Source organism: Equus przewalskii, chromosome 15, assembly GCF_037783145.1.
Source record: "Equus przewalskii isolate Varuska chromosome 15, EquPr2, whole genome shotgun sequence".
Classification (NCBI taxonomy): Eukaryota; Metazoa; Chordata; class Mammalia; order Perissodactyla; family Equidae; genus Equus; species Equus przewalskii.
Window position 1 is genome coordinate 86,779,043 of NC_091845.1, and position 72,089 is coordinate 86,851,131.

The following is a 72,089-nucleotide window of genomic DNA, read 5'->3' on the forward strand; positions in this document are numbered from 1 at the left end:
GAGTAAATAAAAAAATTAAACTAAAGGAGGAAATATTTTCAAAAGATAAATAGAATAATAAAATTAAGTAGCAATCACAGAATTGTTTCTCTGGAAAAAAGATAAAAATAACAACAGAAAACTAGATAAATTATTAGCTAACCTAAGGTGGGAAAAAATGAGAAAAATATGCTGCCTGTAAATAACCATTTAAAAAGAGGAAATTTAAAAACTGAGAAAGTTATTTGGTCAAATCCATAGGAAAAAAGTTCAAAAATTCAGGTGAAGTAAATCGTTTTAAGAAAAAATCATTTATGAAAACTGATTCCAGAAGATAGAGAAAATCTAAACAAATTTCTGTAGAGAAAAAAAGAAAGTTAAGAAAAAAAACTAACTCCTCTCCCCAAAAATGACAGATAATTTTGCCAAAATTTTGAAGAATGAATAAATCTGTGCTGTTGCAAAGAAAAAGAGGGAAATAATTCTCAATTATTTTTGAAAAAGGAAGATTGAAGTCAAAATTAGAAAAAAATGAAAAAGGAGAGAAAGAAGGACAAATTTATTCCACTAATAAATAATAATGCAAAAGACCTGAGTAAAATATTACAACCTGGAATTTATCAGTTCATTAAAGAAAAATATATATATAATCAAAATAAGTTTATTATAGAAATACAAGAATGTTTTAATATTAAGAAATTTATTAGTGTGATTCTCCATATTGTTACATCTAAGGACAAAAATGATATAAATCGCTCCATAATCATTGAAAAGACATTTTTATAGAATTTCACATCCAATCCTGATGAAAATGAATAATGGAATATGAATAGAATAATATGAATAGACATGAATAAACATGAACAGGTAAAATAAACCTGTCTTTGCTGGCAAACCATCTCCGCTCTTAGAGGGGAGGCACTGAGCGTGCTCCCACTCGAGCTGGTGTGTCCTCCGTCCCCCTCGTTATGGCACGGTGTCCTGGAAGCAGCACCCAGAGCAGCTAGACAGAGGAAAGAAGGTAGAGGGCTAAACCGCAGAGAGGAGCGGGGGCTAGCACTGCTGACTGCTGACGCTGTTGAATCCTTAGAAATCCCACAAACAATAAGAGAGTTCAGTAAGGAAGCAGAATACCGAAACAAAATATAAAACAGTAACTTTTTATTTGTAAACATCTACCACTTAGAAGAGATAATGGAAAAAAGACTCCACTCAAATAGCGAAAAATAAGAAAATGCTTAGAAATGATAAGAATGTGTAAGTCTCGTAAGACAGAAACTAGAATGCTTACACAGGACGTACACGAAAATGACTCAAGCAAATGGAAGAGCTCAGTCTGTTCTCAAATGAGAAGAGTCAACACCATAAATGTCCGTTCTCTGTAAGTTAATGTATAAAATTAGAGAAAAGCACCAAGATTTTTTAACTACCCAAGGTGATTTTCTAAAGTCCATACAGAAAAATAAACAATGTTTATTTTATTTGTTTATGATTTAACTAAACTTATACTTTAGAAATATTTGACTATCTGTAAAGTCACATGCACACAGCATTGTTTGTAAAATCTATAAAGTCCATAAATGGAGGATTGGTTGAATAAATTAAGTGTATCCCTACAATGGATTTCTAGATAGCTGTAAAAGGAAAAATTCTGAGTGCTAAGAATTTCTCTGAAAAAAGAAAATTAATGAAGGAGAAATAGTTTTACAATGTTAAACAATTAAGGCATCTTATAATGCCTCAATAAATAGCATAGCAATCATGCTTAAATAAACAGAGAGACAACTAAACAAATAGAATGTCCAAAAACAGACCCTCAGAAAGAGAATTCGGTATATGATAAGGGGAGTCTCTCAAATGACTGGGGAAAAGGCAGACCTTTCAATGAACGGTGTAAACAATGGGGTAACACACCGTGTGGGAAAAGTTAGACCCATGCCTCATACCATCCATCAGGAAATAAATCTACATAAATGAAAATGTTAAATATAAAGATCGCATCACAAAATTAGTAGAAGAAAATATTAGATTTCTTTCCTAACTCTCAGTAGAGATGGCCTTTACAAATATGACTCAAAATTCAGAATCCAGATAGAAAATGTTGATAAGTTTGATTTCATTTTAAAAAATAAACCTCTGCATGGTAAAGCACATGGTAATCAAAATCAAAATACCCAACAACAAAATGAAGGAAAAAGAAAATTGGCCCCTGTCCATCACATCACGGTCAGAAAGTTGATCTTTCTAATATATATAAAAACACAAACCATTGAGAAAAGGTTGAGAGGCAGCCCTTATGGCCTAGGGGTTAATGTTCAGGGCCCTCACCGCTTTGGCAGCCCAGGTTCCGTTCCTGGGTGTGGAAACACACCTCCCGTCTGTCAGCAGCCATGCTGCGGCGGCAGCTCACAAAGAAGGACTAGAAGGACTTACAAGTAGAGCATACAACCAGGCACTGGGGCTGTGGAGTGGAAGGAAAAAAGGTTGAAACCAAACAGAAAAACGAATGGACAAGGGATACAAACAGATAGTTCACAGGCAAGAAAATACAGCTAGCTCTTCAACTCGGTGATAACAAAATAAATGCAAATTCAAACTCACCGAGATAACCATTTTCACCTGTTAGTTTGGCAGAAGTCCCATAGTTTGCTAAGATCCTGTGTCGGCATGGATACGGAACGCAGGCTCTTTCGTACGTTAATGATGAGGTTGTAAATTAGTAGCAGGTCCACGGACGCTGATTTGGCTTTAAGTTTTAAAACTACAAATGCGTATGCCTTTGACTCATCTTACCACTTCTGGGAAATTATACTTTTAAAGTATAATTTCTAAGTAGTTCTAAAGAAATACTTGAATATTTGTAAAGCCACATATATAGAAATGTATTTATTGCAGAATGGTTTGTAAAATCAAGAGTATGAATAAGTGTCAGTCAAAAGAAGATTGGTGAAATAAATTATATATCCACACAAGGAATTCTAGGCAGCTGTGAAAAGAAGGAAGACACTCTTAATTACGGGAGGGAAAGAGGTCCAGGATGTGTTATTACAACAATAAACTAACTGACAAAAAAATCAAGGTGCAAATCATCAGGTAGAGCATGTTTCTTTTGAGTAAAAACAGGAATAAAAGACTATTTAGGCCTGTGTGCTGTAGAAAAGCTCTCTAGGAGGATGTATGAGAAACGTATCGAGGCAGTGAAAGAGAGTTGGGGGAGCCTTCTTGTTCTGTACATTTTAATTCCCAATGATGTTTGAATGATAAAAACAGGGAACTTGTTGAAAATTTAAACAAGTAATATCTTTTAAATCATAAAGAAAATATAGACAACCAATATCTGGAGATGTTGATAGAAATGATGAACTTAAGAAGTAAGCTTTCTTTCGGATTTTTCTTGGTTGAAACGCGCCATGTCAGGTGCATTCGTCCTTACATATTTCCCAATATTGACAATCCCAATACAATGCTACTTTTTTGTGAGGTTAGAGTAAACTTAAATATAAAATCAATGTGTGTGTTTTCAATGAAGAGATTTAAACTGAAGCTAACCTTAAGTGTAAATGTCACTTAGAAACTGCTTTATTCTACCCTGATATTGTCAATATTTTTTCTATTAAAACATCCATTTAAAATGTTCTAAGACAAAATCAGCTTTCAAATTAATACATACTGCCCAATAAGAAGAGAGATCTTTTTTTTCTTTTTTTTTTTGAAAGATTAGCCCTGAGCTAACATCTGCTGCCAATCCTCCTCCTTTTGCTGAGGAAGACCGGCCCTGAGCTCACATCGGTGCCCATCTTCCTCTACTTTATATGTGGGACGCCTACCACAGCATGGCTTGACAAGTGGTGCCATGTCTGCACCCGGGATCCGAACCAGCAAATCCCAGGTGGCCGAAGCAGAATGTGTGCACTAACCACTGCGCCACCGGGCTGGCCTCAGATAAGATCTTTTTCAAGCCAATAAGGTGCAAATTTTGCATGATTGTAAATGTACTTTTCAAAGTAGTTTTTATACTTTATTCTTTATACTTTTTATTCTGCTATCATTAATATTAAGTCTGGCCTTCTAGGAAGAGGAGTTGTTGTTGCTTTTGATTTCATTTTTTAAAGCAGTTTTAGGTTCACAGCAAAATTGAGAGGCAAGTACAAAGATTTCCCATATACTCCCTGCCCCTGCATAAGCAGTTTCCTGCATATCAACATCCCCTGCAAAGTGGTACATTTGTTACAATCGGTGAACCTACATCAATACATCATCATCGCTCAAAGTCCATAGTTTACATTAGGGTTCATTCTTGGTGCTGTACATTCTATAGGTTTGGACAAATGTACAATGCCATGTAGTCACCTTTATAATACATGCAGAGTATTTTCACTGCCCTAAAAACCCTCTGTTTTCCTCCTATTCATCCTTACCTCTCCGCTAACCACTTGCAATCACTGATCTTTTTATTGTCTTCATAGTTTCCCCTTTTCTAGAATGTCATATAGTTGGAATCATGCAGTATTTAGCCTTTTCTGATTGGCTTTTTTCACTTAGTAATACGCAGTTAAGTTTCTGTCATGTCTTTTCATGGCTTGATAACTCATTCCTTTTTAGTGCTGAATAATATTCCGTTGTCTGGATGTACCACAGTTTATTTATCCATCTACCTACTGAAGGGCATCTTGGTTTCTTCCAAGGTTTGGCAACTGTCAATAAAGTACTGCAAATATCTGTGTGCTGATTTTTGTGTAGAAATAAGTTTCCAGCTCCTTTGGGTAAATACCAAGAAGTGAGATTCTGGATTGCTGGATCATACGGTTAGAGTATGTTTAGTTTTGTAAGAAACTGCCAAACTGTCTTCCAAAGTACCTGTGTCATTTAGCATTCCCACCATCAGTGAATGCGTTCCTGCTGCTCTACACCGTGTCAGTATTTGGTGTTGTCAGTGTTCTGGATTTTGGTCGTTCTAACAGGTATGTAGTGGTACCTCATTGTTGTTTTAATTTACACTTCCCTGATGATATGATGTGGAGCATCTTTTCATATGCTTGTTTGCTACCTGTATATCTTCTTTAGTGAGGTATCTGTTAAGGTGCTTAGCCCATTTTTTATCAAGTTGTTTTCTTATTGTTGAGTTTTAAGAGGTCTTTGTATATTTCAGATAAGAGTCTCTTATCAGATGTGCCTTTTGCAATGCAAATATATTTTCCAAGTCTGCAGCTTGTCTTTTCATTCTTTGACATTTCCTTTCACAGAGCAGAAATTTTTAATTTTAATGAAGTCCAGCTTATCAATTCTTCCTTTCATGGATTGTGCTTTGGTGTTGTAGCTCAGAAGTAATCACCATACTCAAGGTCACCGAGATTTTCTTCTGTGTTAGATTCTAGGAGTTTTAGAGTTTTGCATTTTACATTTAGGTCTGTCATCCGTTCTGAGTTAATTTTTGTGAAGAGTGTAAGGTCTGTGTCTAGATTAATTTTTCTTGCAGGTGGATGTCCAGTTCCGGCACCATTTGTTGAAAAGACTATTTTTGCTTCATTGTCTTGCGTTTGCTCCTTAGTCAAAGATCAGATGACCATATTTATGTGGGTTTATTTCTGGACTCTCTATTCTGTCCCATTGATTGATTGATCTATTCTTTCATCAATACCACACTATCCTGATTACGGAAGAGGTTTGTGTTTACATTCATACAATAATAAAAAATATTGAATTGGTTCAAAATTTAGAATAGCATTATAAAAATTATATCTAAGGAGATAATGAACTGCTTACCAGGATTATGTGTTTCACATATTTAGCAAATATTTACTGAGCATCTACTTTATATCACTCTGTATTTCATGTATTCTGCATTGTTTTAGATGTTAGAGATACAGTAACACAACAGACATGTTTCCTGCCCTCACAAAGCTTCCAGTTAAATGAATTGTGGTTCATTTACATGTGTTATATTTATACCCTCTTTTTTCTAATATATCGATGTAATTTTAGGGAATTGAATTATCTCCAAAATAAGCATAATGATCCAGAAAAATCAGTGGAATTATGTAGCTAGAAAGACATTTTGTAGCCTCACCAGTCAAAATAAGGGAAAGTAGCATTGACTCTATTCCAACGACTCCATGAGATGTCTGTCTGTTAAAAATCAGGCTATAGAAACATGGCTCATAAAGCCCAAGAGTTGCCTGAAGTTAGCCACAAAATGTCCCAGTAGGAAATGGTTCCCAAGACCATGTTCTCAACGTCTTCAACTCTAAACCCAAGGAAAGGCTAACCAGGGCCCACATGGTACAGCCTGGTTTATAAAGGACTGAAAGTCATAGATACACATCATACCTACCATGTATACAGAACAAAGTTACCCGGTCTCTAAATGTAACAGAAGTAGTGAACAGAATGAAGAGGAAGGGAAAAGAGAAAAAGATGTGAATGGAGAATGAAAACAAATTTTTTGAGGCAATGATTGAGTTTCCTTCAATACTGGATATTCTATATTGGCTATTACAATATTCTCTACTGGATATTATACAAGTGCTGTTTCCAATGGATTCCCACCTTCTCAGTTATAAAGTTATAATGGTCACATTCCAGTATACACAGTCTTGATAATTTCTTGGGAAATTAGATATTATTTGTAGTCATAGCATCACAGGTTTCAAAGAGAACTCTTTCAAGTCAAATAGTATAAATTCCCACCATACCCAATTGACACTAAAAACATTCTGTCATACATTCTGTCTTTGTTCCAGGCACGGAGATAGAGGCTGGGAATACAGACCTGGAGAGAATATGGTGGCTACCTTTGTGAGATCCATGGCCTAATGAGGAGGAAGACATACAAAGATCCAGACAACAAAAGCAGTAAGGTGTCATAACCCAGCTACATATGACAGCCTGGGGGATAGGAAGAAGATGTGTCTTCTCTCTGAGAAACCAGGAAAGGGTTGGCATTTGAGTTCAGTCCTGAAGGGTGAAGAGGAGTCCAACCAACAGATAAGGAGGTGGGGGAGTGACTGTAGAAAGGACATCCCATGGTAGCTTGGTTTGGCAGAAGGGAGAAAAACTGAAGAAAGTTATTGGAAAACCTGTATTTGAGTTGGAGGTGAAAGGCCCTGTCAACTGGCAGGGTTTTCTGTAGGATGGCTGGCCAGCGAGCCAGCTGTTTTATTGTGAGAGCTCTGATTGTCATTGTTAGTAGGCTCTTCCCTTGAGTATGTCATTCTCCCCAGAGAGGAACACTCCAGTCTCATGCACGGTAGAGGTTAGGGTGGAACATGGTTAGATGCCAGATTAAATGTTCCAAGCAGGAGAAAGGAATCCTCATTACTTTACTTATTCCCCCGTTTACGCACGGCAGCCATGCCTGCCCCACCTCCCTTCCCAGCCTTCTCAGGTTTACAGCAGACAGACATACTTCTTGTGGACTTTTCTGCTTTACTATCACAGGCTTAGGTTTTACTTTCTATGGACCTCTAGGTCAGTAACCATGCGTGTGTTGCATTTTTAGCTGCAAAATTGTGAGCTTCTCTCATCTGCTACCATATATACTCAAATGCATCTTAAAATCCTTCTTTGTGATTTTTCTTTTCTTTGCTGAGGAATACTTGCCCTGAGCTAACATCCATGCCAATCTTCCTCTATTTTTTAGTATGTAAGCCACCAGCACACCATGGCGGCTAATAGAGCAGTGTAGGTCTATGCCCAGGAACCAAACCCTGGCTGCCGATGCAGAGCATGCTGAACTTAACCACTAGGCAACCGGGGCTGGCCCTATCGGGATTTTTGAGTCTTAAGAAAGAAATGGAAGTAAACGTCCATCTTCAGTCTGCCATCGTTACTTGGAAGGCTTGGCTCCTTGTCTAACTGCTAATAAATTATGCTTTTGGTAGCTACTTTGGAGATTGCCCACAATCAACAGCTGCCTCATCAATCTGTAGTGTAAACACGTATTCATTTATTTGTTTGTGTATTTATTCATTTACTTATTTTTGGAACCTCATTTATTTTGAACTACACTGGCCAGTCCCTAGCCCTAAGGAGTAGTTCCCATTGTTACAGATCAATGTTATTGCTTGGGCCTGAATCAGTCACAGCATCTCTCAGTTCCCAACATTTAATTTGTCCTGGCCAGAGGACATGGACTCACGGGCGTGACTGGGTGTCCTCCTGCCATGTCTTCACCCATCTTCCCTGTTGCTCCATTTGAGTCACTCTTTCAGACCAGAGATCCCTCTCCTGACAGAGAGATGAAAAGCAAGATAGGAATAAAAGAGTTCCACTTTCCCTTTGTCGTTTCCCAAAACTGAATTATTAGCCCCAAGAAAAGGTTTATAAGTTCCTCATTCTCTTGATTTTTCTGATTATAACTAAAACAGTGCGTGTTGCTGTCCTAGGACTTTTGGCAAGCTGCGGCTCAGTAGGGAGACGGTAGTTGGCCTGACACAGTCCTGATGGCCACAGGTTTTAGAGACAGAGCACCTCCATTTAAATCCAGAGTCCATCCTTACTAATTGGGGACATTGAGAAAATTAGTTAACTTTGTTTCCTCATCTGCAAAGAGAAGTGGATGGTGTCTCCTGCACAGGGATTGTGTGAAATTCTAACGTGTGGACGTGTAAAACGCTTGGCTCAGAACCTTGTCACTCCCGTGAGAAAATGGCTGAGAAGGGATCCAGTAAGAGAGCTGGCAGCTCAGACGTCGGTGCACAGCAAAGCAAAGGGAGGAGAAATGACGAAGTGCCTTTGAAACAGGAGCTTCTCTTCACAGGCTTCCTTGAATATTAGTGAGATGAGACTCATGACGGAAATGTGGTAATTGTAGGGTACTTTGCTGAATCCAAGCCCCTCTTTCTCCTGGTGAAAAGCGTCTTCCTCAGTCGGCCTCCGTGTGTGGCAAACGCTGATCCCACCCCCATCTTGGGGGGTGGGGGGGTGCTGATTAGTTTAAGCCAGTCAGCACGGACCGTCTACTGGTGAAAACGGGTTGCCTGGAGATGATGTGTGACCCAGTTAGACATTGAGACACAAGGAAATGTGGATTGGGGCCTTTGAGGAAACATCTCTTCTTCTACCAGAAACCCATAGAGGAATTCTGTCTTACTGCCAGGTATGACATGGCGCTGGGAGCAGGTGAAAGCCATTTGTTACACTTTAGGACAACGAGGCCGTCCCATCACAGATTACCTTGCAGGCTATTGGAGCAAGCCTTATCTGAAGCTCGCACTATTTCTTGATTTTATTCTGGATGAACCAATAAACCGCATTTATTGCTTAACCTAGCTTGAGTTAGGTTTTCTGTTAGTTGGTACCAAAAGCACCCTAACTGATACAATGAGGGAATAGTATTGCCTCTTCCACAAAAGCAGAGGCAAATACATATTGTCTACCAAGAGGAAATGTGTCTATGTGTGTAGAAATCCCCAAATTTGGGGCTGCATGCGTGAAGAAGCGCGGAGAAGCAGCTCACGCTGGTGAGGACGAAGGGGCAGACAGAAGCGCTGCTCTGCGAGTAAGCTACGGGCTGCCCGGTCAGAGGAAGGAAGCGATGCTGCCTTTCTGAAACACGTCACTGTTTTCACTCAGCCAACTGCTAAATACTTCTGTGGATGGAGAGTCCTGGCTGAGCTGAAAATGACATGCAGACCTCTGGTCAGAAGGCAGACGACTTCCTGGAGTGCGTGGTCACGGCTTCATTTGAGTTGAATGGAGAAGGACTTTAAGGAGGCCATCTAAAGCAGGAGAAGAGGGCCTTTGTAATGTCGGTCAAGGACAAGAGAGGAGGCAGATTTCTTTTATTTTTTGTTTTTACTTTTCAGCAACAAAGCACAGGGGCAGTGTGCTGAAGTTACATTTTGAGAAGTGACTGCCTGGGATTGTTGAACTTTTTGGATAGTGTTGTGCTTTATCTGAATTGCGTCATCACAGAGGTCAGAGGTGACAAATGTTCTACACCCAGGACCACACACAGCTGAGTGCACTGTGCGCAGGGGGCGCAGGGAGGGGAAAGGTGCACAGGGCAGCCTCGGGGTGAGGAGGGGGGGCCATCCAGGGTTGCAGCTGAGTCAACATTCAACAGAGAGTCAGGCCTGGGTTAACTGCGGGCCAGTTTGGACCTGAGTTGTCCCATCGAGATGCCAAGGAAAACAACCAGCCGAGGGTGGTCTGGTAGCCTCGCACTTTGACGCAGAATTAAAAAAAAAAAGTTGGATTGCTTTTCAAGTGATTCATGGGTGAGATTATGGAATTGGGGTTTCTCTACCTCATAAATCTCTCTTTAGTGTTGGGGTTAAGAGGACTGAGTTACTGTAGTGAAGGATTTAGAACAAAAGACTGGCACAGAGTAAGCCCCATAGCATTAGCTGTTCATACTCTTGCTGTAGGACAAAATGTGCTGAGTGCCAGAGGAAAAGTCCCTGGGCCACAGGCCTGGCCTGTAACGAGGCTCAACCCTGTCTGACCCCTCCAGCTTCCTCCCTTGAGAACTGCCACTCACTAGCGCCAGGCCACTTCCTCTGAGCCATTAATTCTGCAGGCAGAGATGTGAGTACAGATAGATGGAGGGTCATGCCAGGAGGCAGCAGAAGGTCATTTCCTTTCAAATCTGTGAAAGGCATTTGGCAGTATGCCCTTGTGAGGCCTGGGAGCTTAGGCCTCTCGGTCATGAGTGCTAGAGCGCCCTGCAAGCGTGATGCATCGTGCCAGATCTTGGACTTCTGGAGGGGGCTGTAGGGTAGAGAGGCTGTGTGTACTATGCAGGGAGTCAGCTCAGAGCCCGAACGTCCAGCTGGAGTAGCAGTATCAGACAGCATCACCTCCGTCCCTTCTGAGCATCGTGTCCTCTGCAGGCTCCCACTACAGGTCCCGTGGTGAGTGGTTTCCATCAGGAAGACCTGGAAGGGAAAGGAGGTGGGGGCTTCTCTCCTGGGCTGAATCGTGTGGAGGGTGGAAGGACAGACAGAACCAGGTGCTGCAAGAGGGAGAAGGTGCCTGTTCTTCCCTCCAAAAGAAGGGACCAAAGGAAAGTAGCACTAAATGGGGTTTAAGGGACTGTGACCTTTACAGAGCATTCTAGAAGGATGGCGCTTTCAGAGAAATTAATGACGTGAGCGATCATAATAAAGCTTTTTTTGTCATTGGCAACATGTTTGCTTTTCAGACAGCTTATTATGGCGGTAGAAAAGAAATCTAGAAAAAAAGGAAGCATGTAAATTATTACACACTGAGCAGGCAATGAGATTGGAAGTCAGGATGCCCTCGGCTGCTAAGGAGAAGCCAGGAGGTTTAGGGTCAGATTTAAGGAGGGGGCGTCCCTACCTTCACCCCTCCCACATCACCTACCAGTGACTGGGGTGTTCAGGGGCAGACCTTGCCCACAGAGGTGGCCTGGCAGGAGTTGATAGAAACCAGCAACCTCTATTATAATCTGATTCAGATTCTGTCCTGAAGCAGAAGGGGACCAGACAGCCTCATCCAAACAACCTCTCCGCAGTGATGGCTCCCTTTGGCGTGGCTTCAAAGGCTGTTCCACGTGGCCCAGAAAGTCCAGGCTCCCAGCTTGAACGCTTTCCCGTCAAGGGAGGAAGCTTGGGACCTGGTTTCTCTGAAGTCTGTTTTGGTTAGGGAACGAAATATCCTATTATTCCCAGGGGAACTCCCTACCAAAGAGGCTAGTAGCACTTTCTAGGAACTCTATACCCAGAGCTGAAAGACAATGGAGCTAAGAGAATCGAGAGATTTTGAGATGTTACAATCAACAACCCCCTCCCCACTCTCATCTCTTGACATGCGGGCGGGAGCTTCTGGTGCTTTTCTCTGTTTGGGTTACAAGGGGGCAAAAATAGCCCCGCCCCGCTTCATGTAAAACTAAGTTGAAGAAAACACTCAGAGCAGGTTTTCCTTCTGGCTACACTATGCGTTTGGCATAACACCTTGCGACAGAAAAACAGTGACGGACCATGCACATGGATCAGGATCAGTGGAGCAGCCATCAGCTCGTGCTGTAGGAGGCGGGTGGTGTGGGCGGTCGTGAGAGAACTGTAATGAGGCCAGTGTTCAGTGGTAGACGTGGGAAGATTCCAGCCAGCTTCTAAACTGCGCCTGGAGCTGTGTTGTTCGTGTGAAGACGGTGTACCTTTCTCTGGGACACTGACACCAACACGCAGAGGCAAGCATAACAAGCAGCTCTTCGAATAGGGCAAGCTGAGTCCTGCCCTGCCCAGGCAGAATCAGGAGAAGCAACTCTGGGTACAGGGGGAAGGGGCCAACAAGATCAAGGGGAAGAGGCGGGGCAGGGTGAAGAAGGAGAAAGTGATCTTGAGGGGGAGGGTCCAGGAGAGATGCTCCCTCTTGACCTGGAAGTGAGGGCTAGTCCGTGACGGATGTGCCAAGAGTCCCGGGCTCGAGCCCTGTGCCCAGGGGAGTTGAAGAGAATGAAGAAGGCTGCCCCGATTCTCAGCCACCAGGAGAACTCTGGAGGAGTTATTCTTTGTCCCCGGATCCTGAAGTAGCACACTAATGGAACGTTCTCCAGGGTTTTGTGTGTGTGTTGCTCACTAATGATTAGACATTTTTGTTATCACTCCGTGTTAGTGTAAGAGTTACACGTGACAGAAGCGGTTACACGTCTGCTTCTGTTCCTTTCTAGTCAGTCCCTGACCCCTGAGGAGCTGGGCTAGAGAGAGTGATCACGAGGGACAAGAAATGCTTTCAGGGGAGGTTCTGGAGTCCACAGTTCTTAAACTCTGACAGGCTCAACCTCACAAAATCCCAGATTCCCAAATCCTCATTCCTATAAACGCCCACTATTCCCAGATACAGGAGGAGCGATGATAAAGGACACGGAGGGTAATCACTCAGAGTCTTCAGATAGAGGAAAGAGGACAATGACATTTGGTGCCCAAGAAAACTCCTTCCATCTCCAGCTTGGCACAATGACCCTGGGTGTTAATCATGCAACTGAGGTCAGGATAGAAATCTACAAAGCCCAGCATGACCTCTAGAGCCTGGTCTGCCAACAGTGATGTGCTGATAACACAGACTCTCAGTAAGGCCACGTCGGGGCCATTACAGGCACCCTCTCATGCTTGGGACGAGCTTGGTGGCCTCGTCGGGCAGTTGAAGTAATTCCAACTGTGGCAGTAAGCAAAGCCCACAGCTTAGGAGAAGCTTACACATGTCAGAAACCTGTCGACACTCAGACAGTCCTGCCCTTGTACCAGGCACTGCTCTCACACCTCACGTGTGCAGCATTAGCACACTTACTCCTCACAGCGCCCCTACAGGGTAGGCATCACTACGATCCCCATTTTGTGGGTGAGGAGGCTGAGACACAGGAGGTTAGCCTTGCCCAAAGGCACACAGCTAGTTAGTGACAGGTAAGGACTTAACCCCACACAGACTAGAACTAGAGTCAGGCTCGCATCCACCCACCACATGGAGCTGCCTCGCCAGTCCACCAGCGTGATGCAGGGACGCACGAATGCCAACACCACTGGAATGTCATAGTGTGGCTTATGAAACACCAAAGAAATGACTCGGGAAAAGCTCACATCGATATAAGATGATCACTGCTACAGAAACCCAAGGTAAGAGGTCATCAGAGAAGACTTTAGGAACCCAAGCACGTGTCCGGGAACTGGGAGGGTCTGACAAACACTGCTCGGGTTCACTGAGGCAGTGCCCGGGGGAGATGTTGGTGGGCACCCCATCTTCAGTCTCCCCATGGGTTCCACACTCTGCAGTGAAGTCAAATCACATTTGGTCACAGCACTTCCCTGCTCGTAAGTCATCAGTGGCTCCATAGCACTTATTGGAACAAAATTTGAATTCCTTGGCATGACCCACAAGGTTCTTCTCCATCTGGCCTTAACTACTTCCAGCCGTACCTCCCAACACACTTTCCCTGTGTCACAAATCTCCAGCCACAATGAACTTCTCGCCTGGCCTCAGATACACCGAGCTTTTTCATGCCTTCCAGTTTCCCCAGAACGAGGTCTGAAGACCGTCAGTGCTGGAATCAGTGGACAGCCCTTCTAGAAACGTTGACTCCAGGGTTCTACTGAAATCTAATGCCCAGACAACTGACCTGGGAATCTGCATTTTAACAAATTCTCCATGCAATTTATTTTCACATGCATTAATAAGAGAGCCACATCTCATTCCTTATGATGATCCCTCTGTCCTTCCATCTGCCCCTCCACAGATCAAATATCATCTCCTTAAGAAAAATCTTTTTAATCCTCTCCTTCCCCAGATAAAATTGACCCTTTGCCCCTCTGTGCATCCACTCTACCCTGATCGTACGTCTACCCTGCATCTATGGTACTTATTGTTTTCACTTTTGTGATCTAGATTGTGACTTCTTTGGGGATCTTAATTCATTTGCCAACAAGTTTTATTGAATGCTGGAGGTCCACTGATGGAGGAAGCAGATGGAGACCCATGGAGCTTGGAGCCTGACGGGCATAGGCACGTACAATCCCAAGGAACTGTGCCACGTGCTCCCAAAGGCAGAGGCGGGTGTGTGGAAGCTGCAGGGGCTCTGAGGCTGGGGACGCCCCAGGGAAGCTGCCCAAGAAACTGATGTCTAAGTGGATACTTAGAAAAAGAAGGAATCACCCAAGGGGAGGAGGAGAGAGTATGCCGGCTAAAGGAAAACTGCACCAAGGCCCAGGGGGCGTGTGTGTGTGTGTGTGTGCTTGTGTATATGATGGAAAGAGAAACTCAGAGTATTCTCCATAATAACAGGTGTTTAAAGCTAGCTGGGTTTTTTTTTTCTCAGTCTTCCTCCTTCATAATTAATTTAAAGCCATGTTAAACAGATTTACCAGTTTGGGAGAAAATAGAGTTTTCCTAGACCCTGTCAGATGGACTCTTGAAACTTAAACCCAATAGTCTGTGCCTTAATCTGCATATGTGTGTTGTCATGAATGAGGGAATGAACAGATAAGTCTGTCTGTATGTGATTAATTAAAGCATCGTGAGGTAGCTGATGTCGTAGGACATAGCACAGTATACAGAAGAGCATGATCTTTAGGATTAAATACTCCTAGTTTCAAATTCCAGCTTTGTCAGTTTCTGCTAAGTGACTTAGGGCAGGTTATATAATCCTTCTGAATCTCGTCATTTATATGATGGATGTAGTAATAGTTATCTCATGAGAATGTTGTTACAACTACATCACAAATGGGAAGCACTTGACATGACGCCTGGTAGACGGCAGGCTTTTTCAAAAGGGTGGTTACTAAGGATCTGACTTTCAAATCCCAGCTCCACCCCTTACCAAATCTGCGTGGCCTTGGTCAAGAAACTGATGCGTCTGCCTTGGCTTCCCCCAGAGACTACCCCCCTCCTCCAGTGAACAAATGCCCACGAGACCCACAGCCCGGCCCCTGGCACACGGGAGGCTCTGCGGAAATAGTTATTATTATTACTTTCCATTACTAACTTTCCATTACTTTAGTACTTTAGTACTTTCCATTACTAACATATTTTTGTCTGGTACTTCTGCCACATAAATACATTGTCTGTGTTTGAAAGGTTAGCATTCTAAAGGAAATTGGATAATTTTTCAGGTATAAAACATCTTTATTCATTGAATACAGTTAGACCATTATTTTAAAATCTGCATCCAGTTCCAGGCGACTGCCACAAGGTGGCTCCAGACCATTTCTGACACACGTGGCAAATCGCCTTGCTGAAAGGAATACCCTGAGAACAACTGTGTATTTGTTTTACAAAGAAATATAGCACTACGAAACGGTCTTCCTCAATTTCTGTTTTCCTTCCCCTGTTCTTGCTAAAGGTAGGCACATTTTTAACTGAAGAATATATATATAGTATACATAAGAATATATATTCAGACATAGCCCTAAGATAATTTCAACATGGTTGATATTCACTCAATCATATTTTGCAAAACTGGTATTAATGTCTGAAATTACATTTTTGTTCCTTGTTCATTTGTTTGTATACTAGCTAGCATTTTTATAAATATTACCCAAAATCTAGTTATTATGGAATATCAGAATAAAGGACTCATTTTTTTTTTAAATTTCCATTTAGAAGATTATTTTCGGGACACTTCAGTTTTTGAACTTTACTTTTCAAAATAAATGAAATTTACGGGGCTTTCAATGATGCTTTTTATGGCAGTAGCTCTTATAGTTCAGACTCCCGGCGCCTCCCTCCGACGCGGTGTTTAGGAATAAACGTGGGGGACGCAGGTGTGCCGGCCAGAACCGCCTCCGCGCTGCCTATGTTAACCCTGGCGTTTCCTGTTTGAAATACTACAACCATTGATCATGGGGAAGGTTGTTTTCCCCCATCTCCCCTAAAAGCGTGAATGAGACTCTGACACTGTTGTTAACCCTCCCGCAGGCTCACTGCTGGGGGTTAATTTTAGCATCTTGTTTCTCCTAGAAATTGGAGTTCTGCTGCTTCTCCGTACAGGGGACACTGCTGGCTCGTAATTAGCTGACCTCCAGCGTACACCTCTAGATCTTTGAAAATGTTTCTTTCTGGCCCCCGATTTTCAATTTTAATTGGCTTATTAAGATACGTATGTTATGCATGCAAATTTCCTGATATATAACACATTTACGTTAGCAGAGCCCCCTTCCACGTCGGGTAGTGGGAACACACACGTGTGTGAGTATCATTTATTTGGCATTTTTCTTTTACACCCATGGCTTATGCTGTCTTATTTACATCTGGATTTGAACTTGGAGTCCCTGCAGGACCTCCCTAGAAGGCCCATAAACCCCTCAGTCCACCATAGCGCTACTCTCTTCTCTGTCACCCGTTAGTTCCCTTCATTCATATATTCTGAGTGGACTCAGTGCATCTGTGGTGTAACTCCTGCCTCAGGGGTTTGGTATCAGGAAGAGCAAGTGCGTCTACAGGGAAAAGGGAGGTGGGAAAGAATGTGTCTTCTGGGTGGATAATTGATTCATAGGTTACAGGCATTAAACCAGGCTGTAAAATCTCATGGCCAGACGCATAAATGAAGTTAAGGATTCTTCCACCTGGACTTCTGCAGCTCCCTCATTCGTTTTTCACAGAACTTACAACAGAAAAAGCCATGCCTATGTGGTGTGGACAGCCTGTGGGATAAGGAGCGTGCAATGGTTAACTATTAGGACCCAGGTGTAGGGTCTCTGTGGGAGGACCCAGGAGGGAACAGGGAGTGCCATTGTTTCCATGCGATGGAGGAATTGCTCAGGTTACAGCAAATCTGGAAGTTGTTCTGCTGAAATCCAGAACAGGATGAGACCTTCTCAGTGAGGGACCAACCAGAGATCTGGAACACGGCAGGAAGGCAGAGGCATCATTCCGGAGAATAAGCAGCATGGGCGAGCCCTTCGTTAGCAATGCTGGGAGCGGAAAGAACTTCACTCAGCTTTGTGTCATTCTGAGCACAGGGGGCTGTAGCCACAGACAGACGTTCCTCGCAGCTAAGTCTAAGCGCAGGTGGAGAGAGAATGGTCTTTAACGGGTGATTAAGTCAATGACGTAAAAAAGCAACCTCGGTGGGATCAGTCGAGGATATCAATCCAGAACAAAGAACAAACCAGAGGGTAGAATATACGGTTTGATCAGATTAGACTTTTCTCCTTTGTTCGTGGGTGAGTGTGTGTGTAGATAAAATATGTTTTTAAAACACACCTACGTTAATTCACCTAGGACGGCCCTCACAATCGGAACTCTCAACCTGCTTCTGATCCTAAGTCCATTATCAAATATCTCCCAGATGCACAGATGGAAGAAAATGACACTCGCTACCTCAATGACATTTTCTTGTCACCTGATTTACACCTGGTCATAGGTGGCTTGTAACATGGAGACGATGGAAATTGTGGAAGAAAGTTGGCAGGGACAGGCTGAGACAGTGAAGGCACAACATTGAAGATGGCACTCACTCTCCAGGTCATGCAAGGGCAAAGTCAGCACTTGAGAGCAAGTGCCACCCTAAATTTTTCATACTGGGTTCCTCACTCGCCTCTTTTTAGTCCTAGGTCAAGCTTCCTGGGTTCTCTCCCCATATTTGCCTTTATCGTAAAGTTCGAGTGGGCATATTTGGTGCCGTTGCCACAATTTTCAGGGGGAAGCTTGGCAGGAAGAACTGAATTCTTCACCTGCATCATTGCCAACATGTCTGCTTCCGCCACCAGCTGTTCTGTGAGACAGAAAGGCCACCTCAGCTGTCATTCCACCCGCCCCAGCAGCTGCTTGGACCTGCTCCAGGCGTACACAAGAGGAGTGTGTGTGTGTGCATTGGTGTGTGTGTGTAGCGTGTACTAGAGAAATGCCTTCAAGACTTGTCATGACCTAAGCTGTTCTTTAGACTTTTTTCCATAAAATCTCCTTATAATGTATCCTTATTGGATGATGTAATGCTTGCTCTTTCCAGAAGCAGCTAAGAACACTATCAATTGTCTGATGCTGATGCAGGCCAATGTCCTAGTCTTGGAAAAAAAAATTTTAAACCTAAAAAGATTATTTTCCTAAATTATGTACTTTTAGAGATGAAAGAAAACTTAGCAAATTTCTATTTCACCATTTAAATGTTATATACTTTCAAAAGGTGCATTTGATTGCAGAATAAAATTTTACCAGAAGTATTGTGAGAAATTTTCCAGTGCCCTTCATGATTCAATTAAATGGAAACATGTGAAAGTCTACACTACACCAAGATAAAGGGAATTAGAGTTAAAGCGTATAATACACGTGTCATCTGAGAGTCACAGTGTAGGAAAAAAATGAGGATTCTAAAAACTAATGTGATTTGATCTTACGGAAGAAATTGAGAAGTTAATGAATCAATATCAGTTACATCAGGAAAATTGTCCAAGCGAAAAACATTCTGACACCGTAAGGAGTGGAAATTACTCTCAGCGTCTCTATTATCTGAAACAGGACGATGTGAAAGTAGGGAAGGAGAGAAAGGTTTTTATCTGGGATGATTATGAATCTGTTCTCAGTGTCTTCAACTGGCTTCCATCAGGTCGCAAAGGTAACAAAGTTAGAAGGATAATATGTATTTTCTACATTAAATGAGTTTCGAGAAAGAGTATCTCTTCCCAATACTTGGGTATTTTCTCATAACACAAGTAATTCAACACCTATTAACCTGATAATAGAAATTATATCATGAGATGGTACCTGGTGGTAAATGGCATCCGAAAGTGCTGAATAGAATTACCTTCGCAGGTACGCAAGCCATCTTTCTCTCCGAAGCCACTTAAAATTAGTATTTTTGAATTATATTCAACATATTCTTGCTTTGTTACATTCTATTAAAACCAAACGCAAACGCAGACCAGACTTGAGAACTCCGCCAGCAGACAGCACCAGCTCAGTCATTAAGCAAAACTTAATGGGGCTTATTTTGCAAGACAAGCCAGACTGACTTGACCTGGGTCACTTCTTGCTTATGCCTCTGAAAATCATAAGCAAAACTTAAATTGCTCCCCCAAATTGATATGAGGTAACCACTAACCAATTCCCTTTCATTTAAGAAAATTCTAATAATCTAACACATCGCTGTGAAGAACAGAAGTCCTGCTCCTCACTCTGTACGCTGCCTTATAACAAGGTACCTCGGAGCCTCAGGCCGGGTCTTGGTGTGCGTGGCCCTGGTTTGCAAATTCTCTTTTTGGTGCATGCACAATCAACGTTTACTAATTACTGCCTCAGGCTTCATTGGCTCTGCTTACGTTTTGTCCTGAACTTTTGACAATACTAATTGAGATTTAAAAAATCAACAAAGCCACATACCCATTAGAAAGTAGTACTTATCAGAAGTTTCAAATTTAAGATTTTAAAATATCGCTTCAATCATTTCAAACAAAAAAGAAAAAAATGTCTGAAATAAATACTAAGTGAAAACTAATGGTTCCAATTAAAAACAACGTGAATTTTTTTTTCCGGATTATATAAGCAATGCATGCTTATTTTAGAAAATTCATAAATTTAGGAAGAAAGAATGGAAGGCAGCCAGGCAAAAGTGCTCACGTCCGCATATCCCACCAACATCCCAACCCCGGGCGGGTTTGAAGGGGTCCAGCGTGTGCAGACAATGACGCCTTCCCGCCTATCGGTAAATCAGAGGGGTTTGTTTTTTTTCATTTACTCTTGATTATCTACAATTTTCTTCTCCTTCTTACTTCTGCTAGATTTGTAATGTCTTTCTATATCATACGTCTTTTATGTGAGGTCAGCAGATCTTTTAAACAGAAGGGTGAATGGTATAACGGGGAATGACCAGGTTTAGACCAGGTTCAGGATCTGGGAGTTCTACACCTGGGCTAATCCATAAATGAGGTTTGACGTCCGCCTGGTCTCACAGGCCCTTTGGTGTAATACTCAGATTCTTTGGAAACCCTCTAGATCCCTTACCGATGTCTTGAAATTATTTTTAATTTTCTACACAGCATTCCCCACTCCCTGATTCTTTCTTCCTTGTTTGCTTCTTGACTCTGTCAACAAACCAGAACGTGGACTCTGGGGGACCAGGCCCATCATCCGTCTTGTTCCCTGGTACACACCAGCACCCACGCCTGGTCTGCAGGAAGAAGGCGGCGAAAGCCCCATGTAAACTAAATACAAGGTAACTTAGCCCCTAAATTTCTAGGAAAGAAAATAACCACATATGTTCAAGTCTTTACATAGGTCTCATGTTATGGATCACTTTCATAAGCCATAAAACACTGCTTAGGATAACAACTTTAGCCAGAAACCACCCTACAGTCTTTTATTCTGCAATTAATGCTAGATTTGGTGTTTACGACGATTGTCTGTCAAAATTAGTATAAAAGAAGGCAAAGAAGGTTAACCATTTCAGTATTTATTCCTGGGTCTTGACCTTATGTTTGCAAAAGTTGGGGACTGTTATAGGTAAGGCTTTTAAAGGTTACTTTAAAATGCAATCATGGTTATGTGTTATGAGGATGAGGAATATAAACCTCGAGGAGGGAGAAAAATGAAAATAAAAGCGTACTAACATATGTGAACAGGCAGCGCCCGTGTCACCACCACTCACACGGGCGCGTGGTGCTGTGTCTGAGAACAACTGAGCTGGGTGAAGGGTCGAGGCCACTCTGGTGACGACGGGCACTGATGCACTGGAAGAGGTTGGATAGTGTTTTTAAGTGTGATTGGGGGAAAAAAGGCAATATTTCTAAATTACTTTATTTAGTTAATATGTGATTTAAATATATGTGTGACTGAAGTAATAAATTCTATAAGTAGACAACTCACCGTTTCATCAACATCTTTTAAAGTTTACATGTTTGCAATGGACAAAAGGCTTATTTGGGGCAATCTTCTCACTGCAATAAGTAATGTCTATTTTTAAGTATATCTTGTTATGTATTGTGTGGTATTTCAACATGATATTTTATCTTTTTCAGTTCTGTATCATACTGAACTATCTTTATTACTCCCAGCTATTTCTTTTATTCTCTTTTTCAAAAACTCCTAGTTTCAAAAGACAAGTTTTGGAGCCTTTTTATAGCATATCTGTGTCTCTTAACTGCTATGTCACATTTATTTTTCACTGTCTTACCTCCTGGGGCTGGATTCTGTATATTTCTCAGTACCTTTTTCCTAATATTTTAAAGTTTTCTCTTCAACTGCATTTAGTCTTGAGTTAATTCTGTTTATTGTTTTTTCATTTTTTCTGAAATAATATTGTTCATTTCCAAGGGTCTTACTTGATTCCTTTTCATATGCTGCTGCTTTTGTTTTCATAATCTTTATATTCTTAGGGTTGTTATTCTTTCTTTTAGCTCTCTGCGAAATCTTCTTAAGATCTTAAACACATTTGTTCTAATTTTTAAGATTGCTCTATTATTTTCATTTCATCCAGAGGGACTGTATGTCCAAATCTTTAATTTTTTTCTTGGTTATCTTTTCAGTTACAATATTTCTGATGTACTTTGGAATTTGGGTTTTCGAGCTCATTTTGATGCAAGGTTTTTTCTCACATGTTCTTTGCTTGTTTTTTATGCTCTCTCTTTGTATTTACCTCTCCCGGTGATGTCCTTCCTAGACCATTGGGAATCCCAACCCAGAAGGAGGTCATGCCTAGGTGGCTCAGGGCTTAGTCACGTATGACACCAGGGCAAATGCAGTTCCAGGCACCATGTCAGTCAGGGGGCAGATTGGCACAAGTCCTGGGTGTGAGGCAGTCTTACTTTCCCCCTCATCCTGGTTCAGTTACTTGACATAAGCTGTAACCCCAGTTGTTGATCAAAGCCTTCTTTTTTTCCTTTCACAGGCTGGGGAGCCCCCAACTCTGGGCCTTTATGTCGAGCAACGGCCTGGGTTCTGGTCCCCTGTTCTTCTTAGCGCTGCAGGAGCTATAACTGTAGCCTTCTCCCCACCTTCCTTATCCAGGAGCTCACCAGGCCCCCTTCCATCCCATTGTCTTTCCACCCAAGTTACTGCTATTGTTTCTGAGCAATGCTCTATCTTTTTACCTTCTTTCTTTATATTGTAACTGTCACTTTTCTGTGTTTGGAGTATAAGGGACAAAAAGGTCTCAATGATTAATAGTACCAACAAAAATGTTTGGGTGGTATTTCTTTTTTAATCAAAAAGGGCAAAAGTAGAAGATTATTTCTGCCTAAAGTAAGTCAGCTTTTCTGCAAATATAATTAAAACCGAGGGACTCGTCTTATTTGTTGCTGTATCTCCAGCTCCTGGATTGTACTGAGCATACAGTAGGAGCTTAATAAACACTTGTCAACTAGTGAATTGCTGTTCATCCCTGAGTTAGTGAGGCCAGGAAGAGGGAAGGAAGAGAGGCACATAAAACAAGCACAGGACGGTGTGATGGTGTCTGTGACTCATCCATAGTCTGGCAGAAGTGACTTTGCACATACACAGTACAACACACAGGCAAAGACGGTATGCAGTGATTTTCCCGACTGGATCGTGCCCAGTACAAGTCTACGGTATCAGAGAAATTTGCAAGGTATCTTTAGCCATAAGTTTGAGTGACAGGTAGAGCAGGGGAAGATGTAAATAATTGCTACAGATTTTAAACTTGTGAGAACGGTGGCATAAGGAAGGGGAGAATTATTAGCTGTTTCATTTACTCTATTTAGTTTCCTGCAGACAGAAGGATGCGGTCACAGCTTTGGGGAAATGGTTTGCATCTTGCGAAATAGTGCCAAGGTCACTGGAGTGGGCAGTAAATGCTAGAGATTAATTTTCCAGAACTACTTCTTTATTAAATATGTAATTTCAGAATGTAGAAAACTTGCTTACAGACCTGGGTGAACGCATAACATCACAATTCTTTTCAGAAGAAAGACTTTTTTTTAATAAGCAATGTCTCCATGGTAACCATAAAGGCAAATCTCACTTTGTGTGTATTATATCAACACCAATAACAGCTGGGACAGGCTGAACAAAAATGGCAGGGGAGCAGAAGCTGGGGAATTTTGAGAGAGAGTGAGGGAATAAAATGACAGCCCAAAGCAGAAGCTGAGTAACTCGAGACTGCCTTGATTCATTGGCACTGTGTTTGAGAAATCAGAATTTGAAACTTATTTTTTTTTTCAAAGATACTTCCCCTTCATCCTGTTCAAATCAAATGTGGGACAAACTATTCTGCCATTTTTTCCAAGAAAAATAAATGACTTGAATTATGTATATTTTTAAAATCAGTGTGCCTTCACAAATAGGGACATATTTTAAAAATTGACGTCTTTGTCAAGAGCCATACAAAGAAAATGAAAACCAGACATATATGCCCAGGCTCAGATAGTGAATTAACGCAAGAGGAAAGTGTACCATTAAGGGATTTCTTTTCCCTCTTCAAAAAAACACTGCCTAGTGTGCATCCATATAGCACAAAGATGCGAGATCATTGGATCACCTGTTAGCGGACTAACTACCAGCAGGCAAAGCAATGCACCAAGGAGGGAGGGAGAACAATGCTAATTAGGATAATAGGATGATCGACAAGAATTTTTAGTTACACTTTTTATTTTGAGATAATTGTGGAGTCACATGCAGATGTGAAAAATGATACAGAGATCCCATGTGCCATTTATTCAGTTCCCTCCAAGGGCGACATCTTGCAAAAATATGGGACAATATCACAAGCAGATACTGACATGATGCCATCACAGACCTTGTCCAGATTTCTCCAGGTCACTTATAGGTAGGTATGTGCATGCGCGTGTGGGTGTGCGTGGGTGTGTATTTAGTGCTTTGTATTTTCATCACCTGTGTAGATTGTGTATCTACCACCACAGTAATGAAACGAAATCGTCCCATCACCTCAAGGACCCCGGGTATTGCCACATCTACCGCCTTCCCGCCTAGCGTTCTTGTCCCTTACGGCTGACAACCACTAAGCAGCAGTTCGTTTGTATAATTTTTGCTGTTTCAAAAATGTTGTGTAACTAAAATCAATACCTAACCTGTTAGGAATGGCTTTCTCCACTCGGCATAATTTATCTGAGACCTATCCAAGCTGTTGTGTGTATCAACAGTTCGTTCCTTTTTATTGCTGAGTAGTATTCCATGGTATGAATGTACCAGCTTGTTTGACCATTCACCTGCTGAAGGACATTTGGGTTGTTTCCAGTTTGGGGTTATTAGCAGTAAGGCCACCAGGAACATTTGTGTGTAGGCTTTTGCATGAACGTTTTCATTTCTCTGGGCTACATGCCCAAGAGAGCAATTACTGGCCATATGGTAATTGCATGTTTAGTTTTATAAGAAGTTGCCCAACAGTTTGCAAGAGTGTCCACCATTTTACATTCCCACCAGCAACATGTGAGTGATCCTTTCTGACATAATTTTAACAAGCTAATTAAAATTACTATTGTCTCACCACAGTCATGGAATTAAGACCTTTGCCTGTTGCCAGAATTTTATGCTCAGTCTACCTGGGTTCAGATCCTGGCTCTGCCACGTGATAGCTATGTGATCTCAGATAAGTTATTCCTGTGCCCAGCCTCAGTTTCTCCATCTGTAGAATGGGAACAATAATAGACCTGTCTCATAAGCATGTTATGGAAGTATAATAATAATAATTATTGTTTGATTATTATTCTTTACAATTGTAAAGAGGTATAAAGAAGTATATATGAGGTTAATGAAAACACCACATATTTTATTATGACATTCTGAAATTGTCAGTATAAAAAAAGTTTCTGAGAATGTCTCTAAGCTGTGGTATAGCAATGGTTTTACATGTAAATCCTTTCACATTTCAAATTTATTACATCAGTGAAATAGTGATCACAGTGAAATAGTGGCAAAATAGCTGTTTTGAAACATAGGAAAGTAACAGAACTACCCCTCCAAAGTCACACAATTGGTAAAGCACACTTTCATAAGCCTGAGGAACGAGAAGTTCAATTTTATTGCAAGTTGATGGGATGGGAAGCGCGGTGGCTCCAACGATCAAATGGAAGCAATGGAAGATGGCGCCATGCCTGGCGGGCACCAGGGGTCACCTCCTCCCCGCCTCAGTCACTGCTTCTAGAGAAAGGTAAGAAGAATGAAGCGTTTACTTTTTAAATCTTCTATCAAAAAGCAAATCATTTCAAAGGAAATGATAGTGAGCAGAATCCTTTATCCTGAAAGGAGCTGTCATTTCAGCTTGTTTTATTTTGTTTCTGTGTGTATTTGCTGAGATAGAATACAATGCAAATAGCTATACCTTTCAAGTCTTGCTATATAAATTTAATCCAAATAATTTCATACTTATTAAAATCAACACCCCAGTTAGCTCTGAAAATGTTTCTATTGTTTTCATCTTTTATTTGAATTTTTCAAATAAGCTACTTTCATTTTTAATTTCACTTCAATTTGAAGCGTTCTTTGCTTTTGTTTGTTTTTACTTACTTGGATTTGGTTTCCAAAAAGTTAAGGTAGAGAGCTAAAAAGTTAAGGTAGATTAATTTATGGGGGCAATACATTTGATAATTGGAACTTGCAACTCAGTGTGGAAAATTCACGTTTGTCAGGAACTACCTTAGCGTGACACAGGAAGAACAGCGTGAATTTGGATTAACATCTGTATCACACGTAAAAATATGAGAGCACCACTGTGAGTGGACAGCGAGCCCAGTGTGCACGGCCCCTGTGTGCTGACGTGTGGCTCCCCTGTTTTTCTATTCGTGTCACAGAGCATTTGAGAAAGCTCCCAAAGCTCACTGTTTAACAGTCTGTTAAATTGTGGCTCCCATGAAGTGGTAAGCAAGGTTTCAATTTTCTCGTCTTTTTTATTGTTCTTTCTATGGAATTTAGCTCCTGCTTGTCTCAATTGAAAGCTCGCCAAATACGTTTTGTTAGACTTTTCTTTCAATATACTATTTGTTGATTCTTTAAAATGCAGGATTAGCTCCCTGGTTTATTAAAATAAGACTCATTTTCATATTAATCCTCTATTGCAATAGTGTTTAAGCAAACTAGTTCTGATTATTTCTTATATTCCACTTATAGGTTTTAATTAAAATATTTTCAACTGCAAGTAACAGAAAAATCATCTCTAAATGGCTTTTAAAAGGTGATTCTTTTTTTTTTTTTTAAGATTGGCACCTGGGCTAACAACTGCTACCAATCTTTTTTTTTTTTTTCTGCTTTATCTCCCCAAAACTCCCCGGTACATAGTTGTATATCTTAGTTGTAGGTCATTCTAGTTGTGGCATGTGGGACGCCGCCTCAGCGGGACCCGACGAGCGGTGCCATGTCCACACCCAGGATCTGAATGGGCGAAATCCTGAGCCGCTGCAGCCGAGTGCGCGAACTTAACCACTCAGCCACGGGGCCAGCTCCCAAAAGGCGGTTCCTTAGTATCCATATAACAAGAAGTTTAAAGTGGGATGGCTTCTGGTTGGTTAGCTTAGTGGCTCCACAATGGCATAAATGCTCATCTTCACACCTGTTCACTTTGCCACCCTTGACCTGCCAGCTCCTTCCCCTCAAGGTCGCAAGATGACTATAGCAACTCCTGGCATCGAATTTTCAGAAACCAATGTCAAGAGGCAAAAAAGGGAGCATTTCTCTCTTATATATATATATTTTTTTTGTCCAGGATGAGAAATTTTTCTAGAAGTCTTCTTCTCAGTCTCATTGGCCATAAATGGGTTATATGCCCAACCTTAAATCAATTCCTTGGTGCCTGGCAATGGTACCAAAGTGACAAGCTTTAGGCAATTATGAAAGATGGATGGAAAACATTAGGCCATGGAGAAGCCACCAAAAGAAAAAAAAATTAGAAAACAAACAAAAACCGCTCATGTCTAACATATTATTATGGGTTTTAAAGCCAAAAAGCTTGGATGAGCTTTATGACTATATAAACTAAACCACTGAGCCTCGGTTTTTTTAACCCGTCCAATTGCCGTCTTTATGAAGATTACATAAATTAATGTATGAATAAGATACCTAGCTCATGAGAGATGCAAATATGTTAATCTCCTCCTCCTTCCCCAGCAAATGTGCAAAATAAAAATAGATAAATTAGCAGACGAGACCAAATAATGGAAACTTTAGAGCTTTGAATACCGTAGATTTTCTGATATTCCATTTCAAATTCTGCATAGAACTCCTAACACGATTCTGAGGAATCTACAGCAATGACAGTGCCTTAGTGCGAACAATTCTAATTTTGTTATTTAAAATGACTTGTAAAAGTTGCATCTTCCTTCTAAAAAGTGTAAGTACATGCAGTATATCCACAGAGCAAGATATATATAGTCTCTGAAATCCTGTAACTTTTGTCTCCATTTATTCATTTTGTTTCAAAGAGATTCACATAAAGTTTATGCGGTTTGTAGATGTCCTTCTAGATGCTGGGGATTGAACAAAAACCGACAGGCAAAAGTCCCTGTTCCCCCAAAATCACCTCCGAATTCTCGCTTATAACAGTGAGTATTGATTTCCCTAGTAAGTTTCAAACTAATGCCTTACTCCTGAAACTCCACTGTTGGATTATACTCACTTTTCCTGTGCAGGAAATACCAAGTCAAGAAAATCCCAACTCTTCTAATTGTCTTCCTCCACTTGATCACTAGATGGCGCCGAAGGAATCCATTTCCCTCCCATTGAGGGAGAAAAAGCGTGAAAAAATAGAATAGCAACTCTTGACAGTGCAAAAGGGACAAGGTCTCTGCTGTCAGTTCAATTCCTCTTTACTTATTTGTTCTTTGGGCAAAGATGCTCAAATGTTTTGCATTATCACTGGCACTCACAGTAAATTTTAAAAATAGTCTTTTCAAGTCCACTACAATTCTGTAAGGGCCTGGCCCGCACAATCAGTCCTTTCTAGTCCTTCGTTTTCTACAACGGCAGCAATTTATTCTGCCCTTCTCTCATTCTGAGACGTGCCCTGCTCTGCTTCTTCAGAAACACTGGGGTCATTCTCTTCTCTCGAGCACTAAGGAATGAGCAAACGTCACTCCTCGGCTCCCTGCTGGACATTCGGCAGCAACTTGCTGTCAAAGCAAGTCCTGAGATCTCCCCCATTGGACTCTGCCTTCCAGCCATTTGGAGTTTTCACAACACTGATATCTCCTTTAGGTGTTTATACCATGATGAAATCTAGGGAACCAAAATATGTGTGTTCACGCTCATGAAAAAAACATTCATCATTTCCCAAGCTCTGTTTAGGGAAGGGGGAAAAAAAAACATTGGAAGGAGAAATCAATTTGGCCATGAGTCAAATTCCAACCAAAGAATTACACAACCCTTTTTCTCCTCTGTCTTCTGTACTAAAACTTGGGGAAACTCCTCGGTCCAGATAATCAGAAGAGGAGTAACTGATTGATGATTCGTTGAAATTATTTTTGTAGCTGTTGTCTTGAAATAAGTGTATTTATTTACGTGTGCGTGAATGCATGTGCACACACATAGATATGCATATAAAATCTCTCTTTGTCACCTCCACCCAGTGTCACAGTCACTCAACTGTGGGAACAGGGCTCTTCATGGGCCCCAGCTTTTCAGAACTTGAACCAGGGTCTTTGATCCATTTTCCTACAGTCGTTTGTCTTTCCCAAGGATTACGCCCTGAGCTGAAAGTTCACCCTTTCCCTGTTGTACCTGAACTGCGATGAAGGATGTTTTCACAGACACAGTCTTCCTTGGACGCTGATGTTGTTTCTCCTGCTGCTTCTAAATAGCTCAGCCTTGCGTGCGTGAGGTGCAGGCAGAGTTTTCATCCCCATTTATTTTACAAACTCAACGCACCCTACATTTTTTGTTTCCTTTTATTTATTTATGTTATCCATAATAACCCCTGGAGACCGGGGGATAGGCTCGCCCTCGGGTTTTGAACTTGTTTCTTTGGTTTCTTCTTCTCCCTCTTCCATTTATTAGACAAGGTATTAGGTGCCCAGAGAGGCGACCACAATGCTTTGTTAAGACACACCTTCAGAAAGAAGCTTTTCTACGGAGCAAATGTGACCGACTCCACCATCTTCCGTCTCCTTCCCTAAGCAGTTAGAGGGAGCCCTCCATGACCACAGACTGGAAGGCTTAGCATCCAAAAAGCAAGGGCCTGTTTTTACTCAGAAAAGTCAGAGAAGTGTAGATACTCCTCGCTGGAAGACATATGGACTCGTATATGGCACCGATTGTCAACCTGGCTGTGCAACAGGACCCCTGGGGAGTTACACATTTCTAGCTCAACCCCAGATTACTGGCTCATAATTTCCAAAGATGGGCCTGGGAATTTGCACTTTTCAAAGCAATCTTCCATTTCACTGCAGGCAATCTGACCCAAGGTCCTGGATTGCATTCAAGAAAGGTGAGTCTGGACGCTTGAATTACGATCGCTGGTAAGTTTGAATCTGTCGTACAGTCATTGCGTGGTGGCCAGGCGTTCCTCTTGTGCATGGGGAAGTGTCAAGCATGATGCTGAGAATGCTCATGAACACAGTCACTCGCCTGTGTGACCTGCGACAAATGAATTAATTTTGTTTGCCTCAGTTTCCTTATCTGCAAAATGGGGCTGATGGTCACAACCTCCTCCTAGTGTTGTCATAAGGATTGAATAAATGAGTACATGTAAAGCATTTAGAATAGTGACTGGCATTGAGTACACGCTCAAAAAATGATGTTTTTGGTTTATCATGTTATTTATTACTGAGAAAACAAAACTTGTGAAAAAGAGATTATTATTCTAATCTAAGATAAGAAAACTGAAGCGCATACAAATTAAACATCTTATCCAAGGTAACAGAGCTGGTAAATATTAGAACTGAGATTAAATCCAGACCACATGACTTCAAGCCAATCGTCCTTAAGAAGCTCCTTGAATACCTCAAGTGATGGCTGAAATGACTACTTCCAATGGCAAGAATTTTTATCGTTGGATGCTTCTGACAAATAATAGCAGCACTATGATTATGATTTATGAAGCAACTACTGAGCCACCATTTGTTGACTCCTTATTAATAGCAGTCGCTATACTCAGCATTTTGCATACGTTGACTCATTCGATCATAAGAACCTGAAAGTTAGGTGTTATTTTCCCTCCTTATCAGACGGGGAAGTTGAGTCCGTGGTTAAATTTCTTGCCAAGCACATATAATCAGTGTGTGGTGGAAGAGGTATTTGAACTCCATCACCTGTGTATTTAACCACTTTCTTGAGCCTCAGTTCACTGCCTCTGGTTTTCCTTAAGGTGCTACGGAATAGAACATTTAGTTCCCTGCATCAAGTTAGTCTTTTGGACATTTGGGAAAAAAAATGAAGTCTTGTCATTTCCTAGGTTAACCATCCAAGTTCCTTCAAAGAATCCAGGCAGTGGACATGACCTCATTTTGAAAACTTTCACCACTGAATTCACTCTTCTCTAAGACGCCATCAGTGTCTCGGGCACTCCAGCTGTGATGTCCTGACCTGCATCAGAGAAGGTCAGGTAGCAGGAGCCCACTCGAGCTTCCACCCACAGGCAAGAGGTGTTTCTAAATAGGTCGACAGAGAAGACCCACTATCATTTTAGTGTGGTCGGTTTTGTTTTTTTAAAAGCCAACATTATAAAAGAGGTTTTAATCTGCTTTTCTTTTTTAACTATTTCTCCCTTTGCGGCCTAAAGGTAACCTGAGGCTAACCAAAAAATTAATATTTGAAATGTTTGTGCTAATTTATTCACAATAAATATTTTATTCACAAGCAGTATTTTCTTCAACCTTAAGTTTCTGAACTAGCAAAACAAGTCATTTTTAAAAGAGGGGATACAGCTTGCATCCAGATGGGCTGTTGGCAACTGAAGACGGTCCCAGTGGATCGGTGGTTTTGTGATGGATCAGAAACCTGTTTCTACTCTTACCTGATACCCATCTGTACCGAGAAATGCCACAACATGCAGCTAATATAAACCCCACCATTTAGGATTACATTTTGTTGAGTTCCCTTTATTTATTGAGGACAAAAAGTTTAATGTCAACATTCTGTGACTTTTGTTTCTCGGGGGTAAGTGGTTGCTGCTCAGACAGTTTCCCTTAGCCTGTGTAAATTCTCTTAATTAAAGATTTTGTGTTGTATATAATGGAAAGAAAAATCTTAATAGGCATAATAATGTAGTCTTCCTTTTAAAATTTAAGCTTTATTATTTTTAAATCATACGGAATTGACTCAAATTGCTTTAGAAATTGTCATATTATTAATCAGGAAGAAATGCTCCATAGCTGAAAACAAATGGAGTCATATTGGGAAGCTGGTGAGATGTTTGGGGGAAAAAACAGATACTGGGATGGATCCGGAGATTTCTCAGATTCTTTCCTACGACCCCGTTCCAAGATGATCAGAAGGACTGGATGCAGGGAACCAGCTGGTCCTGGTTACCTTTTCATGAGGATTCCTACCCATCGGTGAGAAAAACACGTCCCCTGATATGAGCAGTGAAAAAACCCTACTTAGTGGAACTGTTGTTTCGTCTCCACACCTTGTCTGGACTGACTTCAAAATATCGCTAAATAATAAACTCTAAGTTACTAATAGAAAATACCCAGAGTTTCTAGAACATGCTTCGGAATTAAGGATTAATAGCCCAGGTTCTGGCAATAATCTTTCTGTTTCTTTGATATTTGAACTTAACGTTTGTTTTAGATTTGTTTAAAGATTGTTTTTGTAGTAGAAACTCCAGGCTCTTTGATCATTTCCTACCCTACTGGTCGACTTTTGAGTTACCATCTTGACATCTAGTCGTTCAAATGCTTCTTACCAACAGTACCCAGATATTCCTTTGACGAATTCAGTCAATTTCTAGTTTCTCCCTTTGACCCAGCAGCACCAGGGATGGATCCTGATTGATCAATATTTCCCAGCACCAAATCCGCCCCCTCGACACAGAGCGATTAGTTCAGGGAGAAACACGTGGCCCAAAAACAGCCAGTGAGAGAGAGGGAGTCCCAGCCCTCCTGTGGGGACCACCGGCCACTCAACAGCAAGGAGACAGGAGGCCCCGGGGGAGAGTCGGAGCTACCAGGAGGCACCGTGTGGCTACGCTTGAGGAAACACAGAGGAGAAATGGAAATTGGCGAATGGGGATGTGAGCTAGGCTTGGGACCAAGCTCAGCTTCTACATCCACCTCTAGACTTAGTTACGTGACCCGGCACATTCATTTTATTGCTTAAGTCCCCTGCAGTCAGGTTTTCCATAGCTTGTAAATAACTCAACTTTCCTGAGCCTCAGTTTCTTACCGGTAAAGGGAGGTTAATATTATCCAGCTCATTAGGTGTCGTGATGATTAAAGCGGGTGACATCCGTGAAGCACCCGGTATGTGCTGTGAATTCGGCAGCCAGTCTGTTTCCTTTTCTTTTCCTCCTCTGAGGATGGATGAGTCAGCCCAGCGCTCCGAGACCTGGGGAGTTTTCAGAGCAGGGAGTGGCGTAGGGCGAGGACTGAGGCCCTGACAGAGCCACAGTGCCCCACGGCTTTCCCCGGGCTGACTCTGCCCCATGCCTGTCCCGGGCTCTGGCAGGCAGCCGCGCTGGGGTCCGTCTGGTGGAGATGCTCACTGTTCCTCAGGGTCAGTGGTGAAACAAGTGGCCAAACTAAATTTGTCTAAGAAGCACATTGCAGAGGGGCCACATTTAAACACCAGGGGGTATTCTGCTTTCCTAGGATATAAAGCTTATTCAAGACAATAAATCTTGAGTGCAGATATTTAAAAATGACTCTTGTCTTTGAAGGAAAAATTCTAGAGAAGTACAGACTAGGAAGACGCCCAGTCTAAACTGGGTTCAACAGGTGCATTCACCCGTGAGGTAGTTTTTTCATTTGATTATACAATCCTGGAACAGGAAGGGTGGAGCTATTCCAAACCCTTACGCGACAGATGAGACAGCGGAGGCCCAGCCAGGCGAGGGGACTGGCTCAAGCCCCCCGACCAGCCTCAGGCAGAGCCGGCTCCGAGTCACAGCCGGTGTTCTGTAAACGGAGTGTGACTTCCCAGCCCCCGCCCAGCAGACTCTGCTCCACTTTCCGTCTCCAGCCGAGGGTCTGGCAGGCACAGAAACACCCAACAAGTCTAACGAGCATGGCCGGCGCCTTTGTCACCTGTGAGTCAGCATCAGCTCCCACCGACACATCTCTGCATTGCTGCGCATGGACCGAGCGAGCGGTGTGACAGGTCCGGCCGATGACTAGAACGGGGTGGTTTCACCATCTCGGCACTGCTCGAGTTCTGGCTGGAAAATCCTTTGTTTAGGGCAGACGGGAAGGGGAGGCGCCCTGTGGGATGCTCGGCAGTGGCCTCTTCCCACTAGATGCCAGCAGCACCGCTTCAGTTTCGACAACGGGAGAGGTCCCCAGAATCTGTCAAATGTCCCGGGGGTGGGGACTCTCCTATTGAGAACCACTACTGGAGAGAAAAACCATTTCTCGCAGTGAGTCTTCAATGTAGGGAGCGGAGAGCTCGGACGTAAGGTGTGAAGTATGCTTGGGATTTGGAGTACATCTTTTCAGGCAAACTAGAAAACTGTCAGACCTCTACAGGCAGCCTTTATTTCTTTACCTGTAGTGTGCTATGATGAAAGCAAAGACTAACCCTAAAAGGGTCTGACACCTTGTTAGTGCGACAATAGGAAATTATATGTTAAATAAGAAAAAAAATTAAGTGGAAATGTAACTCTTTAATGCAAGGGAACGGCCATAGGGAGTCCATGGCAAGTAAGGGATTGAAAATTGCACACATAGACCATATTCCTCCAAACACCTGCTCCTGCCTTTCTTGGGGGTCCTTACAGAAGAGGCACGTGACCCCTGAGGGCCCTGCCAGACTGCATGGTGCGGTGGGTGCAGGATTCTAAGGCGGAAGCTGGGATAAACCGGCAGATAACAATGAGATGCAGACGTGCGGCAAAAAGAAACAGGAGAGGAAGCAGGAGAAAAATACAAAGAGGGATTAGGTACAAAGTAAACTTGCCAGAGGATTCCAGCCCAAGGCCCAGAAAAAAACACTTTCTAAAAGTTAGATTTTCTCAGCATGGATTATTTTTATAGAACTTATTTAAAATATTTCTCTTTTAGAAAGTTTTGCATCAAAACAGCAATTGTGCTGCTGTGGTTCAGAATTCTTAACTATGCCAAATTAACGTTATTAAATTTGATAGAACAAGAAATAACACACAAATGCTGTATCAATCCTCCATAATCGGTCCCCGGGAACATCACAGTCTTCCTGCTCTCTGCCGTGCTGGCCTTGGAGACAGGCGCAGCCCAGCAAGTGACAAAAGGTTTCCTTTCTGCCTTCATAATAGCCAGGACAATACATTCTTACATTTCAGTTTTAATCATCCAAAGCTTTTCAGATGCTCCAGTGCCCGCCTTCCGCAGGACAATAGATGAGATCCAAGATTGCTAAGGGCCTTGTGTTTCTCTCCCCTTGCGGTGGATAACGTGCTGTTTCTGCCTTGTGCTGGATACCAGATGTGGAGCGGATAGCAAGAGGAGAGGAAAATAGGAAGGCTATTCACGGGAGGCTGGATTCATAGGAGAGTGGAAATAATTTCCCCAAACCAGGAAGCCTCTTTCTTAAAAAAGAGGCTCCATTCATTTCAAGTGCTGAGATAAGGCAATTTAGAATGATTTTCACCTTGGCACAAAAATCTTAAGTACAAACAGTACCATGAGAAGAGGATTGGATGGCGATTCTTGGCAGGGAGAGAGTGGGGCAGAGACAGACAAAAAAGCCCTTCCAACTCAGAAAGCTCTCCAGAGTTATAAACTGTTGTGAATTTGCTCCCACATTTGGAGACCTATAGAATTCGTGATGTGTTATTTTAAAAGAAAGCTCCTGGTTGCATTTTTCTGCATGAATAATGTAGATGAAATGAAAGCAAGACAATGGAGCCTAGAAGTAAATATTTTGACCATCAGTAAAGAAGGATCTCAATGGTTCCCAAACCTGACTGCTACTACAATCAGCTTGGTCCTCCCTATGCCGTAGGTCCTGAGGCAAGAATTCAGGGATGAGTTTGGAACTCCGTGCTTCTCACAATCTCCCTAGATTATTCTGATGCTTTGTCAGGTTTAGAGACCACAGGAGAATTCAAGTTCAGGGACAATTTTAAAATATCCGTGTATAATATTAGAGCTATATTAAAAAACGACTGAATTTCTACAGATGCTAATTTCATCCACTGCAAGGCCCTGTGTGTTCCTACCTGATGTGTGTTGACCTTTGGGGACCATCCAGCCCTTTGCTGAGCTGATGAAAACCACTGAACTCCACTCTAGAAAAAATACACAAGCCCAGACAGGTAAAACTTATACACCATTTTAGGGTGTCTACAGATTGCTGAAATCCATTTAGAGAGAAGAACCCCTGTTTGAATGATTGTCTGTGGTCTGTGAGAATTCATGGTTCTGTGACTTCCCCTTGAGTTTTAGCACTTAATGTTGGCCCATGTGTCTTCTGAAAGAAAGTTGCTACACTTCAGAGACCAGGTTTAAGAAACAACCAGACAAGTCATAGGCGATCATCCACACCACTACAGGAACCTCCCCTGTGGTCCTCTGCCTCGGGTCCTGCTCCCCTGCAGGCCATTGCCACACAACAGCCAGAGTTACATTTCCATGGTGAATCTCTGACTATATCACCCCCATGCCCCAAACCCTTCAAGGTCCTCCTGTTGCCTGAGGGGTGGTGTTCAGGTCACATCCTGCAGCGGTCCAGGGTGAGGCTTCTGCTCGGTCAACCTCCAGTTATCTTCACTGCCTTGCACCATGGCACCACCTGATGCTTTCAAAAATACCAGCGCTTGAACGCATGGGCACCAGCCCTTGACCAGTTACTGTAAGATCTCTGAGGGCAAAGAGGAGAGAATGAAGGGGGTTCTAGTATTTAAAAAGCAGAGGGAAGAGGAGGGAAGAGGAGGGGAGGGGAGAGAAGAGGAGAGGAGGGGAAGGGAGAGTCCAGGAGAGAAGGGAAGGGGAGGAAAACAACACAGGAGGTTCAGTTGTTGATGAGCGCTACGAGTCTCTGTTTCCATCCGGTTACAGGAGTTTTCCCTCTCTGCCCCGTTTCTAAGCCAACTATACCCTCCCTTATTTCTGAAATCAAAATCCCCTACTTCTCCCAGAGCTGGATTCGTTTTCCCAATGGTGTGTCCTCCGCTCATCTCTATCTGACTACATTCTAAGTGGTTTAAAAGTACCAGGGAACTTCTGTGTTTGGGGTTTATTTTGTTTGTTTCCAGTTCTAAACCCAGCACACTAAGCAGCCACTTAAGTATTTGGTAAGAAGCAGTCCAGGCTCGGTGTGTGAGCACACTCAGGTGACACGGGAGTTTAATGGCTCCGTGATCAGAAGGCCATGTGATGCAGTGCCATGGAAACCAGACAGTGTAGGTGGGAATACTTCTGTTGGCTCAGACCAGTCTTAGAAGACGATGGCCAGAAGGGAAGACTCAACAAATCTTGATGTTCAAGCTCTTCTGTTTTTTATTATCCTAAGATTTTGTTTTGGAGGATGCTATTACTTCTTCCTGGCTTCGAAAGGAAGTTAGAAATTCTGTCCTTTGTAACCTGATAAATGTTAGTTATTTAAGTGACTGAATGGGTTAGATCTCAGTCTGTGAAACTTGGGTCTCCAGGAACAGGTGACGTGTGTGGAAGCGCGAGCTCCTGACGGCGTTTGGTCTGAGGTTGCTCTAGGAAGACAACTCGGTATTCGTTAGTCTGGGTAATTTTGTACTAATGATATCACTTTGGACATTTTATCTTGGAATAGATAATAGTAGGGAATTTTTTTGAACGTCCCCATCTGTCAACTACTTTTGCAAAGACTTGAGATGTAGTAACTCATTTATTCTTCACAGTCCCAGGAAGAAGTTTCCATCATTATCCCCATTTTACATATGAGGAGATTTAAGCACGAAGAGGTTGTGTAACTTCTCTGAAATTATACAGCCATTGAACAGAAGAGCGAGAAGTCAGATTCCAGCATCCTGACTCCAGAGCCCACGTTCTCAGCCATTCAGAAGATGGCAGCAAGATTACCACACCGTTTGTTTTATGAACTGTGTGTTTAATCCCTGCAATGGGATTTCACATTTACAAAGAAGAAACTGAACTTTTTTCTTCTGTGCCTTGCCTAAATACAGGGTTGGCCAATTAGTTTTCTAGAGATAATTCGTCAATATGCATCTTTTCACAGGCTCTAAAAGCTATAAATAAAAGCCCGTGTTTCTGTGGCCTTAGTCTTAAATTTTCAGGCCAGAGAATGCTTTTCATTTGTCATTCACAGCAGAATGTTTCTCCTCCTTCCCAACTAGAGAGCGAGGAAAAGAAAAACAGAAGTTTAAAAAAGTAATAGACAAGAATGGAATCTACAAGTCTTTAGAAGAACAAAGATCTAAAGAGAATGCCAAATTATGTTTAGTTTTAATTTTAATATTATAATATTTTTGAGACCGTACGTACCAGGTTGCTCAGCTGGGTTCTGGGGAGCCGTCTGTGAACACAGCTGACAAGGTCAGTTGCTAATTAACAAGTAGAGACGTCCCTGAGATAACTACTGAGAGTGACAGGTGCTATGAAGAAAATAAAACAGGTGTTTTGGTGGAGGGTAACTAGACAATGGGGCTATTTTCGTTAATACTAAATGACTAAAAAAAAAGCAAGCTATAAAATGAATTATTTGGAGCTAAGAATAGTTAATGGTTTTGGTTACAAAAAAAGCATATCTCACTTTCTGTGTTGTCTTTAAGTTTTATGTGAAACTAACTTTTCATCAAACTTTAAAATTCTCTTTTTGCTTTTCATATTCTGTACTTTTAATATAAATCAATCTGACCAATTTTTCTTCCCCTTCAAATGAAGCCAGACTTGCACTTTGGGGAAATTTTATCTCTAAGATGTTTTCTACCAGTTTGTGAGTTTTTCATGGAACTCTTTCTGATTAGTGGTATTCCCAACTGTGTCAATCTAACTGGAGACCTGAGAATTGGTCTTTAATTGGACGTAAAACAAGAGAGTGAGTATCTTTGTGCAGAGATTGCTTAATTTTATTTACAGATCTGAGTTAATCCTTGAATATCACTATAATTCCACCGGAAAACAGAAAACGAAAAATGAAACTAGTGGTGTTTCGTTTTACTAAGTCACAAATTTACAGCTTATAGGACTAAACTATGGAGGAGTAAATTTGCATATTTCCATAGTTCAGTTAACATTTTTAAACTAACTATTCCAGAGTTTAAACTTGAAAAATTGAAAATAAGTCTGCTGTGGTATTTCTTATCTTCAGTTGTTTTATATCACTGTTTCCTCAGACCATGTTTATGGATCAAAACTACGCCTTTGTCAAACATTTGACACTTGAGCCACTCCCTGAAATTGAATTTCTTTCTTGAGCTGTCTATTGTGAATTCTGAATGTAGTAGGCAAACTTTTGGCTGCACACAAACACACAGCTTTCATGCTGGTCCCTGTTGGAAGATGTAGTGTTCTATATATTCCCTGTCTTTAAAATAGTAATAGCAACAATATAAACAGCCCCCACCGTGTCATATCAAGATGGAATTGTTTTCTCCAGTTCAGTGATTACAGAGTGCGTTTTGTGAGACAGCCCTTGAAAATGGCTCATAATGCTTCCATTTTTCCCTTGGACTGCAATATATTGTTGGTCATAAAACTTAACGAGTTCTGCCAAAAAACAAAATTGCAAATTGAGACTGTACGGGGATTGCCATCCAATCTGTCACTGCGTATAGTTACCAGCATTAGTTTGAGTCTATAACCAAGGCCAAGACTCTCTATTAGGCTTCTGACAGGCTGAATGCATATCGGCTTGGTAATTATGCTGTAGGATGTACAATAGTCTTGTGGTATTTTTATTGAATGCATATTGTTTGATAAACAGAGATTACCTAAATTGTCTAACGTCTGATGTACCAAAGGTCTATATAAGCACACCTTTGCAAGGTTCTTCTTTAGGAGGCAACTAGCGTTACTTCCTAAGAATTTCAGGTTGTAAGGTATAACAACAAAAATTAATATTCGTGTAGTACTTTCTAATTTAGAGCCTTTTCCTACCCACCTAATTATTTGAGTCTCACACTAATACTTGGAGGATATTTCAGGGCTCGGCCAGCAAGAGAGATGCCAAGACTTGGACCCATGATCATGGGTCAAGTGCCAAATGAGAATAAGCCCGGGCCAAGTTGTTTATCTTCAGCCTTCGAAGTTCAGAAATGCACACGGAGTTAAGGCCTTTCTAGAACTGAAGAGCGGTAAAGTTAAGTCTGAAGACTAGTTTGTGCTATGCTGGCAGGGAGCTCTGTATAGGAGGTTTTAAAGTTTTACTTATCATCTGTTTAAAAGAAAAAGAGAGAGAAAGGAAGAAAGGAAGGGAGGGAGGAAGAAAGGAAAGAAGGACTCTGTATTGCCTGTGAAATGTGAAATTGTTCCAAGCACAGGCACTTCGCATTCTGAAAGGCATGATTGTGTTTTCAAGACTTCTAGTGAGATCCCGAATTCACAGTAGGGTTTCTGACCCTTACCTGTCTCTAAACTCTCGATGCTCCCGTTTTCTCTTCTATAAACCTGCACACCCCCACGAGTGCATGTGCGCACACACGCCCATATGTAAATGAAACGTTTAAATATTATTATAAGGATTAACTGAGACAAGCTATAAAAAAAGGAGGGGTCTTTCCCTCCTCTTGTTTCCCTTTTGACGTGTACATTTTAAATCTATCCAAACTGAAATATATCTGTGCATTATTTTTGGTACCTGGGACCTTATTACAGAATTCTACTGAATTAGGAAAAGCAGATTTGACCCTACTCTGCCCTGGGACCATTGCCCTCCTGCTGCATATCCCCACACCAAACAACAGTTCTTTACATCAGGGCTGACTGGATAAATGTCACATGCCCTGTGGAGTAATCCTGCCCCGGGGTCTCTGTTTTAAATGTGACCTAATCGTGTCTGTGAATTAAAAATTATTATTATAAGAGCCTAAGAATAGTTCTTGTTTTTATAATAGGTGAACCAAATTCCAATCAGATATTACACATCAGTAACTTAGCGAGGCTGGATGTTTTTCAAAGTATAATGATTAAGAGACAATGCTTTCTGTTATCTGAATTCCTTAGGTAAATGGTAGTATCTTCAGATAAGGCAACAGTATCCATTATCATGAAAATTTTTCTATTACTGAACTGTGCAACCTTAGTTGGTCTGTTTGTACTAACTTCCGTATTCTGTAATTTCATCTAAAAACAGAATAACCTTTGCAGTTATAAAAATAACAATTGTCACTAACATTTTGAGTTCTTACCAAGTGCTAGGCACTGTCTTAAGCAATTTATGTGAATTAACTCATTTATCCTCACAACTATCCTATAGTTCTTTTTACAGATAAGGAAACCGAGGCTCAGAACAATTAAGTAACTATCCCAAAGCCTTACAACTATATTTATGACTTTCTGCAATCAATTCACTATAAAAAATGTACAACTATTATCTATGTATATTTTTGTCAGGATTCTTAACCCAGAGTCAAGATAGCAATTTTGTTCACAAGCCCTTTACAAACTCAGAGCAGTGGCTTAACCCTATGGAGCCTCCTTGTCACTCAGTTTACACAATGGCATTTAAATAAGGTACTGTAGATAACCAAAGCCAGCACATTGGGAGTCGCCTCACGTGCTCCACAATCTTTATAGGAAATGAACCAGTAAGTTCAAGTTGGTCTTTTTTAAATGTAAAACATATTTTTCAGTAGCGATAGCAGTGTTGCTCGTGTGATCTCTTTCCTGGTTTTACCTTGTACCACCTTTGTAAGAAAAGAAGAAATCTGGTAATGTGTAAACTGAGTTTACTAGAGAGAAGAGGCCTTGTTTTTCTGTGTCTGATATCAAAGACGTTCTGGGCGAGACCACATCTCTTCTCACAGATGGATGCGGCTGGGCCAAGACGTTGACCCGGGGGCTGACAATTCCATAGTAAAGATCTTCTGTTCTTCTGGGGTTTCTTGTATTTGAATCTTACCTCAAAGACCCGGATGATTTACCGGCAGAAACAAGACCAGTATTCAGCTTTTCATTCCTGGTTTTGCCGTGGAGAAAGTTCTCGAAAGGCAATGTAACACTTCCCTACTGCAGTTAACGTTGGAGAAACCTTCCGACGATGCTAGAAGCTGCACCAACTCCTCAGAGTTCTTCCCCCTGCCCTGTCTGAGTGTATTTTCTTGCCTGTGAATTAGGAACAGTTCTGATCCACCGCAGTGGTGAGCTGAAAAATGGCCAAATGGCTGCAAAGTGAAGTGCTAGCACTACTATATGTTTTTATGATGAGCACCTGTCTTGAGATTTCCATGCTGCTTCAAAGGCAGCTCGTGTACTGGTAATTTTTGTCAGATCCCTCTAGAGAGCACACTGTGCCTCTAGGAATCTCACCGGGATTCCTTCAGGGCCGTGGTTCTCACACCTGAGCAGCAGCATCACCTGGAGGGCCCTGCTAGACTGCAGATGGCGGGCAGCACCTCCAGTTTCTGATTCAGTAGGACTGGAGCGGGGCCCAAGAGTCTGCATTTCTCAAAACGCCCAGATGCTGCCGATCCAAGGGCCACACTTGGGAATCATCACTCCGGAGAAGGCTACGGGTTATCATGGTCATTCAGTGAGACCCGTTTTGGTGGGCCACTGCATTGAATGAAAGCCGTGGACGTGGCTTTGTCCTCTGGGAAAAGTGGATATGGACGACCAACCCTGGGATGCACTAGTTGGCAAAATGAGAGGAGTAGTTCGAAACAGAATTCATTGTAAAATATTAAATGTATATCGATACAAGTGCCTAAGCTAATGAAATAAAGACCAAAGAATGTAGGTGGGTAGGGCTGGGGCTGGAGAGGAAACTTTCTGGGCTTAAGACTATGTTATCTGTCAGCTCTTTAGCATCTGTCTAAGCAACTGTAGAAGACTATTCATCTGAGGCGAAAGACAGCAGACAACGAGGGCATAGACGAGATTCTCCCGTGAGCTGAGGCAAACGTCTTCTGGGGCAAAGGACCCATCTCTTTCTCTCTCCCTGGTAGGAAATACTCGGTTGATTATGAGAATTATAGCATCAGTGCTATCATCCAATTTAAAAAAATATTTTGGATCTGTAAAATTGTTCCATTTTTCTCAAGCTGAAAATATAAGGTTATTATCTGTTCATTTTTTCTTTATAAAAATGTTCTGGTACAAAAGTATGAAAAATGAACAGTGTGATCCTACAATCTTCTTAACCTATAGGTGCTTCTTAAGGGTAAAGTATAGTATAACAAGATTCACAAAATTTTCAAGTGGCGTCAAGTATTTTTTGATAAACTGCCCTTGTAACAATCCCTTGAACCAACATGAAAAGTTCAAAGCTCCTCTATATCTTAATATCACTTATATTCAGAATCCCTCGGGAGCAGGCAGGCAAGGTGTCATTAAACCCACTCGACAGACAGGACAAATGAGGTCCAGACTGCTTTGTATCACCCAGCAAAGCAGCGAGCAGAGTCAGTTATTACACACTTGCTTCAGACTTTCACATCCCATCTTCACTTTGAAGCCATATAGCATGTACTTCCAGAATGAAAAGTGTTCCGTTTCTGAATCATGCTGTGTAAGGTGCCAGGCTGTTTCATCCGAGCTGATCTCTGCCGGCCCTTCCTCTAGGCTGTTACCATTAGCACATTCTTACTAACTCTGCTTTCTGTTTTACCAAACTTACTTACACTTTCCTCATTTTTATAACGATATTATAAGGACTTTTTCTTCCTACAAAATTAATATATATTTATTGTAAGAATTTTAGAAAATGTTACAAATTAACATCACCTATTATCCCATCACCTAAGACAGCCACCAATGCCACTTTGTGAACATCTATCCATTTATTTTTCCATAAAATCCTGTAAGGCAGGAAATGGGATTATGCTTCTGTATATTTCTTGCCTTAGTCATATATTCGGAACTGCGTTCTGTGCTATTAAGGCCCCTTACAACCTTTCTTCTGGTAAATGCAACCGAAGTATAGCAGATGTGCAGAAAAGTAAGCAATCATCAGCGTACAGTTTGAGGAGCATTCTCGAAGTGAACATCCCCAAGAAACAGAACGTGACAGAACTCCAGAAGCCCTCTGTGCCCTCCTGCAGTCGTGAGGTACTCCCAAAGTTAAGCGCTAGTTGTTTTTGCCTCATTTTGATCTAGATGTAAATGGCATACAGTATATACTCTTTTGTCTGGCGTCTTTTGTTCAACATTGTGTTTACTAGACACATTCATGGACAAACACTTCTTAATGGCTGCAGAATATACTGTTGACTGCATAATGACTATATATATATCTATATATGTATGCACTATATAGTGACTATCAGTATAATTTAATCAAGCATGAAAGCAAAAAATGATCTTCTGTGGGACATTGAAGTGGTTTGTCACCATCATAAACAATGTTGCTATGAGCATCCCTCTTGCTTTGTTCACATTCTTATGTATTCCACAGGATAAGTTCCTGGGAATGGGAATGCTGGCTGTGAAGATATCCACAGTGTTAGGACTTTGATGAGTGTGACCAGATTGCCCTTTAGACTGGTGAAAAGGTGTTTCCACCAGCAGCCCTGAGAATGCCTGTTTCCCAGTATCTTCTCCATCACTGCATATTACAGTTTTCTTTCATCCTTAAGCTTTCTGATGATTTCTGGTTTCAGCATATTATAGCTACTAATGGCCAATATTTCCAATTCAAATCTTGAATTATTTCGGAGGGATAAGGGCCAATTTTTATTTTTTAAAGCTAAGTTTGTTCGTATATAATATGCTATTTTAATGAACTGGATTTTTGTTTGGTGCATTACTCTTCAGTTAATAACTTTTCCTAAATGTTAACAAACATCATGATATAGGATTCCTTGAATATATACAGCCTGACCTAGCTAAATATTTCACTTCTCGAATATGTATTGTTCCAGGGTGTGAAAGGAGATGTAAATACTGTGTTCTTTATGCCCATATTCTAATTGCTTTCTATTCCCTTAAGTCTGGAGATTTACCAGTCTAAGTGATCATTATTGCCCCACGCTTTCATAACTTGACTGTTTTCTCCCCCTAAGTCTTTTTGGAAGCACTTTTTTGTTATTCTAAAAGTAACATGTGACTGTTTGAAAATACAGACAAGTCAGAAGAAAATGAAAATCATCTGTATTCCCTCCACCTCATTGTCTGCTTGCTGTGTCACATCGTAGTCTTGCTGACGTATGTTTATAGAACTATTTTTCACACATGAAATAATTGTACTGTACAGTTACTTTGTAACCTGCTTTCTTCCTCTTAATTTGTCATAGACCTTTTCCATCTAATCATCTCTTGATCCAAATAACATCACTCATTCACTCAGTGTGTTATGTACTTTTCTACATTCTCTCCAGAGTGTTTGTAAACACCAAGCTGTAAAGAAGGAGAGAGTTCCTTCTTCTGGTGGAATTATCTCACATCAATTGTGCCTGGTGTGGAAAGAATGCTGGGACCGAGGGACCCAGGGAGCCAGGTGAGGACATGTTTAGTGATGTAATTCTCAAGGCTTTCACCCGTCCCCTCCCCTCACTGTGCTCCCAGCACCTCTGTCCCACCAAAAGGAGACCATCACCTCCTCCTTCTTGACCTTCATGGAAATTCCAGTTTCAGCCGCCAATCTTGAATGCAGAGCTCTGCAATTTTCTTGGGTCTTTTCTAAGCAAGCGACTTCTGGGAAGCAGTCAAATGGCTACATTTGTTTCCCGGAGTGTCACGATTGTTTAAACTTCATTTATAAGTACGACGTCCTTATCATTTAGGAGTGCTGTTTCCATTCACAAGATGTATGCACTGATGGTACAATGGTTAGTTAACTAAAATAATATTTAATCACCGTATAGAACATACAGTTTTAAATTAAGTGTATTAGAATTTTGGATGGGCCCCATATTTTTGTAACAAAATGTGTGTGTGTCGGGAGGGAGCTCATTTCTGCAGTTCCACAGCCTCACAATTATTTACAGAAATATTGCTTTCTAGTTAACCTATCAGAAACCGGTGTGTATTTCAGTGTGCTATTACTGTTTGCATTTTGTATACTTGAGCAGGTCATCCGAGGAGACAATTTTTTGCACAGGATAAGCGCAGTAAGTGTTATAAAACTTGGCTTCAGCCAGGAAAAAAATATCACCCTGCAGATCAACCGTGATTTATTTACCAAGCCCAGTCCATGTTTGAGTATCTCAAAGGGCATTAAGCGTGACAATATGTGTTTGAAAAGTTTGTTGTTTTCATCCTTTGACAGAACTGAACCCACAAATCATTGGGTCCAAACCGACACTTGGGATGAAAAGTCATTGCTTTTTTCCACCAAGCCTTCTGTCCCGGCGTTGAAGCCCAGTGTGAAAGCATCCTTTTGCAGGAGCAGAGGAGCTCGGAGTCCACAGACGCCGTATATATGGACAGAAGCAAGGCTTCAGAGCCTCAAATGCTTCCAATTTTTTTCTTTTTTATTATCTGCCAGAAACTTAGTTGGAATGCTTTCCCTTTTCTTAAAATGCATTGAATTTCAGTTTAATTGTGCAAGATCCCCTTATTAAGTAATTATACACATTCTCTCATCTGTGTGTCTATATTTCAGAAGTAACTGCTTCGTTTTGTTGCAAAAACAGGAAATTAGCCAAAAAGAGGGCAATAAGACTTTATTTTCCATTTCCCTTCTTCCTCCCTAGGGGAACAGACACATCTTCGGATGCATCACAAGATAAAGATGCTGACTCAGTCTCTGAAATCATCCCCAGAGTCCACAGCACAGCCCTTAATGAGAAAGAAGTGCTTTCATTACATGAGTGAAAAATACCTTTTCCTCCTCCAAAATTGCCCTTAGTGAAATAATTCAAGACTGAGACCAAACCCTCCCATACTTATCCCAAAACACAGGGGAGGGCAAACAACACAATTTCAAAATGACAAAATAGCTACCTAGCTGGAAACAACACTTTGGAAATCTCACCAAAAATGGGAGGCTAACTGTGGTGACCACATGGAAGGAAAATGCTCGCCAACTGAAGAAAGGACAAATGCGGCAGACCCGCCGCGGAGGGAAGACGACGGAGTGGAAGTGCTTCCAACGGAGTTTACAGTGATTGCGCCCCAGTGGTGCTGACGGAGCTTTGTCTAAATAACAGTCCTTCGCATTTGTGGCTTTAAAACGCAAGCATTTTTACATCAGTTTCCTCACTCACTCCTCACAAAAACCCTGAGAAGGAGGGCAGGAAATAAATTACCTCGCCCAAATCGCAAATGTGGAACCTGCGGCTCAGGATTATTAAATGACTTGTCCAGGGTCCCATGGGGCTGGTCAGCGACACTTGACCACTGGCTCTGAATGAGCCCCGCCCTACTGCGTTTTCAACTGACTGCTAGAAAATTTTTATGTAGAAGTCCTTAGAATGTAGTAGTGACTCAGCTGTATCGTCGCAACCAAGGAAAGTTAAGTTATTGGAACGTGTACTCTATATAAAATATTAAATTCAAGTAGTTGCTTTCAGCCTGCTCCATCCAAAGCTTTCAAAGATGCTGACGTTTGCATAGACAGGTACCTGAGTTCCTCTGTTGCTTATGGTAACGCTGGTTGATTGACGTCTCACTGTCTTTCCTGTGCCCACTGGCAGAAAAATTCCAGAGTAAAACAGCGGGAGGGAAAGGGAAGAAAATAAAAAAGATCTGTGTATTCTGAAAATTCAAAAATAAAACTTTGATGTCCTTGATTGACCATGAAGCAGCATCCCCTGAGGATGTTACTATCTACTAGCTGACTACCAAACAGCCTCCTAGCTTGCCTCCCTGCCTCTCTCTCCTCCCCTCCATCCTCTGTGTGCTGGCAGATGATTCCAGCCGCAGTTACCTTGTGCAAACTTTCTGTAAGCTGGCTAAGAAAACATTAACTGTCCTCACTGTTATTCAAGAGCTCTGCAAAGTAATGCGACCCACCATTTACGAAACAGCTGTTACCTCAAACCCTTCCTGGGAAATGTATGATGGGATTGGTTTTAGAAGGGAGAAACTGAGGCTGAGGCAGGTTAAGCAATGTGCCTGAGGATGGATATTTATCAGGTGGTGACACCGGTGTCCAAACTCAGAGTCGCCTAACTCGGATGTCTTTCCAGATTCCTTTCTGACCACTAGGACATACAGATCCCATATTACCATGAGCTATCCGCTAGTCTGGCAAACATTCCTGGACCCACCACGGTTCTATGCTGTTGAGGAGACCGTTCTTCCTTCTAGAACGTGCTTCCCAATCCTACCGCCTATAGAAAGGTTGTTAGTTCTTCAGGAGTAATCTCAGACATCACCTCCTCCTTGAAGTCTTTCCTGAACCTTATCTCCAGTGACCTCCCACACATGAAAAAATCTCACGCTTCTTTGAATACTTTTAGATCTTGGCATAATTCTCATGGCACTTACCTTCTTCTTCTTTTGTGGTGATTATTTTCCTGTCCTCATTGAAAGTTTGCAAGCTTCCTGAACACAGAAACTGAGATTTATTCATTACTAATATCCTTGTAGCCCCCAGCGGGGATTAAGGGCTTCCATAAAGATTTGTAACTTTGAATAATAAATACCCCCTAGAATATACCATGTCTAAGACAGAATATCTCCTTTTCTCCCTGAAATATACTTCTTCTCTGTTCTCTGGCCCAGTGAAGGGCACTACTATCCACCCATGAGCCAGCAGGACCCTGGATGTCATTCTTGACTCCTCCCTTTACCTCACCCCACACCCAACCACAATGGTGCAGGGACACCTTCCAAATATCTCCCAGTCCTTCTGTCTGGTTTCATCAGCCATATTCCCTATGCAGTGTTGATAAACATATGATAACCAAGAGACGCAGAGAAAGTAGGCAATTTGCTCAATGCACTTCGTTACTTGGTTTTTCCCATCACTATTTAAATAAGGTCAATCTTCTCCAAATTTATAAAACACACTATGAACGAGCCCCCTCGTTCGAATCCCACTTCCAGCTGGCTCCCTATGTTCATGCTCCTTTGATGGCCCAGTTCCTCCCCTTCCTTATCCTCTCTCTTCTCCCAACCCACTTCATCTGCCTTCCTCCCCGTTCTCTTTACTCAGCTCCTCAGCTTCAAGGATTTTGGTGTGAGCCATTGCGAGAATGGAGTTCCACTGCCTGTGGCGTTTGGGGTGTGTTTGTTTAAGCTGGGGGTGCCGTTAGGTTTAAGTTGGACCTGGAAAGTTGGTAGTTATTGATATACAGAGGCTCTATAGGCCCTAGTGCTGCATGGTTAGCTCCGGTTGCACGTTAGAACCATCTGGCGAGCTTCAAAATCCCCAAACCAGGCCCAGCTCTTGGCTAATTTAACCAGAACATCCAAGTGTTGACGAAAATAATCCATATCCAATCTATAAATGAAAATTTGGGTGAGTTTATTCTGAGCTTAAATCTGAGGATTATAACCCGGGAGAGCCTTTCCACAAAGGAACAGAGCACTCCAAAGAAGTCGGGGTATAAGGGTGGTTATATACCCTCAAAGAGGATGTTTCACATAGGATTGAAATGTCCCTTTTACAATAGTCGCGAGACTGCTCTGTTGGCACAGCGATTGATGGAAATAGCAGGTAGGTCTTCTGTCTCTGTGAACACAGCAGGGTGGCAGTCTGTTGTCTCCAGCTGGGTGGTCACAGGTGAGCTGGGAGGTGAGTGCAGCAATCAGTTCCTAGCCTAAAGAAAAATGCTAATGTCGGGGGGGGGGGGGGGGGAGTTGCATCTTTATCTCAAGGGCCCTCGTTCTGGCCAAAGGAAATGTCTAAGCAGATATGCAATGCGTGCTCAATAGCCAGTCAGGCCCTTTTGGAGGAAAAAAAAGAAGTCAGGCCAAATTAGGTTTATACCAAATGGCTTCCTCATATACTCCAATATATCCTATTGCTTGCCATTTTTATTTGTCACAAGCAGAACCCAGTTTCAATATAGTTTTAAAGATTCCCTGGATTATACTGATCTGGGATGGAAGTTGTCAAAAAAGGGGAACGAATTCCTCGCAGACAGTTGGTATGCAGCATAGCCCGGACCTAACTGACACGCCCTTCAACAGCAGCAGCAGAGGCGATTTTTCCACTGGGTTTTCTCACGGAGAATTGGTTCCACCATAACGAAAACTTGTCTGAAAACTAGAACGTGACTTTGAGTTTTCAGAAGCTCTGCATTCCATTCTCCCAATTTCCTCACTTTTGAAAAACTGTATCTGTGGATTATTCTATCTAGGGCGATAGATAGAACAGAGCAGAGAGCTCTGATCATTCATTCAACAAACATTTACGCGCTGGGATGCTGTTAGTTTCAAGAGACTGAAAGATAAGTCACAGCTCCACCCTGGTGAGAGGGGCGCTCAGTCCAGCCCGGGAAGACAGACTGTAAACAAATAGGTATAATCACTCGAGCTACATGGGGGTGTAGCAGTGAACTGGTCAGTTTTATTAGGGGGTGGCTTTACACAGGAGGTGAATCTTAACTGAATCTTAAAAGATAAGCTGGTTGATATTCGCAGGCAAACCAGGAGAGATTAGGAAGACAATTCCAGGAAGGGAGGGGCGTAAGGAAGGGGCCTGGGGGATTTGGGAAACTGCAGATAATGAGCGTTTGAGATGACGGGCAGGGTGGCCGAGAGTTGACTAGAGAAATGCCTAAGGAGGGAGTGGTGGACTTTAGGCACTCAACTTTGTCCAGAGGGCTTCCTCCAGTAGATGAGGTCTCACAACGTGGGCAACAGGAAGCACTGAATGCAAGTTGCATAACCAGAAGTATATTTTCCAGCAAACCTTCGAGAGACACCTCCCGTCTCCTAAATTACCTCTGTAATCTTTGGAGACCAGGTGTGGTCAAGGGAATCCAGTCATGCATTTCTGTTTAGATACGCACTCTATAAGGTGGACCAACGGGGTTACCTACACAGGAACTGTGCTTCCCTTGTTTGTCTCTCTCAGCGCCTGCCCCCTCCTCATCCTCCTCTATTCTTTCTGTTGTTGACCAACCAACCACTTGCCCCAGGTGGTTGATTACCACAAACTGCGGAGAGATAATAACCTGGTGAGCAATCCCCTTACCCACTGAGTCTATAGGGCAGGGGGCAGGGCTGAGGACCACGGTGCTGGGAAATGGTGCCCCTGCCTCCTCCCCGCTCCAGGGCTGCCTCGGGGAAGTGACTCTTCTGGGCGTTTGTGATAAACTCTGTTGTGCCCCAGAGCACCAAGACCCTAAAAGGAAAGGAAGCTGGTGAGAGGCTCTGGTGTATTAGCACTCAGGCTTCCAGGAAGAGGGAAGGCAGCACAAAGGCCTCCTGCTTCCCCCGCCTGTCACTCAGCCACTGAAGCTTTGTAGACAGCACTGCAGAGCAGGTCACAGGCCATTTGCCCACAGGTAGACTTACGGTTTAATTCAAAAATCTCCCTGTTGTTCTCAGACCCAGACAAAGACTACAAGCTTCAGCCATCCTGGGGAAAGGGCGGAGGGCCCTTGCTCTTGAAGGATTGTCTCCATCTTCCTCCTGTTTAGAAACACCTGATGGATAGATCTCGTCCCACTCTGCTACCATCTGGAAGGCAGGAAACCTATAGTTTTAGCCTTGATCCCACTGCTTGATGCAGTGAACTTGGCAAGCTGCTTCCCCTCTAGATGCCATAGTAGTTTTTCACCAGGCGTCATCCATGCCTCTTCCCAACTCCCTCCAGTGCTGGGTGAACTGCACTGGAGCCTTTTGGAGGAAAGAGTTAAATTGTACGCACCTGTTGTAAACCACTAATTCATCTCAAAATTATTATTTTTTCATTTCCTTTTGAAATGAAAAAATATACCTTCCCTCTGAGAAGTGGTCTTCTTTGGTATCTGTTGAGAATGAACACACCATAACTGTATAAAGTTTTAAAATGTTTATCAATTCCAAATCAAGTGTTTCATTAAAAATGGCAACTTTTCAAGGTGATAAATATTTACTTGCTCTTGTAGCTTCCCCCAAAATAAGGCGAAATACAATTCCAGGAGGATGTCTGAGATCCTGATCAAAAGATTTGAACATTCTCTCTCTATATTTCAAACTATAAATGAAGTCATAAAATGTAATCTCCCACTGATGTGAGATAGAGAAGTGACTATCACCTTATTGCTCAGGGGGGTTGTTACGCCTGTTTCTTCCTGGTGAAGACAGAGCCACTTCTGAAATTCCCTTCTTCACCTCGCAGAACGTGGCAGTGGTGTTCCTAGAACCATGCAATTCATCTACTTTTTACTCAGACCAAACTAAAGCTGCTCTTAATGACAAGAAGAAGGGGCGGAGGGGAGCTTGTTAAATTGGACTATTCAGAGGAAAGAAAGCCAAGTGGCTTTAAAATGGCAACCTGTCGTTACCTTCCGCACAGTGTATAGGAAGGACTGAGAAATGGAACAGCATTTTATCAAGCATATGAATAGGAGGAGGAACCACTTCTGGTTAAAAAGAAAACAAAAACATGTTAACTGCCGTGATTACTTGGTAGCTTGGTTGGCTCAATATGAAAGGTATCGTGTAACAGCATCCTCCGGGGGGTGTGTGTGTGTGTGTGTGTATTCCTTATTAGGTATTAAAAGTTGAGAGGAACATATCACTGGGGGTGACAGGTGTTCTCAGTTAGGTGACTGATGCCTTTTATTTGTCTTGCATTCTTTTCTAGGCACATTATCCACCATTGGCTGACAAATCTTTAAATAACTGATAGATTCAGAGCTCTCCTCCTGTTTTATAGTTTAAGAAACTGAAAAAGGGCAATTTGTCCTCAGTCTTCCAAAATAACCCTTTCTGTTCCCTTGCCCTCTCACCTTGCCCCGACTCACTCACACGGCAACCATAATACCCCCATCCCCCATGCACCATATGTACACACGCTGATGTTACATGGCTAAGAGCCGAGTAATAAAGTAGATTGCATGTTAAGTTATAGCGTGGTACTAGGGTCTTAATGCATTACTTCCTTTCGCTTCTTTTTGTGTGTGTGTGAGGGGGGCATTTGTTGTTTTTTTGTTGGTGAGGAAGACTGGCCCTGAGCTAACATCTGTTGCCAATCTTCCTCTTTTTTTGGCTTGAGGAAGATTGTCCCTAAGCTAACCTCTGTGACAGTCTTTCCTCTATTTTGTATGTGGGATGCCACCACAGTGTGACTTGATGAGTGGTGTGTAGTTCCGCGCCCAGGATTCGAAGCCATGAACCCCGAGCCACCAGAGTGGATCACATGAACTTAACCACTACACCGCCCAGCCAGCCCCCCTTTTGCTTTTTAAGAGAGAAAGAAAAGTGTAACACAAATAAATTGACTTTCAACATAGAACACCAGGCACTGTGGCACTTGTGTGCAAATGGTACTAATGCCCCCAAAATGACACTTTGTAAGTGTCTACCCTCTCCTTATGAACGCGGGGGGCCTCGCTGCCTTAAGCCAAAACACGAGTTAACAATAATACCAGAAATTAAAGATACGTCTCCCAACCCCTTATTCTGAGTTCCTGCCATCAGACGAATTCCTGTAGCCTCCTAAAGGATCCTTGCAATGGGCAAAGCAGGTGGGACTATGGGGTCACCGTAAAGCAGAGAATCCTAAGATCTCCAACAGGTCCATGTGCCTGTAGTGAACAGGTGGCACTCCCCAGTGTTGGTGGCATATTTTGATCGAACTTTTAAAATTCAGAGTTAAAGTTCACTCACATGTTCATTACTATGAATCTTGCAAGTGTATCCTGTAGACCGAGCTATTTCAATACAGGAGTGAAAATGAAGGTCCTGATAATAACTTAAAATCTGACTTTCTCAAGTGTTAAATGCAGAAGCAGGGGGCAAAAATTAAGCCCTGGGGGTTTTGGGGCAGGAGGAGAGAAGGGAGAGGAAATTTAACATGCATCTCTGAGACAGATTGCTGCGGAAATTTAGTTATCATGGTTCTATGGGGGAGAACTCATTAAATTAATCTGGAAAGCTAAAATTAGGAGAAATCAGGCAGATCTACGAATCACAGTAAAGCAACACACATCATAAGTGAAGGCTGCAGGGCTCTGTAACATCTCTCTGGTATCGAAATGCCGCTTAGGATAGGGAATAATTTTGACAAAATAGAATTAGGGGGATGGATGGCTGAGAGAATTCCATATGGCACATATAGACTTCCATTTTTAGATTGTTCATTTACACAGAGTTCAAACCCTTAGTTGCTGCTAGTGATGAGCCCACTGACTAGCCTTGGAATGGTAGGAATAGTGGTTCCATTTGACGGGGCTTGGGACGGTGGATGGTGGACACCTTCATTGTCTGTTAGTAGCAGAAACAGAGATCTGAGAGATGAGGATGCCAGAAAACTGGAGGCAAAAGCTGAGTGACACTAAAACACAGCTTTTACAGCTCTTCATTCCCCCACCGAAGATTCCATGTAATAAAGAAAGTCTTAAAAAGAAGAGGAAATCTCGCCCTTTAAAACCAAGGGTGAGGGGAGCTATGCTGAAGAAACGCTGAATTCCAGTGTTACAAGGCACCTGATCATTTTAGTGCCCTTCATTATCATGTTCTAAGAGCACGTGCTCTTAGAACGACGCTTGAGGCTGTGTTGATGGTAGACATTTCTTGCATCACGAGCTTTTCTGCTGGTAGCATAGTGACTTGGTTTGGGTTTATTATTTCACCAACCTCCCCAAACCATTTGCTTTAATTTGTGAGGTTTAGGATGTTTCTTTAACAGCTAATCATGCATGTTCATTCATTCATTCCTTCCTTCCTTTATTCAATTGTTCTTCCATTCCATAACATCTATACTTTATATACCTTGTTCCAACATAATGGAAAAGAATGACAGAGTCTCTGTCGCTTAAAAACTCGTGATCACAGACAAAAATATATGTGTAATTATAATACAATGAGGTACATTATGATTTTGTATAACTGCCACAGGCCTCTCTCTCCTCTCCTCTCTCTCCCTGTGTGTATCTAAATATTCAGACAGCATTCTGTTGTTGGAAAGGAGTACTAGAGTTGATATAATTAAACCAGGATTCAAGTCCTGACACCATCACGTGCTAGTCTTTTGACCTTGACATCTGGTGGAGTTTGGCCTCGAAGTCATCACCCCTCTCAGAGAGAGCCCGCATTTCCTCATCAGAGCCAACACTCACTGATAGTTTAGAGTGAGTAGGTACCTATATGTGTTTTACCTGTATTGATTCATACGCCCTCACACCCGACCTAACAAGAGGTTGCTAATGTAATCCTCATTTTACATATGAGCAAACCGTGATGCATGCAGCCTACATAATTCACACAAGGTCGTGCAGCTTAACAAGCTTCGAACAACCGGGCTGTTAATCAGTGCTCTGTGCGCCTCCTCAGATAGAGCGTGGTCGGCGAGGTTAAAGTTAGAGAATGTATGGGTAAGGGTTTTGACAACTTTAAGCATACAAAGTAAAAGGTATAATTTTTAAAGGCTTTTAAACCCAAACTGTGCTGAGGGAATCAGCTCAAGGCGCAGTGTCCTCTGTTTACTTAGCGCCGTCCCTTCTTTGGATTTCCGTCTCTCGCTCCAGCTCTGTGGGCTGGGTGGGAATCTTGCTCCGGAGGATGACGATGCCGAAAGCCGGTTGTGCACCTGTTCTGGACCAAAGTCAGGTTAACACTGAGCCCAAGTCCAGTCCTGACACACCGTCCAAACCCCAAAGCCATGGGAATGCCCAGCCTTGGGAAGCACCACCATGGGGAGCCTTTGCTTTTCCCTCAAAGTCTGTCACGGACCAGCTGCTTGGCTCCATTTTCTCATCTCTACTAGCTTCCAAGTTTCTTTTTTATTGATGGCCAGGAGTCAACAAAATTACGGATCTGTGTAAGTTCTTTACCTATAGTTATGTCCCCAAACCAGGAGCACACGGACATACTCACTTTCAGACACGGAGGTTTTCCTCTCCCCACCCTCAGGAGTGACACAGAGGAGACGGGGGATTCAGAGCTAGAGGGTGTGTCCCCAGCCTCACCGACGTCATACTCCTCAAAGCTCAGAGAGAACGCTTCTGAGGCTGGTCCAGTGAGTGAAGCCACTTTGTCCACGGCCGCAGAATTACAAAGACCAGGTCCCGGAGATTACCTCCAGAGGAGGCTGAAAGCCACCCGCTGGTTTGAAGTTCACCGGGTGCGGTCACGGCCCTCAGCACAGACCTTGGCCTGCCGTGAAGTTCAGTTAAAGTTGACGCATCCTAATAGAACTGATGAGTGGTTTAGGCCCACTGATGAGCGGTTAGTAAGTTCTACTAACTTCACTGCCTGAAGGGAACATGATTCCCATGGTGCTTTGAGGCAAGACAAGCCACACGAAACAGGAATCTTCCTGGGATTTTCTTCCCACCGTTGGTTCCTTCCAGCTTTATTTTGCTACGACTCAACCACCACCCTGCCATTTGCTCAGGGCCCTCTTTCTCTCTCTCAGTTTCCTTCCTTTCCTCAGCACACTTCAGCTGGAATAGCAGATTTTTTGACCTCTGTGAAAAGAGCAAGAGTCAAGAACTAAAAAACTAAGCACATGGCACTGAATAGAAGGATACTGTTGACCCTGGAAACCGTCATTGCACCACATACCCGTTCCTCAACGAGGCTGTATCACCAGTGGGGGCGTGAGGAGCCCATTGGCCAACTTTCAGGCTGGAATCCAGTGAAATCGGGAATGCAGTATCTAGATCTGTTTTCTGTATTTTTGGTTTTTTTTTTTAACCTGTAAGATTCCCCAGGTGCTCTGCTCCATTCCGGTCAGCTGACAAAAGCAACGTTTCCTTACTGCGTTTAGTAGAATTTGAGGAAGTGTCACCTCGAAGCTCTCAGACACAGTTTTACATATTCTATAGCTACCAACTGATACATTGAATATTATGAAGCATTTTTCTGTTTTCCCCATTGTTTAGGTGAATTGCTCCCCAAACATTCCTTAACCGAGGTTCTCTCTCTCTTCCGGCAAGGTGTCCTTTGTCCCAGCCCACGTAGAACATCTGTATGCAGCCAGAATGTTCTTGGTGCTGACGGCCCTGCGTCTCCACAGACTGCTGCCATCTGGCCCCTGGCTGAGCACTTCTGAGAACCACATGTGTGAACGCTAGGCTTCTCCCTGGAAGACCGGGAGCAAAGCATTTCTCCGGGATTCCAGCTCAGTGACTCACACGAGTCTGAAGTTGTTTTTTCTTCTGGTATCCTCATTCTCCTAGGCTTTAAAATAATAGTTCACATCTATCAATAAAAACAATACAATTTCCTTTTTTTCTTAAAGATTGGCACCCGAGCTAACAACTGTTGCCAATCTCTTTTTTGTCTGTCTTTTTTTTCTTTTTGCTTTTTCTCCCCAAATCCCCCCAGTACATAGTTGTATATTTTAGTTGTGGGTCCTTCTAGTTGTGGCACGTGGGATGCCACCTCAAGGTGGCCTGATGAGCGGTGCCATGTCCGCACCCAGGATCTGGATCAGCGAAACCCTGGGCCGCCATAGCGGAGCGTGCGAACTTAACCACTCGGCCACGGGGCGGGCCCCCTAAAATTTCCTTTTAATTAGAGGAAATATTTTCAATTTGTCTTCTACCAGATTGAAGGTGAAATAAATATTTTCCATGCAATTTGCTATGTCACATCATAGAAATATAAATAAGTTCTAACAATTATGACATATATACTTGGAAAGAAGTTAATTTCAACTGTCTCTTTAAAAATAAAAATCTGATAATATTGCTTTAATCAGACACTGTCTTTTCCTCACTTAGTTCAAAAGAATGTGCCTGCTAAAAAAGTATAATTCCTTTTGCAGCCTTATAAAACTACTTTTTGAATTGTAAATGGAAATTAAAATGTTACTTCTAGCATCTCTTTGTTAGTTCAGCAACTAATTGTTCCTAAGTAACAAGAATTCGGCTCAGTTAATTAGCTAGTTATTTTGAGAAACATTTATCAGTGCTTATATCAGGTCGGCATCAAAAACAGAGAGAAGCCCCAGACACGGAGACGGCCCCGGGGGGCCTGCGGGCTGGGAAGTGAGGCAGGAGGAAGAGTGAGCACTTTCCCTCCAGCTCAGGAGGCAGGACCGCAGAGACACGAAAGCCCAGCAGAGCACAGCGCTTGAGTTTCCAACTGCTCTAGTTTCTTTTAAGGCAGGGCTGCATGATTTTGAATTCAGATTTAATTTATCAGGACAACAAGGACCTTTGGTCCATAAATAAATAAATAAATAATTTTTTTAAAAACCCTCTTCCCTCCTTGAGAAAACTTTTTTTTCAAAATTTATTTTGTTTTAATTACCGGTGATTTTCCTCCATACAGCCTTTTGGGGAGGTCAGTACCAACATAGTCAGAATTAGAATCAAAGGGAAGGACTCTCAAGGGTCACGTGATCTCCCTATTCCAGGGCCCCAAAGTGCACTGTGCAGGCTTCCTAAACACAGACTGTGGGGCCCACTCTGAGCTCTGAGTCAGCAGGTCTGGGGCGGGGCCTGGGGATCTGCATTCTTAACTAGCTCCCGGGAGAGGCTGATGCTGCTAGTCTGGGGACCCAGCTCTGAGGACCACCACTCTCTCCCGTGAGACTGTCAAGACGGGGGCTGCATCTTGTGAAATCTCTCAGATTATCTCGATGCCCGTTTCTTAACCACCAATCAGCTCTGAACTTTTCTCCACCAATCTCACCAGATCCTTGTTCACATTTGGTGTTCCTGCCCTCCACATGCTTTCTTCTTTTTTTTTTTTTAATGGCATCAGATTCTGCAGACGCAAAGCTACAGATTAGCCTTGATTCTTTACATTTTGTTGGTGAGTTCTCAGTCTTCCTGATTATAAACTGGGATGTGTGAAGTAATTCGTCTACATGTCCGTCAGGGATTTACAAGATAAACATGTAATGACAGCACACTGCTGCAGAGGCTGACAGGAGCCAGGCGTGGCTCTAAGAACTTCATACATGTTATTCATTTACATCCTCTCAACAGCGCAATGAAGGAGGTATTATTAACACCCTCATTCTATAAAGGTGGAAACTGAGGCCCACGGAGGTGAAGAAGCTTGCCCCAGGTCATAAACTGGGGAGGGGTGGAGCCTACCAGTCTGGCTTAAAAGCCATGCCCCTAACCACTCTGTATCCTGCAGTAACCTGGAAAAGTTCAAAGCTATTATTCTAGCTATTAGTGACTTTTTAAAATTGTTAAACTTTTCTGAATTTCTACAAAATTTTCCACAATTTTACTATGTGCATATCCTAAATTTAAGCAGCATCACCATTAAGCAAGAAGTAACTCAAACAGTCCTAATCTCCCACTGACCATCCCTTTCACCAGCATCAATCAAGAAGGGCTCCACTTCCTAGTTTATCATTTGAGAGATGGTTTAATGGTTGGAAAGATAAGATTTCCATGAATTTTGGAAAAGCAAAAGGAAAGACAAAAATCCTGATCCTCTTCAAGAGAGGTCATCAAACTTGGTCATGAAGGGCTGACTACAGCACGCATACAGCTCTCCAGGGACACTGCTCAGATGTGACCCAGGGCAGAATTAGGTTCTTTTCTCCAGTTTTTCTGTTTCAACAGCTCCTCAGAGAGGAAGATTAGAAAGAACAGCAGTAGCATGTTTGCTATTTGGGAGTTCCCATTCAAGATACCCAAGAAACAAAAGGATCATATCAATCAATTTATAAGAGAAATGTCCCATAATTTAATTTAAAGGGAATCCAAACTCTGGCAAAGTTTAAAAAGGTTGAAGACCAGTGACTTCACCCCAGATTCTAAAACTCAAACTCATCTCTTCCAGGCTGGTTCCATTGCGGGAGCCGGGAGACTCTCTCCCTCCCTCCCACCCCAGGGACCGGTCTGCAGGGTCAGCATATAGGGCCTTGTTGTGACTTGGGCCACATGACACTAAGTCTTAGAAACATTTCCACAAATGAAATTCCCTTGATTGAGTTGTACCAAATCGTGTTCTTCCAAAGCGCCAGTGTCTGAAGTTTCAGCTTAACTTTGATCTCCAGACTAGAGAGGCTTGATTAAAAAATTAACAGAATAGAACACATGTTTTAAAGATATCCTTTTAAAACTCACAAGATTTTCTGAGAAAGAGACAGTTGTTGTTTTTAATACTTAGCATTTCTATTTAATCAAATTATTAGAATAGCTTAGAGTTTAAAGACAAGGCATGAATTGAATTAATAAAATCATAAACAGTTGCAACTACAAAATATTATGTTTACGTGTCCAAAAAAAAGTTAGGAACCCAGATTCTAGCCTGCTTCGGCCCATAAGAGGCCACATGACCTACAGCAAATAACAACAACTCAAGCTCTCAATTTCCACAACAGAAAAAAGGGTGTATAACCAAATGTACAGAATAGTAGAGACAGAAGGATGATAAGAAAGATCTAGTGGTTCCCATCCTGGGGCTCCTGGGCCAGCCAGGTTAATGACGCTTTCTAACGGATGACAGGCAGTGAGCTATTTTCCTCCAAAGAGCCCTTCCAGAGGCCCTGGCATGAGCACCAGGCCACAAGGGTGCAAAGGGAAGAAAGTAGTTGTAATATGGAAAAGAAATCACTCGTAAATGAACCACTTATCAAAAGTAGCCCCGATCCTGTCCCATTTCTGTTCCCAGGCCCCCACTAGATCTAGCCTGGCCCTTGGTGTCAACATCTGTGTTCTCTTTGGTGGTTAACTTGATGCTTGTCACCTTTCAACCACAGAAAGCAAGTACAACGCCCAAGTCAACTGCAAAGTGAGTCCAAGGCCAGCACGAGGATGCTGGGGCTGCAGAGGAGAGAGAGTGGATGTCAGAGGATTCAGAGGTCTTTGGGCTGTGACTAATTTGTACCCGCTTTATACCCCCCAAAATGATCCCTCTTGCAAACTTGCAGAGAAAGTGAAATGTGAGGCAAAGGCTTACAGAAAAAAATACACCAAAGAAAAACACACAACATCCTTGTCACTCTGGTTGTTATTCTATGATGCCTATAGGTACAGACACACCCTTGACTGCGAGAATAACTGAAATAGAATAAACTTATTCTCATAATTTTCAACTTCAGCTTTCAAGGCAGAGTGACCTCTGTTTTACATGGACTCACTTTAATGGCCCTTTTCTGGAACCAATTATCCTCATATAATCAGCTGCCTGTATTTTAAAGTGTCTGATGGAAATAATAAATTTTACCACAGTCAACCAGCACAGGTTAATTAAAATATCAAATTTCTTTGGCTTTAGCCAATAGTATATCTTCCCGATGTGATAATCCTGGATATCTTACACTAATCAAAAGAAGTGATTAATGTGTTTTGCTAATGAAAATCTGAGAAAGGATTTATTAGTCTTTGGATGCAGTTTGGTTGGCAAAATTTTCAAAATATAGGCCCATGGTGAGTGAGTGAATAATAAAGGTGGTCCTTAAAATGAACAGATTGAAATTCAACAACATACACCAACCCTTAAATTTTACAGAAGCAGAAACTGAGGCCAAATGAGGTTGCAACTTGCCAAAATCCCCTTTCAGCTCTGAATTTTTATTTGTCTGGCAAATCTGCGTTACATTCCTAAGCCTTCCATATATTACAAGGTTTAATAAGTCTCACCGGTGATAAATATATTCAACCTCAATTCCTCGTAGTTCAACTAAAATCAGCTTCCTCTGCAGGTAAATTCCATTCCTTCATACCTTAGGAAAGCGACTGATTAATTAAACAAGCTTATGGCCTGTGTTAGAAAGGGCTAGTGTTTAGGCTCAGTTACCATTGCTTGGTAATCTCTGCTAATAAAACACACTCATACAAACATACGTAACGTATGCCTTAAATCCGTTTCATACAACATGTGGCTTTAAATAATGAGGGGAAATCTGGCAAGAGCATTTTGTGTTCTGTCAAACCAGAACAAAATGGCTTATGAAATTTAATTAAAGTACTGGTGCCTGCTTTCTTCTCTCTGAATTCTTTGTCCTCCTTAAGGACAAAGCTTTTCTTAAGTTATAATATTCAAATCCTCAAGTCAACTTTTTGTTGTTTTTCCCCTGTTTTCTAGAACAATGGAAAAGAATGTTAATTGAAAACTGAGAAATAAGGAAAATATTCTTGAAATGATCTCATGTTTAGTATTATTAGGGGTCTATTTAGAATTGCGTGATTAATAAGATTAATATATTTTACTTTTTCTATGAGTCATCTTAACATACTGACAGAAAATTAAAGATTAAAATTAAAGAAAAAGAATTCCCTAAAGTGTTGCTCTCAGCCCTTTGACTATACACAACTCTTGAATTTTCTCTGACCTGAAAGGCTTTGGGAGGGAAAGGGTTGGCTTCTCCCCACAAACTGGCCATGACTTTACACTGAAAATAAATCTCGGACGCATTTTGCCATACATATAGACACTTATTTAACAAGCAATTTCAAAAACGCTTCTTACAACCTGATCTGGAAGCTTGACGACGTGCCAGCTCTCTGTTCCTTAGGTATGCTGCACGAAAGTTTTCTCGAGATAGATAAAACAGTAATCCACAGGCAGGATTCTGCCCTTTCTAGTCTGCCTTGGACAGTCAGCAAACCCCAGAACCAACAAATGGACGCAAGATCGTCCAGGAGTCCAGCCTCGACTCCCCCCTTACCAGCACAAGTTTCAGGATTCACCAGATTCATACGAAAGTATGAAATACTTTCAAAAATACCTTAGGGATCCATGAATACCTTTAATGTCACCACTAATGGTCCATTTCCAACATTCATAATGCCTATAAATAAACCATGCTTTGCTGGATAAAAACCACTTGTGACATTTGGTATGCTAATTAGTCAAGTCTCAGGTGTTGAGATGCAGAGAGCTGAAGCACTGGTTCTAGTTACCTCTGGAAAGTGCCATTTTCTGATAAATTGCTTGCCGCCACCTCTGGAATCTCCATTAAGACAATCGACTGCCCCTCGGGTTAAAGACGAAACTAACAGACACATATATGATGCTATAAGATCTATGCTGGAGCATTTTTAAATAGATTACAGATTTCCTACCCAAGCCTTGACTGTTATTATTAGCCCTTTTGAGAGAGCACTTCTAGCAGTAACCAGTGAAATAACAAAAGGAGAAGCTCTATTTAAAATTCTCTTTGATTGCGTTTCTAAAGCTACCGGGTGTTTTCTCAGTTTGAAGAGTTAATCTTCATTTCTCCACGTGTATTTTATTTCACCATCCACCTTTACCTCCATGAGTTGGCAAATACTATTCACGGTAGAGATCTTGAATAGTTAATTTACTGCTATGTTAAACTTGGAGTTTATTATATTTTGCCCCGATTCCTGCTGCACTCTCAGCTAGAGGCGGTTTCATAAACAGAATGGTCCTCAAAGGACAGGGAGCACGCCTGTGCTTTTCTTTCCCCTTTTCATGTGAGTTGCTAAGCATTAGAATTGTGAAAACTATTTTTAAATTTAAAAGCGTTTACATTATTCAGCTCTCATGAATTCATATGTACACGGGGGCATCCACTGAAACAGTGGGCAGGCTTTGACACTGAGTCAGGAGACATCACCGTGACGGCCAATCTTTTAAAGAAACATATTCCAAATCGGCATTTCCCGAAAAATGAGGAGGGTCGGAGAGGGGTGATTAAGCACTGTTTTCCTTTAACCCGGTGGTGTTAGGGGAAGTAGCAGATGTTTGTTGAGTACTTATGTGTCCGGCACAGGTCCAAGGACTCTACACGCCCTGTTTTTTCAGATACTTTCATGATCATTCTAATCGGGATGACAAGAGTGTACAGCTGCTAAAAGAACAGAACAGGCTTGAAGTCATGAAGATCTGGGTTTGAATCCTGGCCTCACCACTCTGTCTCTAGGACCTTTGCCAAATTGTCTTCTCTCAGCCTCAGTTTCTTCATCAGTAAATAATACTATTTACCTTATGGGGCTAGTGTGTGTGCATGTGTGTGCACGTGTGTGCGGGGGGTGTGTTTTAATGACTGGCTTGTAGTCATCACTAAAAGGAGTGCTTATTTTCTTATAGTTAATGAATTAGCATTTCTAACAAATATGTTACAGGCTGAGTTGCGTCCCCCCAACTTGTGTTGAGGCCCTAACTGCCAGTACTGCAGAACGCGACTGCATTTGGGGACAGGGCCTTGAAAGAGGTGATTAAATCAGAACGAGCCTCTGAGGTGGGACCTAATCCACTCTGAAGGTCTCCTGAAATGAAGGGAGATTTGGACTCACAGAGAGACGCCAGGGGCATGTGTGTGCACAGAGGGAAGACCGCGTGTGGACCCCATGGGAAGGTGCCATCTGCAAGCCCAGGAAAGAGGCCCCGGGAGAAAGCAGAACGTGGATCTCAGACGTCCAGCCTCCAGAACCGGGAGAAGATACATTTCTGTTGTTTAAGCTGCCTGGTCTGTGATATTTCGTTACAGTAGTTCTAGCAAAATAATACAAATAAGTATAATTATCCACGTATTGGTATTCACATCAATTTAATAAAATATTTTTAAAATAAAATGTTCCATTTTTATCAAACAATCCCAATACAGAAGTTAACATGAATTATCCCGGAAAAAAAGAATCTTTTCCGAGTGGCAGAATAGCAAATGAGATACATTTTCAGGAGCCCGCATAAAGTTTACACAAGTGGAAAAGCGGGAAATGAAACGTACCATGTCAGCATTTAGCCATTTGTTGCAGGTGTATTTATCAGGAATCTATCAGGTGATAGAAAGAGCTCAAAGAGCTCAGAGGCCAACAGTAAATCCCACGTTTTTGAAAAAATATTCCAAACTGCTCAAAAAGGCGGTGAGTTCTGAGTTTCCTCATTTCCTGGCCGTATGAGGGGAAGGAACAGCAGGAGTCCACACAGACTGCTGTATGAAGACACTGACCCTACAAACCAACTGGTCCACAAAGGTCAACAGAATTCTAATAACGCTGGTTGTGGTATGAGAAACACAAGGGGAAAACCCATTCTTGTAAAAAGCTAGAGTCTTTGCATTTTCAGGTGCCTCTATTTCCTCTAATTCCAAGTTATTTTCTTAAAATGCCTCCGCTCACTCCCCTTCTCCTCCCACCATGTGTCCAGGCCCCTCGTAGCGCTGTCTGCACTGCGGTGGCTGTTGGCTTCCAGCCTTGCTCCTCTGCTGTCCATCCTTCACAGAACAGCAAGGGGGGCCTTTCAAGTTCCAAGTCTGATCATGTCATTCCTGTCTGTAAAATATTTCAAAGGTTTCCTGTTTTCAAGTAGAAACCATGTCAGGTCCTATCGCTTGCCTGATGGCCCTAGGTAACCTGGCTACTGCTGGCCCCCTGCTGGCCCCTGACCTCCTTGCCAGTCACTGTCTCTTCCTTCTGTCTGGTACACATGCCCACATGTCTCCACTCTAAGTCGTCTGCGTTAGATAGCCCTGGCCGGCCGCAGATGCTGACATGCCCGCCACTTTCTCTGCACCCCAGCTTACATACTGCCTCCTCAGGCAGACCGCTGCTCAGAACACAAGCTCCAGTTACCCGCCAGGTACTAGATGTCAGATTATTTTATTGCTATCACAGCGCTTCTCGTTAACGGTATTTCCTCATTTGTTTCTTTTTGCTTGTTTCTCGTTTTCTTGTTTTTTGTTGTTGTTATTTCTTGTCTTCCTACTCCCGGCCCTTCTGGAATGTACGTTCCCTGAGAGTCACCGCCTGCCTGCCTGGTTCACGGCTGTGTCCCCGCTCCCAAGGTGCCACCCCACCGTACACCCTCGGCAGACATCTTTCGATTAGGATCTTGATACAGAATGAAGCTCGGGTGGAGCCCAAGTTCTGGCAATCGACTCTGGGAAGGTGAAAGCTGCAGGAGTTGTCAACAACCTATGTGTTTAGAGTTTGGTTGTGCGAGCGCTGACGCCACTCTGTTCACACAGCTGCAGCGTATTGGGCTTAAGAGAAGCACTTCTTAAAAGTGGTAGTTTTAAGACAAAAATAATGACTAATGAAAAACTGATGACTGCTTTTACTCAAAAGCCATCTGAGCACGTGGATTCCAGTGTCAGTCTTTTGGAGATGGAGCCTGTGTGCTGCCACCAGAAGGAAACGTTGAAATGGTGGCAGGGCTGGATCCTTTTTCATAAATAAATGCTCACTATCCATAGACCAGTGAAAGGTAAACCCCAGTCCAGAATTCAGTTTTAAGAAAAGTCGACCTGGAAAGTCCCTTCATCCTTAGGTACTGGAACTAGTCAACGACAACTGTCTCCACTCCACTCGTAAAACTGACTGGCTGGACAGATTTCTGAGTTGATCTGAATTGGATTAAAACCAAAGGCTTATGGAAAAATTTCACATTTCAGGCATTTGATTGATTTGCCGTAGGAGAATAATTCCCTGCAACTCCTAAGACTTATGTTAGGATATGGAAGTCTTAGGTTAACATCGTCATAACAATTTAACCCTGTAGTGACATCTTGGAGGACAAGACTTAGAACAAAATATTCAAAATACATTTTCATCAGCAAGTTTATTTTTATTCGCTTGTAATTTTAGAGGTTAAAAATTCGACAATGAATACAGATGGCAGTACTCCACAATGAGACATTATCTGGATTTGAAGGTCTTCAAAGAAAATTAATATATTTAGTCGGGGCCGGCCTGGTGGCCGAGTGGTTAAGTTTAAGCATTCCATGTAGGCGGCCCAGGGTTTGGCCGGTTTGGATCCTGGGTGCAGACATGGCACTGCTCATCAGGCCATGCTGAGGTGGCGTCCCACATGCCACAACTAGAAGGACCCACAACTAAATATGCAACTATGTACTGGAGGGATTGGGGAGAAAAAGCAGAAAAAAAAAAAGAAGATTGGCAACAGTTGTTAGCTCAGGTGCCAATCTAAAAAAAAATAGAAATTAATTCATTTAGTGATCCTTTGCAAATTTCACCTCCGTTGCTGATAAAGACTATTTCACTACATCTAAACAAAAATGTTCAGTCGTTAACGATCTTTCATTTTTTTTTTACTTTCTCTCCTCGGTGATGTAAAATGTGCCATTTTAATTCGCGTATGTGCTAGTCACCTTTCTTCCCTTCTATTAACTAAATAATTCTTTTGATTTAGTACATCTTTGATCTGTTCATCTTTGTGGATTTGACAAAAACTTTCTTAGAGCCTACTTTAAGCAGGGCCTTCTGCTGGGTATTGATTTATTCCTTCATTAATTCATCCACAGCCTGATGAGACTTCTCTCTCTGGCAGACACGCTTCTGGATCCTGGGCACAGATGAATAAGATATGGCTCTGTCTTTAAGCCCCAAGCAAGCTAGAAAGAAATCTTATTTTCCCATTCATCGGTTGTTTTTTGATTTCTTCATTCAATGGAAAATTTAAGGTTTTTTTTTTTTTAGCATGATTTATCATATGTAAATTTATGATACTGAGAGTTCTTTTGCTTAGATATTTGATTTTCTCTCACTGTCACAGACATCTGACTATGGGAATTCTAATATCATTAACTCTGCTGTTTATGGATTAGTACACGAAAATTCAGTTTCGTTTTTGAACTAAGAATAAGCCTTTTCTGAGGGTGACCAAAGGCAACTCAGACATATAAAGGAACTGTATTCTAATTGCTTATTTCTGAGTTAGCTGTCTGGATCAGAACACGTTCCCCTCTGGGTGCTGCATCGTGTGCCTTGGTTTGACTCAGGGTAGTTTCAAAGCCTACTTAGCCCACAGCGTAATTAAAATATATTAGCAACAGCTCAGACTTAAGGCCTGGCTCCTAGAAGCAGAAGACATTTGGCAGAAGAAGGAAGAACAGAAGCATGTCATGACTTTCCTAGTCTCGGAGACTCCATTAGGTAACATTTGGAAATAAAAAATAGTTTTTTAGAGCAGGGTTTCTCAAACTGTGATGAGCATAAAAGCACCTGAGGGTTTTGTTCAAATGCAGCCTGTGCTTCAGGAGGCCCAGGCGGGGCCTGAGATTCTGCACCTCTGACAAGCTTCAGGTGATCTTGTCACGCTTGAGTGTGACAACACTCAACCAGTCACAAGATTCTGTACTGCAATCCGTCTGCCCAGGCCCCCTTTGTTGACTGTTCTCTCAGTTTACTGTGATGACCTGAGCACTCTCCTCTTAAGACATTTCCTACTCCCAAACTAACCACAAAGTCCTCCATCTCCACCAATAAAGATGATTTGGGCTCTGTGTAGGAGAAAGCCACCTAATTTAAACTGTTTCATCTCTTTCTGACTAATGTCACATTAACCCTGAAAACGTAGATTGATTTTTTTTAAGGGAGATGCTCGAGCCAAATGGAGTCTCCAGGGGGGGGGAATTCGGAATGTTGTGTAAAAACAAAAGCAAAAAGCTCACACTGGGTGCTGAAGGAGGATATTTTTGAGCCAAGGCCTGTCCTGACCTGTGTGGAGGGTGCCTCAGGGCCCAGAGCCCCACAGCTGTTCCGGCACCTTCCAGAACTCCCCTTTCTCTTCTCCCGGACTGAGAGTAGCGTCTCTACTCATTCGTTGTTAAGTTCTGTTTGAAACAACGAATGTTTACTGAGCACTGACTTTGTGCAAGGCCCTGTGATAACGCTGCTGGCTGTTCATTAGTAGGCTCTCCGGGAGCTGAGGGTGGACCAGGGCTGCACTTTACCTGATTATTTCCTCAGAGGAAGCTAAGCTCCGCGTCTGTCCTGGCTGACGCTCCCAGTGTCGGATATACTCACACAGAACCAGCTGTGGACTTGGGGAAGTCGCTGTCTTTGAGGGCTTTTCTCTTCAAACCTGTAGAACCTTCCAATTCAGGCACTAGGGTCTCAATATATCACTCCTGTGTGAGCCCTTTGTGTCCCCCTGACCTCCTCTGGTCTTCATGATGCTTCTGCCTTCACGGACGTACAGTGCTGCTCCCCAACCGTCTGTGGGATTTGAGACGTCTTAATGGAGCACCCCTCCATTGTCCTGGATCAGTCCAGCGTCAGTATCTGTGAGATCAAGCTCCCTTGAAATTTCAAGTTCAAATTTATTTTGGGTCAAAAACTGAAAATCCAGTGTGGTCTACAGATGTCTTTTTTGTATTTGACCAGTACAGTACTAACTTACGAAGAATGAGGATGAGAATAAAAGTGAGAGTGAGGAGCAGGAGGAAGAAGAGAAAGGAGATCAGATGAGCTTTAGTAAGTGGCAAGGTTACTGCACACCACAGGCCACACTATTGTCTTATGTGTGGACCCACTACCTGCCACATCCTGGCTGGGCCACCTGCGGTGTTTGTATTTCCCATCCTCTGCACTCACTATGGTCTGTCATATAAGCGACTAGACCACAACTTAATTTGCTCATCCACTTCTCTGGTGCTTTTTAGAAGAATTTTTGGCACTATCTCACTCTTGTGCGACCATGTATGTCACGTCTCTCATCTTTCAGCACTTGATTTTAGAGTTTTATCTAGACAAGTGTACTAGGAGTCTCCATAGAAACAGATTGGGATATGTACAGTAGGATGTATACGTATATAGCGAAAGAGATTTTGTTTTAAGGAACTGGCTCACATGATTATGGAGGCTGGGAAATCCAAGACCACAGGGTGGGCTGCGAGGCTGGAGACCCAGGGAAGAGCCGATGTCATAGTTCAAGTTCGAAGGCCATCTGCTGGCAGAGTTCACTTTTGGTCAAAGCAGGTCAGTCTTTTGTTCTATTTAGGCCTTCAGCTAATTGAATGAGGCCCACCCACATTACAGAGGGCAATCTGTTTTGCTCAAAGTCCACCATTTTAAATGTTAATCTCATCTAAAAACACCCTCACAGAAACATCCAGAATAATGTTTGACTATATATCTGGGTACTATGGCCCAGCCAAGCTGACACATAAAATTGACCGTCACAACAGGAACAGCTGTCAAAAACAATCATGTCTTATTTCAAACTACTGTGGCAAGGGGCCCGCATGCACAAGAATTATCCTAATATTTCTCAGAACTGATTTGACCACAGAGGTATGAACATTTTGTCCACTGTGACTTCCTACCCAGATCCCGCTATTGGTGTTGGTGTAGCCAGGACTCATCCAGCTGTATGAGTGTGGGGGTGGGGTGGAGGGCAGTGGTAATATAGACATTTTTGGCGAGATTAATAGATATTTCTTTCTTCCATTGTAACTAAAGGATTTTATTCCAGTCCACTTTTTAGAAGTCTTCACTCTAGAATTACTAGAAACATTTAAAAACTCTTTGAGGTCACGTTTCATGTAACGAAACTATAAACCATAATCCTTTAACAGAAGCACTCATTTTCAATTTTGCATAAATATTTCTGTATCGAAGTCTTTCTAACAATTCCTACTCCCTTTCTTCATGTGAAGAAATTTGTGAGAGATTTGCGCTGACTCTAGTGGTCTCTTTGTTGTTCTGTATTCATTTTATTTGTGATTTTGCCAATTAAAAATTATTTAACCTTTACATTTATATAAAGTGGGAGAAATGTCCAAGTTGACACCAAAATGCAGATCAAAACTACAGACTATTTTACTTCTGTTTAAACTAAGAATGGGAATTGACATCAAGCTCAAAATAAGATTATCATAGATTGTTCTTTTGACATACTCTGCTGAGATTTTCTGAATAAGATAATTTGGGTATAAAAATTCATTGCTTTGTGTGTGTATCAGTTTATATGAAATAGTTTATCACAAAGCTAACATTCAGCTTTTAAGTGCAGAAGAGGTTATTAGATTGCAGACAATGAAAGTCTACGTTTACCATATTTTTAGTAGCGTAAAACTTTGATCCATGAAACAATTAGGGAACCTGTGCTTTATATATCAGCTTAAGGAGAGATCATGACCCTATTAACAATGGCCTTTGTGGTGGTTTTATACACTGTTTCTGAGTCCCAACAATTTTCCTTTACAGCATTATTGACACAGTTTTGCTCAAATAAATTAATGTTTGTGTTTTGACTGATTCATTCACAGAAGCGCCAAGCTCATGCCCTTTGGAAGGAGGGGGTCCCAGGACAGTGGAAGTAGGGGAGAAGGTTTTAAAAGTCCGCAAGCACAGCCCATGAAGATGTGAGCATCAGTTCTTTGAGTTTTACCAAAAAATGCCCTGTCTAGGAACTCAAGCTTGTCTTTCTGCAGCCCCCACCCCAAAGCCCTCCCATTCTGTTCAATCCTTGTGTCAAACCTTGATTATTTGCTGGAATCACACATACATATAGGAATCAGTGCTGATCTGCACAGGAATGTGCGGGTTCTACAGAAGTTTTATGATAGCAAAGGTGCCATGAAAAACTGTCACATATTCGTTGCCAGGAAGAGAAGCACCGCCCCTTGGAGCTCTTCTCTGTTGGTAACACACTGACCAGTCGCGTCTGCTGCCCTACCGGGCGGTGCACTTCCTGAGGGCAGGTCTACACCTTATTTGTCTTCGTCTGTGCTGCGGAGAAGCTGGCATTGGAACGGTGCCAGGCTCACAAGGTCGGTCTCTGTCAGAGAAGGTGAAGGAACTACCTCATGTAATTAGGGAGAAATGGCTGAATAATAAACAAGCATAAGAAACAGTACGTCACCCTAGGGCCCAGCTTTTCTGGTGTTTTCCATTAACAACAATGTGACGGAGCAATGGTCCTTTTTTTGTTGTTTGTTGACTAGCATAATAGCTGATTTGACTTTAAAGGCAAACCCCCTACGATGGCCCCTATCCCATCCCTCACACCTTTCCACCTTCAACTCTGTTTATTTTTTTGGGAGAAAACTTGAAAACTTCAAATAGCAATTAAAAAAAAGCAACTGGCAATTTTCAGAGCCTTCATACATACTACAAACTGCATATCAGAGAGCAGTTTAATTAACAGTAATTAATCAAACCTGATAAGTAGGGAGATAGAAATTATATCCATTTTTTAAATAATAATTACATTATATCTTCAGAGCATCCTTTCTTCCTCATATCCTATAACTCCAATTTATATCAAGTCCATTGGGTAAAATTATTCTTCCCACATTAAAGATGGGTAGGAAAAATTTTCCTTCTTTTCACACAAGCCAAGTGTATGCTGACCATTGTGTAAACACAGAAATGGAAATCTTAATAGACTAATGTCTGCAATGATATGTTTAACAGTAAAACGGGAACACGGTCCTTATAATAAGGTTTCCATAATATTAAATTTCTCTTTTCACAGCATAATTCCACAGTACGTACAGATTTTGTAGAGTGAATGCTCTGGTTATGCCTTCTTAGCCATCTCCTTTTAAAAAAAGAGCAATGAAGCTATTTATTCAAATATTATCAGGGATTTAGAAGTGCAATTTAATAATAATGTTAATAATAATAATAGCTTACACTTACAAAGGGTTTACCAGATGCTCGCACTGATTTAAGTGCCTTGCAGCCATCAACTCAGTCATTTCTCAAACATCCTGTGTGGTAGCTAGTACTGTTGTCCTTGTAGTACTTATGAGGTCTCTGAGGCATGGAAGAGGTCAAACAACTTGTCCAAAGTCACACCTAGGAAGCGGCAAAACTGGGGTTTGACCATAGGCAATTTGTCACCAAGGTCCGCGCTCTTAACCATTAGGGAATATAAATTTTAAAGCAGACTATGTGTTATAAATAT

The 72,089-nt window shown here is 42.1% G+C and overlaps 2 long non-coding RNA genes across 4 annotated transcripts; one reads left to right on the forward strand and one right to left on the reverse strand.

Annotated features, from left to right (window-relative positions):
• Positions 1-25,334: 25,334 nt before the first annotated feature.
• On the reverse strand, positions 25,335-33,638 carry LOC139076247 (uncharacterized). The gene is made up of 3 exons (XR_011527651.1): positions 33,510-33,638; positions 32,650-32,811; positions 25,335-25,476 (listed from the first exon to the last, which is right to left on the reverse strand). It is a non-coding gene; the product is annotated as an uncharacterized lncRNA (long non-coding RNA).
• Positions 25,343-41,294, forward strand: LOC139076248 (uncharacterized). 3 transcript variants are annotated; one of them, XR_011527652.1, is made up of 5 exons: positions 25,358-25,486; positions 27,780-27,869; positions 29,712-29,749; positions 35,578-35,713; positions 37,274-41,294. It is a non-coding gene; the product is annotated as an uncharacterized lncRNA (long non-coding RNA). The 3 variants fall into 3 exon arrangements; XR_011527653.1 differs by lacking the exon at positions 27,780-27,869 and having other exon boundaries at positions 25,343-25,486; positions 29,712-29,780; positions 37,274-40,190; XR_011527654.1 differs by lacking the exon at positions 27,780-27,869 and having other exon boundaries at positions 25,343-25,486; positions 37,274-40,190.
• The last annotated feature ends 30,795 nt before the right edge of the window (positions 41,295-72,089 follow it).